The sequence below is a fragment of the Photinus pyralis genome, unplaced genomic scaffold (genome assembly GCF_008802855.1).
Source record: "Photinus pyralis isolate 1611_PpyrPB1 unplaced genomic scaffold, Ppyr1.3 Ppyr1.4_unclustered_Scaffold8043, whole genome shotgun sequence".
NCBI lineage: Eukaryota > Metazoa > Arthropoda > Insecta > Coleoptera > Lampyridae > Photinus > Photinus pyralis.
This window is the reverse complement of record NW_022172298.1, coordinates 1-51,465: the sequence shown is the minus strand read 5'-3', so window position 1 is coordinate 51,465 and position 51,465 is coordinate 1. Positions and strand designations below refer to the sequence as shown.

At 35.3% G+C, this 51,465-nt stretch overlaps 3 protein-coding genes across 4 annotated transcripts; 2 read left to right on the top strand and 1 right to left on the bottom strand.

Moving 5' to 3' along the window:
- The first annotated feature begins 10,053 nt into the window (after nucleotides 1–10,053).
- Nucleotides 10,054–40,603, top strand: LOC116182916. Its single transcript, XM_031503480.1, has 3 exons — nucleotides 10,054–10,114; nucleotides 38,112–38,199; nucleotides 40,191–40,603. The coding sequence occupies exons 1-3, from the start codon at nucleotides 10,054–10,056 to the stop codon at nucleotides 40,345–40,347; spliced, it is 306 nt and encodes a 101-aa protein (XP_031359340.1). The 3' UTR covers nucleotides 40,348–40,603.
- A 415-nt stretch (nucleotides 40,604–41,018) lies between these two features.
- On the top strand, nucleotides 41,019–42,030 carry LOC116182917. 2 transcript variants are annotated; one of them, XM_031503481.1, is made up of 4 exons: nucleotides 41,019–41,173; nucleotides 41,223–41,402; nucleotides 41,451–41,610; nucleotides 41,659–42,030. In XM_031503481.1, exons 1-4 carry the CDS (start codon nucleotides 41,123–41,125, stop codon nucleotides 41,826–41,828), a joined length of 561 nt encoding a protein of 186 aa, XP_031359341.1. In that variant the 5' UTR covers nucleotides 41,019–41,122; the 3' UTR covers nucleotides 41,829–42,030. The 2 variants fall into 2 exon arrangements, with proteins under 2 accessions (XP_031359341.1, XP_031359342.1); XM_031503482.1 differs by having other exon boundaries at nucleotides 41,043–41,167.
- A 4,165-nt stretch (nucleotides 42,031–46,195) lies between these two features.
- On the bottom strand, nucleotides 46,196–51,458 carry LOC116182918. The gene is made up of 3 exons (XM_031503483.1): nucleotides 50,343–51,458; nucleotides 50,073–50,189; nucleotides 46,196–46,712 (listed from the first exon to the last, which is right to left on the bottom strand). The coding sequence occupies exons 1-3, from the start codon at nucleotides 50,539–50,541 to the stop codon at nucleotides 46,537–46,539; spliced, it is 492 nt and encodes a 163-aa protein (XP_031359343.1). The 5' UTR covers nucleotides 50,542–51,458; the 3' UTR covers nucleotides 46,196–46,536.
- Between the last annotated feature and the right edge of the window lie 7 nt (nucleotides 51,459–51,465).

Here is a 51,465-nt window from a genome sequence, read left to right as displayed (position 1 = left end):
TAGACCGCGCGTAACGTAGATTTTACTATAAACGCCTGTTGTCAAGATAGGATAGGCAACCAACTGTTCATCGCGGGGCAGACGTGCGTTCTGTAGCTTGCTTTATCCATGTTTATCCTAAATTTTAGTAGCAAAAAAAGATAACATATAGCTGTTAACTGTTTTAATCGAATTTATTGGTATTTATTTGAACTAAATTGGTATATAACTGCCTTACTCTAGTCCTAATTTGATTTATATGTGTATTTTGGTGGTGAACACGTATGGGAAAACATACTCTTAAAACTAAAGATGTAAGTAGTAAGATATGATTATTTAGCGGATTTTGATTCAATATATGCCTATCCAAAAACCCAAATGGGCTGTAACTGTTATTTATTTTTCTTAGACTGCTGATAACCATTTTGTTCACAACGCGGTGTGGTGTGGATTGAATGAAAAACCTGAACACATTTTCAGCAATTTGGCAAATTTTTAATGCATCGCTTGATACGTGCAACAATCCTCCACGATTTATTCTAGTTAAAAGCTTTGAATGACTCTCTGAAGCGAATATCGCATCTGCACATATGGAACATTGAAGAGACTTAGCTATTTTTCTTGTAACAAAACCTGAAATATACTTAGTACCAGTAAGTACTTAGTCACGTCTATACCTAATAGGCAAATAGGTATTGCCGTTGTCTTGCTGGTATAGGATGTCGAATAATAGTTCTACGTTATTTTAAGTGAATGGGAAAGTCGAAAACGCTCGGTATTGCATTATTATCGACCTGATTGCTTTTCCGCATACGCCGCGGGCGTGCTCCGTAAAGTGTAGACACTTGTCTATCGTGATTCCGAGGATTTTAATGCTCTTTTCCGCAATCATCCTCTCGCCGAGCACTTCCAGCGTGAATTGGCCGATCCTCCTCTTCCCGGTCATCATGGCCACCTTGGTTTTCTCGGGCACCAGAGTCAAGCTTCTTTGCTCCATCCAGGCCGCGATGTTCTGGATTGTCCGCTGTATCCTTCGCCCGGTCTCGTCCACGTCACGTCCTCTTGCCACTACCGTCAAATCGTCTGCGAACCCGAACACTTCTACCCCCTCCTCGTGTTGGATTCGAAGCACGCCGTCGTACAATAAGACCCACAGCAGTGGCCCCAAGACGGACCCCTGCGGCACTCCCGCACTATCGACGAACTTCCAAACCTCGCCCGACGGTTTTTCCACTTCCACCTGTCTGTCCGTGAGATAGCTTCTTATCGCCCGCGTGAGTCCCGCGGAGACCCCCTGCTCCGTCATGGCCTCCAAGATTGATTCCCTCCTTGCCGAGTTAAAGGCGTTTTGGACGTCGAGGGATGCCACTATGCAGACCTGCCTCGTCCTCCACGTCCCTCTGTTTGCTGCCTGGACTTGCGCCACTATCTCGCGTACTGCGTCTATGGTGGATCGACCTTTCCTGAAACCATATTGTCTCTTTGATAGCCTGTCCTCTACCTCCGCGCTAATCCGGTTCTTTATCACCTTTTCCGCTAGCTTCCCGGAAAAGTCCAGTAGACTAATCGGCCTGTAGGAGCCTGCCGCCTTCGGGATCAACACCAACTTTGAGCGTTTCCACCCCTCCGGGTATACGCCGTCGCGTATGCAGTCGTCTATTATCTTCCTGTATATGCCGGGTTTTTCCATAGCTAAAGCTTTCACAATTGGTGCCGGCACATAGTCTGGTCCCGGAGCCTTTCTATTAGGCAACTGTCTCGCGGCCATCGCTATTTCCTCGGTCGTCACGTGATCGTGCGGGGGCGGTCTTTCTCCCTCCGGAAACGGTTCCAATCTTGGATGCTCAGGGAAGAGCCTTCTTACCTCCGCCTCGAGAGCTTCGTCGTTCCAGCCAACCTTTATGGTGCGCTTGGCGATCTTTTTAGTTACGATTTGGTAGCCTTTTCCCCATACGTCTCTGTCCACGTCTTGGCAAAGCTCCTTCCAACAGCTCTTTTTACTCTCGGCTATCATCCTTTTTAGTTCCTTTCTCTCCTCCCTCAGATTGGCTCTCTCGTTATCCGCACTATCGCCCCTTCTCCTCCTTCGCTGGTAGGCTCTTCTGCATCGCCCGCAAATCTCCCGCTGGTGAGCGATGTCGTCGTTCCACCAGAACTGCGACTTCCTGCCGGCTTTTTTGAGAGGCATGACTCTGCGGCAAATTTCGCGTAGTAACCCGCTCAGCTTGTCCACATCTGTAATTTTTTCCCCGTCTACTTCCTGCAAGCACCTCTCCAGTTTGTTTCGGTCAATTTTGTTGCTATTCCAGCCCCGAAAGCTTTTATAAGTATGCAAAGGCGCTCGGTTTCGCAGCAGCCTCGGCCTGACCTCCCATGCTACGTATTTGTGGTCGCTTAATGTCTCGTCTTCTAGCACTTCCCACTCTGCAAATTCGTTAAGTAACCTTTGTGAGCAAAGGGTAACGTCGACGATTGATTGGCGCGTCCCCTGTTCGAAGGTCGGCTTCGAGCCTGTATTTACCACTACCAGGTTCAATGTCTCTAGCCATTCCATAATAATTTCGCCCCTGTTGTTAGACGAACGGGCGCCCCATGCTGGAGAGGCCGCGTTTATGTCCCCCGCGATAATCACTTTGGTTGCACCAATGCGTTTAATAGAGTCCGCGATGTCATTTAGTTTACCTTCGAGCTCAAAATCGCTCTCGTTCGGTGGGAAATAGACACTGTACACATATACACCCTGGGTTTGTATCCACACAAATCCCCTGCCCTCGCCTACACGGTCCGCACCAATGCTCGCGTTTACACACATGATCGCGGCCTTGCCGCTCAGGTCCACAAACATCCCTCCGCTCGCGCGCGCACTACCGTACTCAGCGAGAACTAGAAGGTCCCTTCGTGTCTCCTGAGCTTTTTGCACGGCCAGGTCCAACGCTTCCCCCATGTTGTGCAAATTCACCTGAATCACTCTAAGCATGATCTACTTGCTCTTCTATGTCCCGGTCTTGATTCTCAACCTCTTGCCCGATAGCCACACCCTGTCGTGCCGAGGTATCGCCACCCTGTGATTCCGCTGGCCATCGTCTCCGCCATTTCCGATTTCCTTGATCTCTACATGCACTGCTTGTGTAGGCTAGTGCCGACCGGGCCCAGGCCTTCGCCAGTCGCCCGCGGGCATTTTTTGCGACGCTATGCTCCTCGCGTGACTGGAGCAGACTCCCGCGCCGATAAGCCGGCGTTAGCGCCACGCGAGATATATAGCAATTGCGCCCGCGGACGCCCAGTGCACGCGTCCGCGAGTGCCCAATCTCCAGCATCGTTGCACCGCACAGGTCCTGCTAATCCTCACCCTACATGAGGTTAGCCCACGAAGCAGGTACCCCGTGCTAGATTCTCGCCCGCTTCGCGGTTGGCGTGGACGTAACGCCACTTCTGCCCTCCTCAACCGTAATCTGCTCTAACCTGCATCTGCCCTGACACCGTTTGGATGATGGCCACCCATACCTCATTCTCCGTTGTGACGGCGTCGAGGTCCCTAACCACAAGCGTGCAGTTGTCCTCCAGCAGGGTTTCCTCCCGATCGCTAATTGCGGCCTTGATCTTAGAAAGAACCGGCTCGGCCTTCCCCGCTCCCTTCTCAACCCTGAGTAGAATGTCCCCATTCCTCGTCCGCGATAATAATGCAAATTTTCCTCTTCGAATGGCTCTGATCCATTGGCCCTTTAAACTTTTATCCGTTGAAAATCAGCATATTATTTAAAAATGTATCGACAGAGTACATGTTGATACGCACAAGTTAACCTAAGTTTATTGGTTTATTCTCAACAGAAATTTATCTGTTCACTAATTCGAGCTAATCACGAGAATGATTAATGAACGGAACATCTAAAATAACAGCTTATTTCATTATATTGCATAAATCATCTCAGCGATTTTTGCCCCGCGGTGCATTGTGTGTTGCATACTGTGTCGACAACACCTTAGATACGTTAAGCCTTTGAATATTATTCAAAGGTTAAGCGCAGTCTAGTTATAGCAAGTCTCTGTGAGTGAGTGTTCCAAAATTTGTTGTTCTAGCTTTTATTTGAATTCAGTAACTTTGCAAAAGAGTTAAGCGCATTTTATTTCTGTACGGCAAAGGTAGGTAGTTGTAGTGAAGATAAAAATTTACAATGCTAAATATTTCGCTTATTCATTTCCTTTGCTGGAGAAAAACGCATCGTTTTGCCAAAAAAATACTTATGTAGAAAAGTGCCAGGGAGAAGAAAAGTAAGACTATTATTAGTCAAGCCACCAAACGAAAAAGCTACCTGTTGGCGGTGATGGACCGTGAAAATTTTCTTTACGAGAGTGGTTAAAAATTAAAGAATTCTTCACTTAGCTTTTGAAATTTTTTATTTTTAAATAATATCACATCCGGTATAAAAAGTTTTAGTAGGAAAAAGGTAACAAAATTACCTTGAGATTGGCACACGGTAAGCTAAGGCAATGGAGGGGTGGGTCGGAGTGAATATCGGGGTTCTTGTACACTAACATAAATAAGCCAAAAGGGAAAAGTAGTATTATAGTAAATCGGATAGGGGCCACTTAGTCTTTAGTAAAAATTTCAAAAGAAAGGGGAGTATACTAACCAGTAGGGGGAAACAGGCGACTAATTCGTTGTTCTGATCTTGACAAGAAGAAATAATATACTTGATAGGGATAGAACATTAACAATAATTGAGGCCACAATCGACTGTAACATATAGGTCTGCAATGTCAATATTTAAAGTTAAATCAATTTTTATTAAAAAAAAAAGAGATCAACACATAGTCGTAGAAAGTATTAATATCAAAAAGAGGTTTCCGCAAAAACAACAGAGATATACTCGTTAAGTGAATATCAAGCAAATGTAATAATTACAATACAATTCGATCGTATCAAAAACCAGTATGTAATTTATTTATTTATTTATTTATTTATTTATTTATCAACCCTCTCTTGTTCTGGGCCTTCAACAGGCTTGCGCCCAATTACAGAATGACCCGCATTATGCTTTTTAGAGGTGCCCCTGCAGAAGGTCTTAAGTGGTTCTATACTACTCCGGTATTTACCTTACGAATTAGGAAAACTGCAGGAAAACCTAATTCGGGGTATTATAGGAGTCGTCGAAAATAAAAATTTACTTTTGAACTTCGGATCCCAAACTTGTGAGCTCAAAAGGGCGCGTTCAGCTTAATCTGTAAAAGACAATAAATAAAAGCGGTAATGAATAGCGCGGAACATAAAATAATGCGTAAGCAATTCTAACGTCTGACACTGGGACAATCGTATACTAAACGTGTAATTAATATTCAATAAGAATCAATAATTGGAATGACTTTACACTAGCGAAAGCAAAAATTAGATCGACCACGGATTATACTTACAACATCTGGTTAAAAACATAAACGTGACGTTCAATTCAAGAAAACTAAAAGTCACTAAAAGTAATAGCATGCGTACCAAGAGACAAATTTGCATGTAAGCATTTGCACGACCTCGGTCAGCGAAACAAAGAACTAATAGGTATAATAGGAAATCTATAACACTTAGAACAAATTTACTACAGGAACAACAGAACTTACATTTAAACTAGTTGATTACAAAGTAAATACCTACCTAGATACCATAAGAATACTGCATTTAAATATACACGAGAGCAAGAGGTCACTCAAATGGAATCGAAGGTTACCTAAATGGAAGGTGAATAAGGAATATCAATCGGTAAAAAAATAACGTTACAAAATAATTATTATAGAACTTATTCCAAGTGATTTCTGTTCCTAAGATCAACTTAGCTTAATGTCATATATTTCTCTCTCTACGTTTGGTATTTTTATAAACCAAATACCTATACCTACGAGGGTGTTTAATTTTCTGCATATTCTGGGATTATGGACTACTATAGGAGGGTTGACCAGGGTCCACGTGCACGTAGGGCTCCAATGTAGACCCTTTGTACCATCTCCTTGACTAGAGTCGTCCGGCCGCTCAAACCATCCCACAATTGAGATAAACCTAAGGATGCTGGAAAGGGAGTACGGTCTAATTGTAACCATGTGCTACAGGCCATCATATGCAGCAAATTTGAGGCCCTTGTGTATTTTTTTAGATATTTCAACAAAAAGAAACCGCATGGTGATGAATCGGTGGCTGTAGACTGGATGCGGTAAGTATGTGAAGCTGTACGGTTTGCGATTTGCAATTGTCCTGCAACAGCGCAATTTTTATTTGCCATGAGTTCAGTCGTTTTGCTTTACGTGCCTTCATCAAGCAGTCAATCGTGTTTCCACATAAACCTCATAATTTATCGTAGCCTTTTTTGCCACGCAGGTATTCGATATTCGATAAGCAAAACGACCTCGCACGGCCATGACGTCCAATACAGCATAAAGTCTTGCATGTTTCCAATTAAAATAACAAAAATAACTCGGAACAAGCAGTTATACCTATTAAAAATTAGTCTGTGAATATTTATGGTACCTAAATTACATAATAAAGTGTACCTATAGGTACCTATAATATCTACCTATATATTTACAATTCTCACACACTACCTATACCCACTTTAGGTATATGTTGGTTACCTATAATAAGCCATGGCCATCCTAAAGTTATTATGACAAATTTACTATAGATGTAGGAGGTACCTCTACAATTTTCGATATTTTCTACCCTGGAAACCTAAGTAATGGTATGGTAAGGTATGCAGTCAATAGATAGGTAAGCTTTTCTGGCTGTCACAGATGTCAATTGTCATGTCAATAAAAATATAATACCTAAGTAGGTACCTACCTATACCTACTATTTTCATGTGTCGTAATGAAGCTTTCCAGCAAACAACTAGTTTTAGTATATACCTACGGATATAAAGGATACCTACCTAATGTTATTTCTAAGCCTTTTTCTTCGTTGTTTAAATGATCAATTAAAGATAGGTATATGTATATCACATAGTTTTCCGTCGGATAAGGATGTGAAATGATTATATCTTCAAGTCTCTATAAACACTTACCTATGTATATAAAAACCCTTTAATGAGGCACCCACATTCAGTTTGCCGCGGAAATGAAGAAAATGCGACCTTTCTAATTTATATCTAAGTACATAAAAATCACCACAATCATTTAATTTGCTGTACTAAATCGGCAACAAATGTAAATTAATGGAAATTGCGCACATATCGAAGAATTAAGACGATGAAACTAGCTAAATGTTTTTGCCTTTTGGTGGAGTGTTATATAACATGTAAATGGTTAGTTCGGCTTGGAACGGAGGTAGGCAGTGCATAAAATCCAGAGCACGACCGAGCTGATTTGCATAGCTCAGCTGTGTAGGGAACAATCGATTTTCACGTTGCTTTGTCTCAAGTTTTTTGCCTAAATAGGTATACACTACGAAATTTTAAATTCTAGTTTTTTTTTCAAATCGAGTTACACCGAATAGGTAATTACAAGAGGTAATGGAAGAAAAAATTAAATGAACCGCATTTATGTTTTCCAATTGAAGGTAGGTACGTATACCTAAATATCTAGAAGATATAGGATATACCTATAGGTAATTAAAAACTACTTATCTACTTTACTATTAAATAGCAGGTAGGTATATAAACAAATCGAGTGTTTATATAGTGGGTAATAAATTTATAGGCAGTAAAAATCTTTACGTTTCAATTTTCGTAAAAATATATCACGGACCATTACTTTTCGGTCCTTCAACAACAAGAAGATCTCTTGCAGACATAAAATGCATATAAAAAGCTTGGCGGTGGAGAGATAGTTGATCCGCGACGAATGTCGAAGATGAAATACGCGGCGTCATGGTCGTCCCGGCGCTGCAAATGGACCGGAAGTGGCTACGACGCGTATTCAGCTTTAGATACATAAATTACAATATATTTTGATTTATTTTTTATTTCCGCTAATGTAAACCCATTTTATTACTAATATTTGTCATGATGGGGCTGATATAAAGAATTGCGATGAACTAATATGTTAAAATGGCCGTAGCGAATGTTGAACGGCATATTTCAATTTGGCATGCAAATGCAATGAATTGTAAAAATGTTTTCGGTAATCGTTTTAAAATATTATACTTTCGGCGCTGTGAAAGAATTAAAGCTACAAGAAAAGTTTCACCCATAAATTGAAATTTCGGGTATAAATCTTACAGGTTTTCATACTTTCGGAAGTTTTATTAAAAGTTTACACCTCTTTTATTTCCAAATTAAGCTAAAACACTCCTCAAAACAAAATCATTTAATATCACAATTTTTCGCCCCAACCCATGGGTGTAATCATTATGGGGAGCATCTGAGATACGTAAAATTCTCGGCGTGCTCGCTTCTTTACTGGCTAATAAAAACGGTAAAAATTACAGCTGTTTCTTCGGTAATAATTTTAATGTCTCTCTAATCAAGCATTCAGGAGGAAAGTGAAGTAGACGGCGCCATCTACTAACATGCCTAGGCACTTTCGGCAACCATTTTGTTTCGTGTGCCTGCCGAAAGTCGCTAGCTGCTGTAAAATCGGCGCATGTCTTGTAAGAAAAATAAATATCACGCCCACTTTTTTGTTTCTCCTACAAACCTCTCCTACTTTATGTCACCCCCCACTACGTATTGATAACCCCCCTTTTTTCGTAAGTTCTCCTCGTTTCCCTTACGTAGGGGTAAATAGTAGGGGGCAATAAACACATCGTTATGGTAAAGCTGTGTTGAGCTGTTTTATACGACATAAAATTGTTAACTGTACCTCAATATTGATTTATGATGTACGTAGTTATAATAATTCAACTTGCACTTATGGAATGCATATTGTGCATTTTTTACGATCACCCAGCATTCCATTACCTAATTATTCTTCGCTATTAACCAATGCAGTTTTAAAACTAAATTAGGCAGATTTTCTTCCACTTGATCTGGCAATTGTTATTGTAAAGGCGTTTGAAATGTATCTATAAACCTTTATCAATTACTAATTACGACTAAAGGTACCTAATGCACTTTGTTCATTCGACGGTATGATTACACTTTTTTACGTAGGTACCTACGTAGGTAGGTACCTTCGAAAAAAATGTATATGACGTACATAGGTACCATACCTTTAGATAGATATAGGTACACGGAACTCAAACACAGTATTACACCCGCAAAACGCTGATTAATTACCTACATTTAAATTAAATTCTGCATGAATTTTTTTAATTCTAATTCTGGGCATATTAATAAATAATAATTCGCCAAGCTTTTAACCTTTATAAAGCAACTCTTAATAAACGATGCGAGTGTGGTTTTTGAGGTAAGTAGGTAAACCTATCTATATGTGAGCACATTTTTAATTAATTAAATATTCTAATCCGTATAATTATTATTTTCTGCGTGAAATTACTAAACTGTAGGTATTAGCGTTTTACTTTTGTGTGGCAACAGTTATAGGTATACGTACATAACAAGTAGGTACTTACTATCAGTAGGTGTACCTACTTATACTTAGTACTTAGGTATGTCATAGGTATCTTACTCACAGAATATTTTGTAAAGTAGATATATGCTTATGAATGAGTGGAAATTTAAAAAACAATTATGTACGTATCTAGTATAAGTAGGTACTCCTTTTTCATATTTTTTTATTGATGGCATTAATTTACCTACATATAGAAAAGTTAGGTAATTTAATTGAGAATGATGATTACCTAGTGTTAAAGATTTTTATTCAGAATTTGGTTTCCTTTCCAAATATGCCGAGATATATCTACAGTTTATTCTATTCTTAAAAAAGTGTTGTTGAATAGGTACTTCTGTTAATAGGTACCTACCTTGGTTAATACCCAGTATCTACTGAATTAAATTTTCTACTTGTAGGTAACCAGTAAGAACAAATTCTGCATATCTGGTAACTTAGTGGACTTCGTAGCTCCAATGATACAAATAATATTATTACAGTGCCGGCTTAAGTTAAAACTTAAAATACACTGTATATGTTCTAAATTTCTCTCATAACACCCCAAAAATGAAGTGACTTAATTAATTTAAGTAGATACCTACCTATAAGATGCATTATGAAATATTTTATGATATGAAACTGGCTGATAACCAACATCAGGATCATCAAGGTAGGTACCTAGGTGCTATTTGAGAAACAGCACGTGATCTACGTAATCTAAAACCTGCTAAAAGCAATTGTTGGCTTGTATTTTTTATTTGCAGTATGAAAAAGAGTGTACTTATGTATATACGTATAATTGTGTATTTTTTTCAACTGAATCCAAATCTGTAATTAATTAAACAAAATAACATCGCACTTTTATTTAGATTTAGTTATACATAAAAAAAATCAGCTGTGGCATTGTGATACCTATTGCCGTCAAAGATATCCTGAACGCCAGCCATCCACTCAAAGATATTATTTGGTACCATGAAGGATGAAACTAGTTCCACCCCCCCTCCCCCTCTACCCCGTACTTTGATAAGAGGACAGAAAGAAGGACAGTAGTTGGTAGAAAACGGTTCCTTTCGTTGAGACCTTTAATTAGAAACAAAGAGATAAAATTAATTTTTAACTCCCCCCCCTCTCTCAGGCTCCGTCGCTCACTGATCTCGAAAAGGGGTCGCACGGGAAAGTTATAATTTGTACAAACCAATTTATTTCGATGAGATCTTTCATACCATGAAGGGTAGACCATGTGTTAACCCCCCCCCCCCATTTTCTAAAGTTTAACTTGGCACCACTAAAGGCATGCGTATCCAAAATCTGAGACCAATTGGTTGTCGTATGTAAAAGTTATGCACGTTTTACTTTTAAAAACAGCATCTCAGGAAATAATTCGAGGGGTTGGGGGGGGGGGTGAGCTTTTAGACAGCGAAATTTGATGGCCGTCTGGCACACCTTCAAGGTATAGGCTATCTACTGCAAACAATTCCAGGACTCTAGGACCATTCCCCTAGAAGTAGTTCGAAATGGCAGAAGTGGGTCCAGACGGACGGACTGACGGACAAAACGCAAACAATATCACATTTTTTTAATTCTTAAAAAATGCGCTAAAAATAGGTAGGTATTGGTAGTGCAGTGTTATATTTACGTAAGTGTGATTGCTTCAGTCGGGATTATTATGTGCGAGTGTACCTATATAAAATCTGGAACTATTACATACTTCTTTTAGTAAAAACCACGAACTGATGAAGAACTGTCATAACGGCAATTGTTAAATGGCTACTTAATTTTCTTAGATTTTTTATTTTAAAACTGTAAAAGCAATGATCTCAAAATATATATTTCAAAATACAGTATCAGACTTTTTTAGCGTATATAGGTAATTTGGTCTTTATTTTATCTAATTTCCAAATTCAGCGTAAAATAATAGGGTGTTCATTTAAAAAATTATTTATTACCTACGTCATATCTCTATAACGAAAGGCGATCCTTAAGTAACAATTACCTACAATATGTCTCATGTAAGTTAAAAATTTGCGTGTTCGAGGATTTTTTTCAAAAACGTTTACTAAAACATTTATTGTTATAGTTCCCGACTTTAAGTAGGTACACTCGCATTGTAATTTGTATATAATATATAGTTTTACTATAGCTTCCATACGTGGCTGTACTCCATTTTTGTTTTATTTTGAGCAAATTAATTTACATAGGTATAGAAAGTTTAATGCTTTATTAGAATAACAACCTAAAAACGAAGTGAAGTATTTTAATTAGGTATAGTATAGGTACCTATACAGTATGTTTCAAATTAAGTCGGCACTATTACTAACTTATTTAGTTTGTAGAGTTATAATGACGGTTAGATTACCAACACTCTGTATATTATTACATCATATATGGCACCTTATTAAATTCTCTACAAAAGTTCCAGCCACGATACTTCAAATAACCCAGCAGTGCAATTATTTTCATTTCGAACTAGTTATCTATGAAAATGGTATAAAATGAATTTGTTTGTTGTAAAGTATCTGACAGCTAACTTTGATTTTAAAGTTTATTACATAATGCTGTTAAAGTTTATTTCCTAGAACACCATCTTTAACGTATAGGTTGTTATCTATATTGTAACTTGTAAGTTGTTTTTATATGTACCTATTACTCATTTCACATGTTATTCTTCTTTTGTTAACAACCTACCATTAAGTTCTATTTTCACTTACTGTCTTAATATTATTAAGTACCTACTATTGTGTGTTTTTATCATGTTCGTGGATAACTAGATCGAAATCAAAATAATTGAAAAATCTTGGTTATTTGAAGAATTTTCGGTATGGGGCATTAGGAACTTTTATAGACAATTTACTAAGCTATCATATGGCATAATAATATATACAGGGTGTTCCATATATAATTGAAAGGACATAAATTTCGTTGGAGTCTCTTGACCCTCTTGACAATTTAATCCAATGCGAGAATGCAGGGAAACCTATCCGACAAATTTCCACGAAAATGAAAAAGTTCTCCGATAGGTATTCTCGCACGATTACCGCGTTGTGCGCGGGTGCACCATCCTGTTGAAACCAACATCAGTTTCCAACTTTGGTTTTTTATGTGCCGTACATCGTTGTATTCCAATTAAAAATACTACTCAGTACCTACGGTGCACTACTATTTACGGAACATATCGAAAACAAGTAGTCGAATACAATGGGCCAAAATCACAGAATAGGACAGTTTTACATGGAGTGTCACAAGGGAGTCACCTAGGGCCCACGTTATTTGTCAATCAATGATCGTTTTTTTAATCTGCATCACAGCTATACTTACTCTGTTGTATTTGGAGATGACACTACCATACCATGATTGCAACAGCGGCCCCTGCAAAAGCAAGCGATTACAATTAGTATACCTACTGCTAAAGAGGTTTAATGCAAGCAAATAATATATAATCGGACAATTAGGTATTACCATTGAATAAAAACACTATTTTTTACTCAATGGTATTACTACTTAGTTATCTAGATGTAGGTATAATAAAGCCATAAGAATTAAGATGTGATGTAGTTTCAGTTAAGAGATAATTAAATTTACAAGGCTAGTTAAGTTTTGGCGAAAATTTTAGATTTACATAGACTGATGATAGGATTCTCTAAAAACAAACGCAATAAACCTTTTGTTACCGTACAATGCCGTTCTTTGGTGTTTTATATAAGGGGAAGGGGAACGGTTCCTTGAAGTCTTTGGATTCATCTGGAACAATTCATTTTAGTTAGAGCATTGAAAAATGTGGTTTTTATATGCAATGGTTAGAGTTGGCATATATTAGTTTATTCGAACTCGTAATTCGGTTCAGTGCACTATAATTTGCCCAACACTTTTATAATGACATAGGTACCTTATACAGAGAGAATTCGGATCACGGTTTAGTTTTTCGTTGATAGGGCTTGGCCTGATGTGCAAGAAAAAATAACATAATTCAGTTTACCCCGAAATGTATATAGACACATTTTACCGAGATACCTATAGCAATGTTGTGCAGCGCAGCCCTTTTAAAATTTATAATTAAGCGATAGTGAGTTATGTATAATAGGTAATATAGCCTAAGTATTTGATGGTGTATTTTTTTAAACTTGGTTATTATAGGTATCTTTAGTTTGTTTTTAAATATTTTATTATAATGAAGTAGATATTCGTAAGATATATCATCAATAATGTAATGTAAACAACAGGAACTCTAAACACATTACCATAAAGTACCTACACATGTATTATTATGCAATTCAATTGACATTCCATGCTTTATTTTAAAATGTTTATTGTACAAGAAATCTGATAGGTATACCTACTTTTATAAACTTCCCATTGTAAGTATTCCATACACTTTTTACTTGACTAACATTATTTTCCGGCCTTCGCTGTTTGAAAAAAATCTAAGTATTGGGTGTGCCTAAAAACCAAAACCTTATGGATTTGTTTTTGAAGCAATATATTTGGCCTACAATTTTTGGTAATCAGATAATAAATATGGCATATTTTTAGAACCGGTCAAAAAAAGTTGAATACTTTATATCCATAAGTAGTCAAGTCATTATTTGCAACTTCTCTAAAATTTGTATAAATTCTGACAAAGAATTGTCGCCGAATGTCGGAGAATACATACCTACTGAGCTGTTGGGTTTGAATCAAAATTTTATTCTTGTATGGAAGTCAACTCGAGTAATAGATTCGTTATACTTTCAATCATTTGGTTTTTAAAATTAATTTTTAAGTTTTGAATCGCGATTTCTCGGTAATTAATCGATCGATTTTAAAAATATGCACATGGTTAAAGTTGCAAGAATTAATTAATTCTTAAGCTTAAATTTAAGAATACTAAACAAGGTTTCCAATTCTCTTTTTTCATCAATTTTTTGGTAACTTTTAGTTACTTTCTGTATCACCAACTTACCTGCTGTCAAATTATTATCATCAGGTTCTTATTCCGTAAAAATTATATTATTCAATGGCGCGGAAACTTTATACATTTAACATTAATAAGAAATTGAAATTAGACATAGAAGACGGCAGGTGTCTAAGCCAAGTATAAGGCCCGCAAGACGTAAGTTATACACAACAATATACAGGGTGAGGTTTTTTTCGCTTACATGCGCAAATAATTGCAGAATTTTATGTAGATTGAGTTTCCCTTTTAGAATTTCTGGTTACTGTACAAATAGTTATGATCAAAAAACCGAAAAGTGTTTATTTGCAAAGATATCAAAAAACTGTTTTATCAAACCCTTAGTAATTTTTTTCAGCTTTCTGATGGTGCTTAAAATAAATTTTTATCACTTGTGAGTTTCGAGTAAATCCAGGAGTAAATCACATCAATTTTCTTATTTCTTATGGACGCCATATTGGATTATTATAATTCGATAGAGAAAAAAGTTGCAAAATCCTCGATACTAAACACTTAGTCTCAAAGTTTACAATGGATTTCTTATGGCAGTAATTCCATGGCCGTATCGATAGTGAGACAATAAACGAATGAATTTGGTTTCAAGCACAATCATCCATGGAATTATTACCATAAGGAATACATTGTAAACTTAGAGGCAAAAATACAAGGTTGATTTCCAAATCCAGTACTAAGTGTTTAGTATATCGCTGATCTAATTTTTTTCTCTATCGATTGACATAAAAATCCAATAATTTTATGGCCGTATCCAGTTTTAGTACACAAAATGACATCAAATCAATAGCGATTAATGAAGAATGTGCTTTTTACACGATATTCTTCTCTTCATATACGGGGCGCCTATTTAAGCAGATTCTGGCAATGATAACTAGTTCTTTTGCCATATGAAATGGAATTATTTCCCAAAAAGTTCGAAAAAAATTCAATAATTCAAAAACCGGTTACGTTGCGCTAATAAGCCCCCCAGGTATGATCATGAAATTGATAGAAATGGATAGAGGACACCTTAATTACATGTTATCAGTTAAAAAATTTGCGGAAGAAGCCTTACATTTTCCACAATCTTCATTCAAAGTTCACTTCATTTCGTCGTAAGTGAGGTTACATTACTCCAAATTTCATGATTGTTTTTCAGTTGGTACTGGTGTTCTTAACATTCCTGAGTGCCAACTTTAGTTAGTTTCTTAAGAGGTTATGTTATTTTTCCACGATTTAATTAACTTTAAACAATGATATACAATGTTTTAAATTATACCATAATAGCAGTAAGTAGTTCTCTACATCCTACATTGCTAAGCAGCGATCCATGGAAAATGCGAGTGATGTTCCTTCCCCTCTCGACCGTATTAGGCGGTGGATGCTAAGCGGCGATCGATACGGAAAAGGCGTTCTAAGTTAAGCAGCGATCGCTAACGTAGCTGCGATCCATGGAAAATGCGAGAGATGTTCCTTCCCCTCTCGACCGTATTAGGCGGTGGAAGCTAAGCGTCGATTCATATAAAACATGCAGGAAGTGTCCGGGTTTCCCCTCTCGGTGATCGATACCAAGAAATTGTTGCCACATGCAACCTTCTCTACGACATCCTTCTTCCCTAATGCATTCAAGTTTAGACTGTATAAGCTTCAAAAAGTGGTGTTATTAAAATGTCAGTCACATGGAAGTGTCGCTTATTTGGTGTTTAAGTCGAACAAAACCTAAAATTGTATTGTATATTATACCTGTTGTACTACTTTTATTACATTTTCTTAATATACACGTTAAACCCAACATATTTCATTTTAGTAGGCGAAGGAGTTAACATAACCTCCTACAAAAATTTACTGTCACCTTTGTTTATTAGGGGAAAAAGAGCTGTCACATAAAATTTTTCAGTTTCACCAACTTAAGAATTACAAAATATACGTAAAATAACACCAGATTTCCAGAAAATGAGGTGCTTTTAATTAAGATTGTGGAAAATTTAGGCCCTCTTCCGCAATTTTTTTTAATCTAAACGTGTTATTAAGGTGTCCTCTATCCATTTCTATCAATTTCATGATCATACCTGGGGGGCTTATTAGCGTAACGTACCCCAAAAACCAATCGACCTAAGTTTATGGTCTGCCAATGCAAATTTTGCGTAGGTATATAGATTTTTAAAAAATCTGGAGCATTCAATTTGAAATTCCCAGATGTACACCCAGTATAAGGTGTACTTTTATTCTTTCTGGTTGCATAGATTTAATCTTTTTTGATTCGTAGGTAGCTACCCGTTCGAGCAATAAAGTCGTTCTTTCTAAGATTAACTATTTTATACTAATTTATTTTTCTTTGTACATTTCTTCCAGTTTCGCTGTACTAACACCCAGTTTTATCTTTTTTTAAGACAATGATTAAAACGGTGATTTATTTGTAATTCTATTTATTTATTTATTCATGTGCATGTTAGGGTGCAAAGCACTTAGGTACAATTGTCGAAAAAGGCAAAAAATTCATGTTGTATATTCATTCAACTTGTGGATTTTAGTAAGTTTCTTACATCAGTGTTATACCTATACAATTATTATTTGAATAGGTACAATTGAAAAATCAGGAAAATTAAAAAGCTCAGGAAAAAGTGAGAATTGCAGGTACAATAAAAAGAAATCAAGCAGTTTCAACAAAATTCGGAAAATTGAGGAACTGAGTAGCAATACCTATACCCAAAAACAAGCTGTTTTTCCCTTTGTGTAGAAAGCAAGAAGACTAATTTATATGTACAGAAATATTAAGGTACCTACAGCAGAATTCATAGAAGAATTTAGCAACAAACTAGGTATGATTATGTTGCCCTTAATTATATAAAGTGGTCTTTCGTAAGTAGGTAAGTAATATAATAGTCCCACTTCTTTTTTAATTGGCACAAGATACTTATGGAATTGTTATTGAAGCTATGATTGCCCTTCTTTATTAGCTGCCAAAGATCTTATTGTTGAATCAGTATAAAGATCGAGGTTCGAGAAATAAGAGCTTACCAGTCCCCAAGTTATAGCAAGTCTTAATTAATTTATTAAAGGTATGCAACTAAATCTCAATTTTTATTTATTGTCTATTGCCTACCTACTCGAATATGAATCTGAAAAATACGTGCGAGAATGAGGACCTATGTTTTAATTTGCGCAAACGATACCCATAATTTTCATTTTAACGGAGAGTAAAACAGTAGATATAATTGTTTATCGGTTTACAATTGTCCGTTATACAATTACACAACCTGCAAATAAATTCCATGACATACACGATGGCATCACGGATAATATGTAAATCTTCGATTTATAAATATTCATTTTCACAACAGATGCCGCATTCGTCGCTCAACCGGAATCGCAGTTCCGGTTCGACATGTCTTTTATTTTCCGCTACGCAACGCCATACGGCGGTTGTCAATTGAACGGGCGAATTAAATATGTATCCTTGTCCGAATCTCACAATAAATAAAACTTATCGTCTCATATCTATTCGAAGGTAATATCTAAGTGTATTTATTTATAATTAGAGGGTTTTTGTGAATGGAACTCGGCACTGTAATTTTCTAGTGTTCTTAATGACCACGGCGTGTATACAACATTTTCGTTCCCTTATAACCGCTTCCCTTTGAACTGACAAGTTCATATTATTTTATTACCGTTTGGCACACGAGCTTATTGTCCGACCGTCGGAGAATCTTTCGCCTCCTTAAACGGATGAAATACCATAATGTTCGTTTGTTGTTTATTTATGATAATGCAGATGAAACTTTCGAACAGCATAATTTTCCAGGAAGAAATGCTGGAAGCACAACGCTAAAAAAAGCGTGAATAAGATTGATGACGCTTCTTGTCATAAATTTGCCTAAAGAATTCGCTAGGGAGTTTTGTTTTGTTACATATTCTCCCTCTGTTCTATGTTTTTGGTTCATTGTTCGGACACATTGTTCATCTCGCCTTCAAGAAAGAAGAATGTGTTTTTAGATTATGCTAAACCGTCAAGGGTTGGATTTAGAAGCATATATTTTAGACATTAGAAACAAACTAAGAATTTCATAAATTCATTCGTCATGTATGAAAAATGACTGGACGGTAATCATAAATTCTGTACAAACTTAAAAGTTGTTCGTTCACATGTCAAAGACATACATCAACCACCGTTTGTATAATTTTATACGGAATTTCAAATGTCTGTATTATCATACGATAAAAGTTTCGATCTCGTACACCTTTAATTTATTGATCAGAAAATTGTGACAGAATTCCAATTTCAATTATTAAGAATGTTGACATTACGATTTGTGCTGCATATATTATGCCCACCATAACATCACAAACTATGAATCCAAAACGCTCATTGAACGAAAAGAACGTGGGCTCTTTGAAGGCGAGACAATCACATAATGCCCGACATCTCCAAAATAAAGTAGGTACAAAGTTGGTCAAAATGAACAGTTTCTTTCTTTATTTTCATTGGGGAAATGACGGTTCACAACTTCCCACGCGAAAAATAAATTTTATGCTTTTTGTGTTCTGGGTAACACTTTCTGCGACGTGTATTCAGGAATCAAATGTTGGAGGAAAAGCCTTTTCCTTCACTATACAATTTTCAAAGTTCAAATTTTAAGATACAAGCTTGTAGAGATCCGTAATTTCCTAAGGATTCCAGTTCCAGCTTCACTTTACTGTAATGTAAGATGTTGCAAGACACTTTGAAGAATTAGGTACTATAAGTTTCAGTGTCTAAGGTTCGTGATACGAGCTTCAAAATTGCAGGATTCATGGTTTAAAAGATTATGATACGTGTTTCAAGCATTAAGATTTGATCTTCAAGATTTAAGGTTCAATTTCCTAGTTTGAATGCAAGCATCAAAATATGTATAGGCTTCGACAGTATCCAAGCGTCAACTTTATAATTCAAGCTTGAGGTACCATACATATTGCTGGGTGCCCCACGTTGGGCGCCAATTAACGCTGTGTACAATGGCATGTGGTCACTACACCACCCACAAACACCTGTCCAGCATGACCATACAAATCAAAATTGAAACCTAACCTAGTAGACATCGCCGGCTCCTGTCATAATGAGAAATCCCAATGTTGGTTTTAAATTAATAAACTGGGAGACTCAGTAGCTTCGATCAACTTCCCAAAACTTCCAAGTATATAACATTAGCACCTGACATAATTCTTAGGCACGAAAAGAAACATCTGACATGAACACTCTACTCGGGTCGCATGATGTATTCGAATCAACACACAATTAATTGGTTGACAATAAAAAAATGTATTCCGAAAATCATGAAAGAAATAAAACAAAAACACCGAAAGAAACAAAAACGTTCATGGCTTGTAGGCGGCCAATAATTAAAATAAGAAATCTCTCTATGCCCGTCAACTGTTTGCTTTGTCAATCCAAAAAACTTTCCCCGAAATTGGACAACACACGTGAAACTGCTTACACCACTTTGGTTAACTTACTTTTGTAGTGAGTTATTATAAATCTCGTTGTCGCCAGTATTTAAGGAAGTACCACTTCCACCATAAAATAAACTTCTTTAAGAACATTCAAATAAATCGTCAATCAACGACGGAACGCACCAAACGTCCCTTTTCTAACAAGAAACGCATAACTCTTAGAAACACCTGCGTCTTCGTTATCAGCACCAAAACACGTGCGTTAATTAAATTTCGCCTGATAACCAAACTTCTTATCGCAAACAACCAGATGTACGTCGTATTTCTAACACCTTATCTAAATTGAATAAATCACTAAAGCGATGAAATTCAAACACGAATTACGGAATTACAACATTTCTAGAAGGAAAAACAATACTGAGATACAAGTTCAAATGAAAAGAACTAACTTTGTATTTATTTCGCAAATAATCCCCAGATTTGTTTAATAAATTGAAATATTCTCATATACAGGATGTTCCGTCCTTACTTTTGTAACCGAAATACCGTCTACATGACGTTGGATACACAAGAATATTTACAAATTCGTCTTTCAGGATTGAAGGTTTAACATTCAACCTTCTCATCAGTGCTACATTTGTATATTGAAATTGGATAAAACTGGAGACGTTGTTAGGGTTAAATTGAAGATAAATAGTCACCAGTAAATGTTTTAAATGTCTAATAAATCCAGAGCAGCAGCATCTTCCTTGATATTTTGACTTTTCATCAATTACGACTGTATCAAAATAACTAGAACCATTGAATAAGTAACTTATATAACATATAGATTAAAAATTTGTATGTGAGGGAGTCTGTAAAACATAAATATTAGGTGAGTGAGGAAATCAAAGAGAGGTTTTACTTACCAGAAATTGTTTTAATTTAAAAATTTGGACTATTGAAATTTGTAATATTTTATTGACTATTGTAATATAAAAACCAGTATAAAAACGTCCATATTTTCTTTTTCAGTTTATTCATTTTGGTAGATGTTGAAAGAGAAACAGATTAATAATTGGAGATGAACGTTAGACGTTAAATCTGTCAGAAACTTTAAAGTTTAAATGTTCTAAGAGTGTTGCCATAGAATGTTTATAAGTTATAATTTGTGCGGTATATAATGAGTTTAACAAGTATGTGTGACTGAAGAAGCAGGAAAACTATTTTTTTTTAACAGTGGTTTGTAAGGATGAATAAAATTTGGAACTGGAGAGTAAAATGGATCGGTCAACTAGACTGTTTATAATATGGTTTTGTATTTGTTAGGTAGTTGTTCGGGAGTTATAATGTAGATATCTTCCAGTTTTTATAGTTTTTCTAAACCAGTTTGTTGAAAATGTTGTTATTGATGTTTTTCATTATGGTTAGACCTTAAGAAATTTAGTAAATTGTTATTTTATTTTTCTAGGGTGAATTTTAGTTTAGGGTGGTAATTGTTAAAAATTTGATAGATTTCCGTTACTTTGGTACTGTCGACACAAATAATGATATCATCACCATATCTTATTACTTATAGATAAGCTAATGTAGGTACTTAATTTTTGTTTTTATGTAGTTCACTTTCCATACCATGAAGGACAAGTTCAGCAATGGATGAGGAAATTGGAGACCCCATAGGGACTCCAAAAAGTTGTAAAAATAGATATTGTCATTATCGGAGAAGTATGTGGAATCTAAAATGAATGTTAAGGTAGTGATGAAATTCATTTTTTAATAAGAAGTAAATTTTTTATTAATTGAAGTGATGGCGACTGTCGGTATGTTTCTATAAAGGGAGACTATATCAAGGGGAAAAAGGATTTGCACTTCATGATATGGTGCTGTGTCAATAAAATTTTTAAAATTCCATGAAACTCTAATACTATATTTATTTCTTTTTGTTATATTTGTAAGGATTTTCTAAAGACATTCAGAGAGGTTATATGGGGGCTTGTGTATGAAGCAACTATTGGTCTTAGTGGAAAATTTTGTTTGTGTAATTTTGGTAGTCCGCCCATTTTTGAGGTTGTTCATCTCTAACCATAATCCGTTTTTTTTTCAACATCAACCAAAATGAATGATCTGAAGAAGAAAATATGGACGTTTTATATTACACTAGTCAATAAAATATTACAAATTTCAATAGTTCAAATTTTTAAATTACTCACTACTGGTAAGTAAAGTCTTTGACTTTCTCATTCACCTAATTATTTTATGTTTTACATAATCCCTCACATACACATTTTTAATCTACAGGGTGTTTTTTTGGGAGCTTTAGTTAAAAGTTTCTGGGAAAGTAAAATAGATAGGTTTTTGAAAATTTGTACTTAGGAGTTACTCTGAAGGCCGAATCGATGTAAAATATTTTCAAAATGGCCGCACTTCCGGAAACACCGGAAGTAGATAGTAACTTCGTTATTTTAAATGGCAACCCCTATTTTTATTGCATTTTTGGATTCTACGTGAAATTTCACTTCTTTTGATACCCATATGTCGATATCTGCCATTTATGGTTTTTAAGTTATTTTGACTTTAAGAAAAAAAATGGCGGATGCAGATGGTACCTTGATATTTGATTACTTGAAAACGGTTGTAGTCATGGCAACCTATTTTTATCAGTGCATAGAGAATGAATAGGGCTTTCTTTTAGTGCACTTAGAAAAAAGTTAAGTTGCGTACGACCGCCCCTATGGATATCCAAATTTATGAAACTTCAAAGACTAAAAACTCAGTTTTTTTAAATCGAATGACCATGTTCTTACTATTCCATGAGATAGAGAATCGAAATGGGCATATTTTGACAATGCATGTTCCTATAGCCATCTTTAACAGTTTCTGACTTATTCCCATTTTATTGAATTGATACTATTTTTTTCGGATTTTCTTTTTAGTAGTCGGCCATGATTCTATAACAATTGAATTTTAAACAAATCTAGTGACACTAATCCACCACCCACTGTTATAGGTTAACATAAGTTTTTCAAAAATCGAGAAATGACTCGCAGTGGTTTCACCTATTTAAGAATTTAATTGTTATTTATGGTGAAATGGGCAGAATCTCGGCGCGTGCTTTCCGTACATTCATTCCAAAACTGGAACGAAATTGTATGCATTTTGGAAATTTTGTACCCCTAATGCACTACAAACCGTTGAAGCACAAGTGATACAAAGCTCTACGAGAGAATATTTAAGAAAATGAATTGAATTGCAAATGCAAGATTAACAAAATAAATTCAATGCAAAATATAAAAAACTTCGTTGAAACATTTTTGGTATGGAATTGTTGCTAGAACAGATATCGCATTACCTCTCTTAATTTCCAAACTTATACGTTGTTTAAGAAATTCAGTTGAACGACTCTGTTTAGATTTTTCAAAAATTTTCCGTCCTATATCCTTAATAAATGAGTTATTTATTAATGAATTATTTAAACTAGAACTAGAATCAATGGTATTAAAGAATCCATTCCTTGATTTGTTTAAAATTCGATTGTTATAAAATCCTGGTGGCCAACTACTAAAAAGAAACTGCGAAAAAAAATGGCATCAAATGGGAATAAGTCAGAAACTGTTAAAGATAGCTATAGGAACATGTATTGTCAAAATATGCCCATTTGGATTCTCTATCTCATGGAATAGTAAGAACATGATCATTCCATTTAAAAAAACTGAGTTTATAGACTTTGAAGTTTCTTAAATTTGGATCTCCATAGGTGCGGTTGTACGCAACTTAACTTTTTTTTAAGTACACTAAAAGAAAGCCCTATTCATTCTCTATGCACTGATAAAAATGGGTTGCCATGACTATAACATTTTTTCGACATTTTTCAAGTAATCAATTGTCAAGGTACCATCTTGCATCCGCCATTTTTTTTTCTTAATGTCAAAATAACTTAAAAACCATAAATGGCAGATATCGACATATGGGTATCAAAAGAACTGAAATTTCACGTAGAATCCAAAAATAGGGGTTGCCATTTAAAATAACGGAATTACTATCTACTTCCGGTGTTTCAGGAAGTGCGGATATTTTGAAAATATTTTACATAGATTCGGCCTTCAGAGTAACTCCTAAGTAGAAATTTTCAAAAACCTACCTATTTTACTTTCCCAGAAACTTTTAACTAAAGCTCCCAAAAAAACACCCTGTATATATGTCCTACTTACCCTCGTACTATACCTATTTTGTAAAAGTCGTAATTGACGAAACGTCAAAGTAACGAAAATGCTGCCGCTTTGAATTTATTAAAAAACTTTTACTAACTATTTATCTTCAATTTAACCTTAATCAGTGCTAAAGTTGTAAGTTTCAAGTTTAAAGAATTACCCATCAAGATTTAAGCAAGAGCAAGATTCAAGGTCCGCTGAAAGATCTGGAAAGAATGAAGTGTAGTACCTTACCCAAGATCAGTTGCATCTTCTGGTGACGATGGTTTGATGCGCATCACGAATAGCTTGAATATGCTTTTCTAACTTGTGAATAGCTTCAGCATCTATTTTGTGACCAAGAAACCCTAATGGATTAACTGCAAAAACGGATTTCCTTCACCTGGTTAAATCGAAAACGGTGAGATTTCATTTGTTCCAAGGTCAAATCAAAGAGCTCCAGAAAAATTTGCCGCCTCTCATCTGGTTAAAAAATGTGTTCGGGTTTGGGGATTGGATGGTCGTCGATAATCCGAGCGATAATCATGCCAATCAGGTAATAATCAGGCAATTGATTCTATGCCGTGTATAACTGAAAAACTGCCTACATGATTTCTCCAATACAAATCGAGGTTTGTTAGTGCGTAGGGTTTTTCTCACTGATTATGGCAGTACTGGAAATCTTGTTTTAAAGGAAGTCTCTATTTCAAGGGAAATTACGCTTAACGAAGAAGCAATGTCACTGTCTCCTGTCTGCGCAAATATGAGTTGCCTGCAAAGTCCTGTGGTTACCTTTCTGATCATTTGCATCAATTTCGCCAGTGGGTATTGGAGCAGCTTATAGTAAAACTCCCTTTAATTCGTACCTATTGGCTTTGATTAGATAAAACTCACAGAAGTTTTGTAAATATTTCGTTTGAGCTTTTTAACCTGCTGCCTGGCCAGACCAGGGATTTACCGTACAATATCCTGAAAACTAAATTAAAAAAATTCCTTACTGAAGGCGCATTTATACTATTAATGAATTTAAAGACTGTGATCTATGTGAAATTTAACATGAATGTATAAATGTTGTGTTGTTTCCTTTGACTTCTGTTGATGTTTTATTGGCATGTTAACAGTAATAAATATTATTATTATTATTATTTGGTATCTCCTTCAATCGATAGGCTAATTAGGGATGCGCAATGGAGACGGAAGTAGTATTTTTCTACCCTTTCGCTATTTTAAACCGGGCGTCAAAAATATGAGTTAATGAAAAAAGAATACACCAGGTCTTAAAAGTATTCAAATACTTTACTCAACCTTATTCTTCCATCAGTTGCATCTTTTGTAATATATATAGAAAAGTAATACCAATGTTTAAATATTCTTCTAGTAAACAATGACACAGCAATGGTGAAAACTCAATCGCTACATTTGTTAGTCAAATAAGAGCGCCACATATGATTTCTTTTGTTTTGCAAACTCGAGCAGGGAAGTTTCTGGATATAGGTATACTTACTGCACTTAGAGTGCATCCAAAAAGGGTTCTTTTCGACTGTTATACAATTCCCAAAAACATTTTGTAACAGCCATAGGGCGGTAGGCGTGAAAAAGTAGTGAACACCATAAATGTTTCTTTTCATTTCATACGCCATGTAATAACAAAATCCACCACCGTATATGCAAGTACTTATTTAGTAGAAAATGGAGCTAATTATCCAATAGCGTGCATTTAGTGTATTAAATTCACAACCTCGTTAAGCGAACGCCGAAAATACGTAGTTTTCCAGTTTCATCTAAACTAAAAGATTGCAATGCATAAAAGGGACACTTGTTTAAAAATTCCGCCTCCAAAGACAAATATTTGCAGAAAACTTATTGCTTAGAGTGCAGGTCGACTGGAGGCTGCGAGAATATATTGTTGAATTTGAAAGCAGGGGTTCGGCTAAGTAAGGGGTGTACGGACTTATTCTTTCGAATTTATTCAATCTCGGAATGTCGTTAGCTTTAATTCACTTGTTTACCTTTTATAAATTGATTACGTAATAAGCAATAGGTATACTAGTTACGCGGTTCGATATTATATAGCAATAAAGCTCTTGCATGCACGTATACATTTATTTAAATAAAGAACTGTATTTATGCGGTCGCTTAAATGAAATTATAAGTACGAAATTAATGGTCTCTGTAGCCGTTTAGCGTGTAGAAACGCCATTGTAATTATTAAACTCCATCACAGGCCCCTTACTTTTCACTAATTGCCGTGACAGAACAACCCAACTATACACGGGAGATCTTGCGATATGACGAACTCAAGTTTCACAGTTTTGACAGCTATTATATTTTATCACACTAGAATTAATTAAAACGTATACGTACTAAATATTTTTCAAAACTCAAAATGGCGCTCGCCCGAGATATCTTTTGTTAAAAATTCCGTCGATTAATTACCAAAGATACACCTTAATTAAGTCATTTTACTCCGATTGTCGTGACAGTATACTAGAAGTCAGTATTGGATTCACGTAAGCTTATCTTACATTGCTTAATTGACCAAAAATTATCTGAATAATAATTAAACTGAACACATCCCGCATTACAACGCCTTCTAATTAAGAAAACAATCAGGACCAATTGAATAAACACTAGAATATATACATAAATTAATGTAAATTACGGATAAAGCTCGAAAAGGTTTCTATCAAAATACAGTGTGGTAGATGCAACTGTTTTTAGTTTGAGCCCTCTACCTTAGTCATTGATTTTGATATTAATTTGTCTTGGAGAAGCTAACATCGATATCTACTAAAAAGTTAAAAGTAATCGTAAACGATTTACATAAAGCGCATTTCCACTTGCATTCATTTCCCATTTGTAAGATGCAACTTCTGTTAAAATCGTAAAAATCCGGCCACAAATATGAAAGATAGCGTTGCATAGGTGCAATCCATTTTTGACGTGCTACCTCAATTTCAGTTTATGAGAATTTCATTTCAATGCTTTTCTAAATAAGAAAGTTGGAACTGTGCATGCGCAAACTTAAATTTTAAAACTAATGTTAGATTTTTCTTTGTTCCAAGCGCCTAAGTATCAAATTTCACTTAAATGGTTCCATAGATAAAAAAGTTGGCACTGCGCATGCGCAAAGCCAAATTTTGAAACTGGCGTTTAATTTTCCTTTATCCCAAGTGCCTATGTATCAAATTTCGTTTAAATTCTTCCATAAATAAAAAAGTTGGCACTGCGCATGCGCAAAACCAAATTTTGAAATTGGCGTTTGATTTTCCTTTATTCCAAGTGCCTATGTATCAAATTTCGTTTAAATTCTTCCATAAATAAAAAAGTTGGCACTGCGCATGCGCAAAACCAAATTTTGAAATTGGCGTTTGATTTTCCTTTATTCCAAGTGCCTATGTATCAAATTTCGTTTAAATTCTTCCATAAATAAAAAAGTTGGCACTGCGCATGCGCAAAACCAAATTTTGAAATTGGCGTTTGATTTTCCTTTATTCCAAGTGCCTATGTATCAAATTTCGTTTAAATTCTTCCATAAATAAAAAAGTTGGCACTGCGCATGCGCAAAACCAAATTTTGAAATTGGCGTTTGATTTTCCTTTATCCAAGTGCCTATGTATCAAATTTCGTTTAAATTCTTCCATAAATAAAAAAGTTGGCACTGCGCATGCGCAAAACCAAATTTTGAAATTGGCGTTTGATTTTCCTTTATCCCAAGTGCCTATGTATCAAATTTCGTTTAAATTCTTCCATAAATAAAAAAGTTGGCACTGCGCATGCGCAAAACCAAATTTTGAAATTGGCGTTTGATTTTCCTTTATTCCAAGTGCCTATGTATCAAATTTCATTCAAATACTTTTATAAGTAAAAAAGTTTGCAATTCGGTTTATAAATGGTCGAGATGCGAAAAGGGCACTGTGAATTTTGAATCGATTCGATTCAACTTTTGGCATTGCGTATTATATGGCTAAAGCTATGCCCATATTGAATTTCATGCAATTCAGTTCATAACTAACGGAGATGTAAAAGCGATCGAACATTTCTAAACAAAGTTATCGTTCACACGGACAGATAGATGGACAGACAGACAAAGAACAGACGGACAGACCAACAGGCAGACGACAGATAGCAATGCAAAATTATAAACGATCTCTAGGATCGTTAATAAACGGCAAAAGTGTAAAATTATGGAACATGTAAAAAACGGTTTTTTGTTTTTTTTACAATAACTTTTTTTGTAAGCGGTACAGAAAAAATTCCTTCCTTGGTACAAGACTCGACACCATAACGAACCAAATAGCGAAAAAAGTAGAACAATAGCTCTTAAGATAAAGAACTAGTAGCGTCGCAAAACGAGCGGACGGACGGACGGACGGACAAAGTGGCCACAATAGCGCATTTTTTTTTATTTTTGTGGAAATGCGCTAAAAAATGTACAAATGTAGTTTGAGCTTCATATATTATTTACCTGGCACAATCATCCGAAAAATTATTGGTAAAGGCAAATTAATGTTTAACTTTTCGTTTACTTCCATATTTCCTAGGCTTGTATGTATGAAGATCCTAAAAATGTTTCTTTTTTTGAGATTGATTCCAACAACATTCTAAATTCAGGTAACGATTTCACTTTATCACAAAGAAACGTAAATTGGCCCGACATAAGGGAGTTTTGATGATGTAGGTAAAGCGTATTCGACGATCATCTAATTATACCGCTTTGAAGTATGTAGGTATATGTTAAAATAGAGGAAGTGTATAAGTGTTTGTTAAGTTAAATGACGTGCGAATTGCCCGTAGCGGATCGAATCTCACATTGAAGAGAAGGTTATGTAAAGAAATTTCATTTATGAGAGACGGGGAAGTAAAATATTCATGAAATTCTAACTTACGAAACGGCTGAGGGCTCTTCATAGAGGAATAATAGGCACTTGAAACCCCAAACAAAAATTCAAAATGATTAAAAATATGTAAATATTATAATTATAATAATTCAATTTACAAAGATTCCTTTTAGTAAAAAAAGCTTTCGGATAAAATGAAAAATGTTTCGACTAAATCAAAAAGGTCCTCGCTTCATGCTTTTAATATCCGTGAATTGTATATTGTATCCTAAAATGAGATACACAAATTGCATTACTTTCTTTGCATTACAACAGCAAAATGCATCGATGTACAGTTAAAAGTTTATTCAGAATCGCTTACAAAAGTCTGTAGGCACAATAAACACTTTTTTTTTATTTACTAACAACTCCAACTATCAAGACAAAAACCGTTAGTCGAGAAACATTAAAACTGCCAGATAGAACCACTATACTAAAAAAATCATTGTGGCGAAGCTGTGGTCATATCCTTTCGGGTCGGACAACACCCAGTTAGCCGACCCCGCAACCTCCCCAATCCACAAAATTCACCACATTGTTTGGCATATATCGCGGCCCAGCGCAATGGCAACAAAAGTGATGGAGATGCACCCCTGTTAGTTCTTACCAGGGTTAAATCCCCACGACAGTTGACTAAATTCTGGGAGAGACGGCTATACCAGGCATATGCCAAAGTGTCAAGTATCAAAACTGGCGAAATTTCCATGACAAATAACTCAGGCGATAGTAACTAAGTTCTCCTACTAAAACTATGCAAAAGACACATTTCCGTTACGATCGTTCACAACGAAGTTCCAACAAAAATAAATTCGTGCAAGGCCCATAACCTGATGAGATCTGTAGTTAAATAAATGAATTTTTGCACGAATTGAATGGTAAACATTCGTAATTAATGATAAACAGAAATGTAATTAAACATAGCATGACAGTTTTTTATTTGTTATTAATTTATTCACTCTCATAGCAACAAATTGACATTCCAAATAATTAAAGCCTGGTTATTTAATTATTCCATCAACACTTTTGGTACTACGATGGCCACAAATGAGAACTGGACTCGGAAATATGCTTTGGCCTCAGTGGCTGTTATATGTCTTATTAATTAATTTAAATATTGTGACTTTGACTTCCGTATTATTTTCGTTCGTGTGCTATGTATTCAACTAAAAAAAAAGGTGATATTGTCAATCGGTATAGTGCCGGTAACAGTTTAGGGCGCGTAAGAGATTTATTTTCTGTAAAGTCAACAATATTCAAATTAACTAATATGACAGCTAGATCTTTTTGTTTTAAGAATTTGGTTGCACAAAATTAGGCGCCCTTCAGAAGAGATTTTGTCATTTAAAAGTAGACATGGGATAAAATAATACATGTCTACTTCTTATATCACTAGCTATATAACAAGAAATAAATAGACATATAACATCTTATTGAACAAAGACTATGTAATAAAATGGAGGTTTCTGTCTTAAATAATCGAGTGAATATTTCGTTTGTTAAATTGACTTGGAGGAACTTATACATTTTTGTAATACAGTATGACAATGTTCTTTGAAAAAAATGAGCTTTTGTGTATAAGCGGCGTTATTACATTCTGATTTCTAATTTTTGTGTTATGAATGTCTGTTTTAAAGGAAATTTAGAAATATGGAAGCGATTTGGATGATAGCAATTTATGATAAAAAATACATTCTTTTTCTCGGACAGCATCGATAAGTTTAAGAGAAATTCTTTCAAACATTCCATAAAAAAAACCTTAAACGACTATTTTTGTAAAATTTGCAAGCGCGTTTAGTCACGCATGTTTATATATGGACCATATACGTGAACGTGGAAATGATAATGACATCATAATTTTAACCCTTTGCAGGTCTTGGAACTTACACCAAATTCAATTAGCTTATCGAATTATGTAACCGAAAACTGTAAACAGTTCTAACGTCTTCTAAATGAATTACTTTTAATGAAAGAGTAATCTTATTATTAGGACTGAAATGAAATTTGGGTCAGAACTTGACAATGTAAAATGAATAGTAAATGAGTTGATACTGAAACACACCTCAGCGTCTTTCAATTTCAAATGTCCCTGTGATCATGATTTCTTTCTTGATACCACAGTTTCCAGTTAAAATCTAATTATGCCTATACATTAAAAAATCCAATAAAGGAGAAATTCCCCTTTAGTTTGTGACCGCGACTTCGCTCACCGCAAAAATTAACTTAAGATTAAATGAAATATTCCATTTCACTTTCATTACCGTTCGGGGAAAGTTCTCAATTTCTCTGAGTGTGATTCCAAGCCGCTTTATACTCGTTTCGTTTTTCTCTTCAATTTACACGTGGGAAGAGTAAAATCGAAATTGTGATACACAAAGTGCTAAGGGAAACTATTCCAAATTAGTTATTCAATGAGCGCGTTTCCAAATATGAAAACGAAATAAATAAAATATTGAAGTTGAACAGCTTGTATAAAGCTTTTCCCACAGAGTAACTGCAGTGACAAAAATCTGATTTTGGACTGTCACTTTAGTCAATATTAAAGCTTATTAGAAATACTGGAACTTTTGCTGCCGTTAAGTAAAAGAATCCACTATAACGTTTTTAAATTAAAGCTTCAGTTTTTGAAGCGTATAATGACAATTTTAAATTTATCTGCATTTGCTGCTTGTAGAACTCCACAACAGATGACCTGTTTCCCATGAAATGTCCATTGCTGAATATGAAATTGGATAACTAAAACGAGCTTTAGAGAGCGTTGACGAAAGCTCAGTGCTTTTTTCTTTAATCGAATACGCCCGGAACAGATAAGGCAGGTTCTGTTTTTATTATAGTAAATAATGAGCTCCTTAAGCTAAAGTAATGGTAAATAAAAGTACCTGGTTAATTATTTACAAGATTGTGGGTTCAACTTGGCACAGATTTCTAACTAACAACCTCGGGAATAAACTCGACTTATTCAAAAGTTAGTTCCTAGTTGGATAATGGCCATTAGCTATTTCAGATTGTTGAATAATGAAGACCCAATTTCCTTTCGGGATTTATTATGAAAATCGTGAACAAGGAAAAATAACAGATCCTCTTTGCATCACCCATAAACAGTTACTCGTTTCGTAAGTTTAGTGAAATATTTTCATGCAAAGTCTAATAACTAAAAGGACATCTTGATGTTTAAACCTGTTGATTTAAGTTAGCAATGACGGTTATGTTAAGGGTTTATAAAGAGCGAAAAGAGGGTTTAGTAGAAAGGAAATTTATTTTAGGGATAGAAATAGAGGGCACAATTGATATAGTTTTGAAAGGTGCAATAGGTTTTTGCTAATAAAGGGGTTGATCGTTCCTTCTTTGAAATAATAATATCGAATTACTATCCACGGCTAGCTCTTTACTTAAAGTCTTTGTGATTATGGGTTGAATGAAAATTTCTTCTTTATTTTTTTCCTGGAAATGGATTTTAACTGCCAAGTGCAAAGTTACTATAAAGCTTTGAATAGTATATATTGACGAAAAAATCAATACCTAATGAAATAGATCCAATTTACTATTTTTTCTATTTACAGTTTTCGCTAGGAATTTTAACTTTAATAGTGCTGTGTGAAATGACGTGCAGTCAAATACACAACCCACAAAACACATGTCCAGCTAGCTGAAACAAATCAAAATTGAAAAATTCCAATATTCACGAAGTTAATTATTTGGGTCCTCGACCAACTGCCCAATATTCGAAAGGATCAACTAAACAAATTTTCATTAAACTCTTGGACACGAAAAGACAAATCTGACATGAAAAATATATCCGAGTCGCACAAAGGTTTCTAATAAACACACAATTAATTAACAATGACAAACAATTATTCCGAAACACAATAAATGAAAATAAAAGTAAAATTCCTAAAAACAAAAAAGGCATACAATAGACTAGTACTAGCTAATATTTCGAAACATCGAATATATTCGTACCCGAATTGGGTCACAAAGACGGCTGTCGATTTCAGATATCACTAATCGTTTGGCCGCTAGAGGGCGTTTCTCGAATTTAGTCGCTTTTTTTAATACCCAATACTTTTTAATTTTAAAGATAACGGATTTTGACATAATCCTTCTTAGAGGGCTTTTTTATGTAGAATCTATTGCGATACAGAGTTTTTGTACAAGATGTTTGGTTTATCTTATACGACCCTAAACTATATTTTTTCAAATGGACCACCCTATATATTTTGGAGTTTGTGAAAAGGGCGTAAAATTTCCTAAATTTTATTCACATGTGTTTTCATGTTCCTTGTTTTTTGTGTGTTATTTAAAATATTTGGAAACTAATAAACATTTCCAAATAACCAAGAAATTGTCTTTTTACACAATCCTGCCATCTTTTGTTCGCCATGGAAACCTAGATGAGTGCAATAAAAATAGTTTGATGTATAAAATGTAATATTGCAATTTGCAAATAATATGTAATATAAATATACAAAGTGATACATCAAAATTTAGGAAATTTTACGCTTTCTTAAAAAAACTCCAAAATATATAGGGTGATCCATATGAAAAATATAGTTTAGGGTCGTATGAGTAAAAACAAACCTCCATAAAAAAGAAAAAAGATAGATTTTGCCAAAATCAATTATCTTTAATAATAAGAAAGTTATGGGGAAATTGGGGAAATTAACTAAATTCGAGAAACGCTCCCTAGTGGTTAGTGATTAGAGATGACTGAATTCTGTTTGCGCCAGTGATTTTCTCTTTAAAATTGGGCTCTAGACGCCTAGGTCAATTTTTTTCTCTTAAAATAAAGGGCGTTTCCATAAGAAAGTGGCCAACTTAGACCACCCTGTACAAAGAGAAACAAAAAAAGTAAATTAGTAAAGAAAATTCAAAAAAACTTAGAATGCAAATGTACTTTCCAGTCCAAATCCTAACTCAGTTCTAATTATTATTGGAATGGCCTTTGGCTTGTCGATAGGCCGTCCAAAATTAGCTGGGCCTGCTTCATTAAGAGAATATTGATCTATAATTACTAGGAAGTTCATGTGTTTGATCGATACCAAGGCCTCTCCCTATAAAATCTGGGACTAGAAAGAAAAGAGCATGACGATGATGTGGACAACCTCCCTTCGACTCCGGAATTATGGCAGAGTATCTTCCAATACTAAGAACTGCAGCTGTAGGAGGGAATGTGTGCCATTCATACAGTTGTATAATCCATGTAATCCATCTGCTTGAACTGGGTGTGAAAGTTTCTATTATTTTCCAACCTAATTTGCAATAAAGTTTAGCCCAAAAGTAATTTTTGAACCTATTTACGGTTAACTCTCCGATAGCCCAAAGCCGAATCTCACCGGAATAATCCCTACTTAATTTCTAATCAACGTCTACAAAATAGCTTCTTATGAAAACGGTCATGTTTAATCATTGATTCGTTTGCTTACTCTACGGTTTGAGTCCTCCAAATTAATTAATGCATAAATTTCTTATGGGCAATATTCTGGACCCAGACTTCCTTAAGCTATTAAAAGTTCAATACAATGAAATTCAACGAGGCAGAAAAACGGTCGCTAAACTTTAATAGAAAATTTCGAACATTCCTACAAATCAAACCAAATTTTGAAATTACCAAGCCTGTACTTCGACTGCAGTTAAATCAGATGAATTCAGAAAGACAATGCTAAGAAATTTTAGAGTAGAATAGAAAGTAGATTGTCAAGATGAACGGAAAAGTGAGAGACCCCTCTCCTTTCTTACTAATTATTCCTCTAATTCTTTCGTGCAGTTTTTCTATTTCTTCTTCGTCCTGATCACTTGGCATGTGTACTTGGATTGCTAGTATTGTCCTTGTTATCGCATTTATTTTCATTGCCAGGATTTTATCACACTCGTTTATTACTTTGGTAACGCTAGACTGTACCTTCTTATTAACTATAAATCTTACTCCATTTCTTCCTTTTGTATCTCCACTATAATAGAAGGTGAAATGTTCTCCTTTTTCTACTCCACATCCACCCCATCGCGCTTCTCTGAAACCATCTTTGAACGCACATCCCTATGCATAGGTAATTGAAATTTTAAAAAAATTCTTAACAATAATCACCAATGAAACCAAACAAAGAAAATAAATAACATAAAATCTGAAGAATTACAAAAAAATGGACTAATACCTAAAAGAAACATCCAGACACCAGAATTGAAAGAATCAAACAACAAAGATCCGCAACATTTGCTTTCCAATAATAAAGTATAAAATATTAGCAATAGAGAAAGCTTGATATTTCTTGCATTAATCACCTGAAAAAATCGTTTTCATTTATAAATGTTATAGGATTTGCATATCTTGTTTAGAGCTCAATTTCATCTCCGTTAATTAGCAGGTGTAAGGGCGAGTAAAGGCACACCTTTGCCATACTAATGTTATCCTGAAAGCAACTACACTCATCACCTATTCATCGAAAGCAGAGATCAAAAGATGTCAATCCGGTTTATGCAGAAAATAGTTACCTACCTCTCAAAAGTGATCAACAAGGAAACAGCTTGACGATTTTATCATTCTAATCTCAAAATTTGCGATATGCGAATATGAAATTTACCTGCTGGTTACAAAATAAATATTTTTTTGCAATGAGTCCCGACTTAGGTCCATGTGTGGGTTCAGAAAAACTAATTAAATGGTAATCACGCATTGTACCAATAGATCGTCAGACAAAGGCAGGAGAATATTTTAATGCGTAATGCTAATGCATATGGATGGCGCGTTACACACATTTGCATTTTTTTACGTAATTAGATTTTAACCGCCCTAAAGTTGAAATATGATATGATGGATGTAATAAAAATTTAATCGCATTAATAGAGAAATGGTTATGCAATTTCATTATCATCCTTTTCTTCTATGATTCGTTTCAAGTATCCGTCGAGCTAAATTGAAAAAAAAAGGATGTGCCCCATTTACATATTTTCTAAACCTTTTAACGCAAATCGCCAAAGAATACGCTCCAGTCTGCTTTTTTCGATAAGCAATCGCAACGTAACTTCGCTATACAGTGCCCAGTGCCTATCAATTTTTATTGTTCGACTTTCTTAAACAAGATGAGTTTTTTTTCCGACGTTAAAACATGAGAATCTCGTAAGGTAGCGAAGATGTACGGTTTGCAACTTTTGCCAACTTCTGATAACATTTTATGGACACAATCATCTCCAGACAAATAAATTTAACAAGTCAAAGATTCCCTTAAGGCACACAATGCAACAACAACAAAAAACTCAAACATTTTGACAGTCATTACAACTCCCCATGACATTTCTTAGATATCTTTGGCGCAAACGGTGGGGATAATAAAAGTATGAGGCGGAATAATGCAATTATTACATACCAGAGTTACTATAGTATTTTCTCTAATGCTTTATCGGATTTTGGAGAAAGAGATATTGCATATTGTTGTGTAAACAACGTCATGTAGACGTTATTTTGATCTGATCACCAAAAATAACACCCTGTATATGAGAATATTTCAGTTTTTAAGTGTAAATCTGGGAGATTATTTACGAATAAGCACAAAGTTGGTTTATTGTACTTGAATTTATTATCTCAGTATCTATTTTTCCTTTTCGAAGTGTTTAAATTGGTTTTTTGGTCTAAATTTAATCGCTTTTGTGATTTATTCAATTTAACTAAGGCAGTAGAAGTAAAACATCAGGTTGTTTTACAGTAAGGAGTTTTATCAGACGAAATTTAATTAACGCACGTGTGTAGAAGTTAAGCAATCTTAGCATAAGATTTAAGTTATCGTCAAATGAAGTAGTAAAAGCTTGTGGCAAGTTTTTAAAATAGTTTGTTCGTTTTCAGAAAAAATTAGTGCATACATACATTCGCCTTCACACACTTATCCGTATTTAGCTTATGCATTCTTATTAATTAAAAAACTTATGTACATTCCTCCGTACACACGGAAGTCTGGTTACATACACTCGTTTTTCCCGAGTAATTGATAAAGTGTTAGGTGACAATTGACGGGGTAGCAAATAGCTGGTTCCTGCTGAAGGCAGTAGTTAGGATTCGTGGAAGGAATGAAGTTTACTTGAAGTAATTAGAAAAAAGGGGATTGTAAGTTCTTTTAGCAAGATCCACAAAAAAGAGGAGATTAAGATTAAAAATTCCGTTCAGCGAGAATTGATGACTTTCTTTTAATTGTTTGTGAATGGCTGTCATATACAAAAGGTGTAGTCTATCGAAAGAGAATGAGCGGAACTTAGGATGTGGTTGATTTTTGGCCAAGATTATTTAGGGATGATATATGTTCGTTTGCGTCCAGTTTGACTTACTAATAGCCCACATAACAGAACTATACAGGGTGTTATACATAGTATGTAAAAAAATTTGGGTGGTAGAGGAGAATAAAACAAGCACTTTTTCCAAATAAACGAGGGTCCAACGTGCTTCGTTTGGGAGCTAACCCTACAAAAAGGTGAAATTTGCATTTCGTAAGTTTTTTCCTAATTAACCATAAGAGTAGAAAGACGGGTGTGACGGCTTTGAGTAGGTTTTCGGGTTTTCGTGATTTTCATGTTCAAAAACCCCCAAATTTCATCGAAATCAGAATTTTTTCGGGTATATCTTCGAAATTAATCGAAATTTTCTGATTTTCCCATCTTCGTATCTTTGATGGTTTCCCAGATGCCCATGATCGACATCCTTATCTTGGATACAATGTATAATAATATATAAATAAATTTACAGAGGTGAATTAGGTTAAGAAATAAACAAAAATCCTTCCCTTTATTATATCGCACGTAATCGCAGGTCTATTGTTTAATATGATCGATAACTACGTATAGATAAATTCGTTAACAGTGGGTACAATCGTGGTTTGTTTAATAAGTATCTTGTATGCAAATGCTTGAATAGCGCTCATCAGGAAGATATATTATATTTATTACCATCTCTACTGGGGGTAATAATTCTCCCTTTTAAATTCTACACAGTATGGAACATATACCTACACTAAAAATTGTTAGGTAGGTACCTATATTCGGCAACCAAATAAAGATGAAAACGCTTTTACCGTTTCCAGTTTTATTCTCAATTTTTGAGTCTTAATAGTTTGGATTTTGCAAAAAAAAACAAAGATGTAAACACAATTAGTTAAACTTAATCTCTTCGAACTTGCAGAACTTCCCCTAAAAGTACTTATTCGTGAACAGAATATATAAACATATAAGTAATGCAAGTTTTGAACGTGATTATAAAACTTTTCCTAAAGTTTTAGGCTTATTTTGTATATTTTGTTACAGATGAGGCGTTAACCTGCAATGTTTGCGACAGGTCATTCGCCTGTCCCAAGCAGTTGTCTTCACATAAGCAAAAGAAAAGACACTTTGGGTGAGTATAATGAAATTCCATCGCATTAAAGAATTATACATATTTCGCGTTCCGGCGACGAGGGCCGTATTAAACATGCAGCAATTTCCACCGCACTATATTCCTTTCCTACTATTTTGCTTATAAATTACGAAATTTGGCATATTATTAAACACGGTAATGAACGTAATAAACTTATCAAAGTTAACAGAGTAGATTGCAACGTTGCAGCGTTAAATTTATAATGAATTTTCATTTAAAATAGATTACCTACACACTTTGCGCTTTTGCATTTTACATTATAGGTACCTCGAACTTACCATATTCAAGTGCTTCTAGATAATCCGCCTAAAATCCTGCACCGTTTATTTCAAAGAGAATTAAAGCTTCTCTGCACAACAACCTTCAAAAAAAAAGGTCAATGCAAAGGAAACAAAAGTTATCGCACAAAATATAATTAACTTTGTCCGTTATGAATTACGAAGTATAATAAAAGTCAACAAGATAAATATAAGGGAGAGATTGGAGAAACGAATTTCATTGTGTACACTCACAATCAGATTAATACAAAGGATACACGTAGGTATATATGAAGAATGCTCGATGGAAGCGAATTTCAAAGTTGGGAAAATTGGAGGGCGCATCTGTATTTATATGAGGATTATTCAAAGCAATATAAATGTTCACTGCTAAACCGAAAACCAGAACCTGAAAATTCCCAAGACTGCAAAAGCACAAAATTTAGTGCGGGTTCATCAACGGAAATTTCAATAAAATGTGTACATTTTCGATTCTTTCTCACTTTCCGGCGCCGATGTTTGCTTTCATACAAGAACGGTCGGTGAAACGAACGGACGGACCTCGGGACGGACAAACGCCTGATATTTTATTTTTTTAAGCTCTAAAACCAAGGGCTTCTTGACTATTTTCAGAGGACCAGAGTTGGAATCTTGCATTGTAAATTTCCACATTACGCGTCTGGCCGTACGCTGCTATCGTATGTTGATTTTCACAGGGAGCTCAATCAAGCAAATCGTAAATGAGCTCAGTATCGTTTAGAAAGGATTACGAATTGCGAATTGTAACCAAAAAAGCCGATACAAAAGTTGTTGTTAACCAAGATATAGCAAGAGATTATCAATTGCCATCCCTTAGGCAAGCCTTAGACCCACCAATTATTTAAGCAATTTTAAGGGCATTTAAGACAACTTTCACATAACATTATAGATATAATTTTTAAAGAAAACTTTACATGCGTCTGGTAATTTGCTCCAGAATTTTCACAATCCCTAAACAGTAAGGCTCTGAAAATACCATCTATTTCTTTACTGAAATATAATATTTGTAGTCTGTTAGGGGAGCCATTTTAGCTCAACACCCACAGAATTTTTGAGATACTTTTTTTGGGATTTAATCAATTATAAGACCATTACGGCACTATTCGCAAAACCTTATGGTTAGGTATAATTTTTTATGAAAACTCTGAATTCATTCCCTATTTCCTTCAGAATTTACGTGTAGGTAACCCTACTAAATCTTTAAAATATCATCTATTTCTTTTGTATAGAAGACAACAAAAGTAAAAGGAACTGTGTAATAATAACAATCCGGTTACGAATTTCAAAATTCTAGAAACGTCATATTTTTTCCAAAAACATCAACGTGCATCGTTCCAGCTGGATTTGGAACGTCACATGGGCGATCAACTTTAGCCTAACTTGTTTTGTTCACCGATCTTCCTACTTTCGTCCTGGTAAAAATCGAACCACAGCCTTTTTACCGAAGACGTGTTTCTTTCTCTCTCCATGACACCGAAGATGCCGTTCACCAGCCATTTTCTACACTTCAAATCTTTAAATTAATATCTGAAAAAACCGGAAAACATTAATCTGAATCATCAGTTACAAAAATATGATCTTCATCTGAATCATTTTCCAAATTAATTATTAGTGGGAAATTAACTTTAACGCTCTAAGTCTAGATATTTTTCTGACTGTTAACTATGTTTTCAGATGTTCGTCGTGCGATAGTCTGTTTCCATCACTAATGGCACTGGAGCATCACAAGGAAGAGTTTGAGCACTGGTCAGGAGACGAAGAAGAGGAATTGTATACAGATTCAGAAGAAGACGAGACTCTTGCCACAGAAGAACGTGAACGGCTACTATAAAGACTTGCAAATTGTAAAACCCACGTTTTCATAACGACTCTAGGGTAAAACATGGCGTAATTGTATAATTTATTTTAAATATAACATCTACCTAACTAGTTATAAAATTGTGTAGAATATTTTGTTTATCCAAAATTTAATAAAAGCTCCATATTTTTTATTAATATATTTACACTTGAACATATCGTAGAAATTTTCCAATTGTTGTGTTAGGCAAGCCTAATCGCACCAACTGTAAATATTTTGCAAATATAAATCAATAAATAAATTTGTAAAGATGAATTATTTTCAAGCCTTCTCTATTTCCACAGGCCTAAGTTTATAAAAGTTTTAGAAAGTTTTGGACTTGGACCTACCGAGTTTCTATTATGCCAAACGTGTTAATTCTCCAACAGTTTCTAACTTGTTATGTACGATTCCATTTGGAACACTATAACGTTTTGCCCATTTTTTCCACCGATATATTAGGACCACCATAAACGAAAGCTCAACACCATTCAGCATCCAATTTAAATAAAACATGAAGACCAGGCGCTTGCATCAAACTGTTTCAAATTGGTCAAGTGGTGAATGAGAGTTAGAACACGGTAGTCCCTTTGCCCATCATGTCCGTGCTCTGGATAAGGAGGATGGCAGATGCAATTATGCCGAAACTTGGCACCAATGTAAGTAATTGATAAAATTGTTTGACCTACAGATCCGGTCATAGTACGTATAAAGATAGCAGCAAACGGAGTAATAATAACAGTAGGAATAACTGTTTATAACGTGCAAAATGTGTATCCGTTGGATTGCCCTTATAGTTCTATTAGTAGCAAATGTACAGGTGAGTGAGTGAAGCTTTCAGATAGGTAAAATCCTGACCTTAAATTTAGATCATCTCACCATTGCCCTCATCGTCAGGAAGGGAAGTAGCAATTAGAAAGACTGCCACCTCCATTTGGGATATACTACAGCCGCATTTTGCAAACTTCATAAATACGGTGTTTGCAGACGAACACATTTTCAAAAACTTTGATCAGTATTTGAAAGGCGTGTTTGATATTCCCGAGACAGTAAGTCGCACGCCTACACAAATAGTAGAAAATAGAACATTGTTTTAGACAAGCAACCAAATTGAGTCAGCATCAAATGAAACGGTCGTTTTTGAAAAACGTCCAGGCTCAAGATGGGGTAGTCAATTAAATTTCGCTTCAAACGGTCTTACTGGTTTTCTTGAGGGGGCTTCGAAGCAATTGGTACAGGCGGTTATACAAAATAAAGGTGGGTAATAGGCACACACAAATTAATTTACTTTCTCATCACTTTCAGATACATCGATTATGATACCCTCAAGTCAAATTGGCCTAGCAAATATCATTACCAGCTTTAAGTCATTTATTGATTACGAGTCCACTGATCATGATGAGGAACCCAAAAAAAAGAAGAAAAAGAAGAAGAAGAAGAAGAACAAGACCCAAGAAGTCATCGCCCCGAATTAATGAAAATTGAGTTAACACGAGCTTGATTTATTGACTTCTAATTTTTGTCAAATATTTATAATTCGTCTTTAGGTATATCCAGGAATATACTTGCTTAATTTGTTATTGAAAAAATAAACGTTATTTTTTATGACGGCATAAGAAAAATTGTGGCAAGTTATGTTCGTGTACATAAAATAATACTACTGTAACGTAAATTTAACTACGTGCTTTATTTATATGAATTATAATAATATTACATTTATAACAGTCTTGAAACGAATCAATTTATAACAGTCAAAATATTATTTATCACTCACACATACACAATTTATAACAGCACGAACTATTTTTTACTTCGACGTTGTAATTGCAACTGCACTGAAATGCAATTCGATTTGCTTATATTGTAAAGTCGAGTGCTCTCGAGTGGTCCCAAATCTTCTCGAATGCTCTAAAACAAAACACGTCATATTTCCCGGAAGGCTTGCGTCACATATAAATAAATAGAATTTTCATACGCGCGATCCCCCGACTTCTAAAAACTGTGCCCATCAATTCGATGGCGGCCGTGGATTTCCGGGATATGACCGTTTCGCCCACTTTCGTAGGGGCTTAATCGGGACAAGAAACAAAAATAACAATTAAAAATAAAATATGTAAGAATTATTAATGAGGCAAACGAGAGCAACTTTATGCACTTTGAACTGATGAATACCCTTGCGAAAGTGATGGGCAAAATGATTACTTTTCGTTCAATATTGAAAGGGCCCTATCCCGGTAGTCGCTCGCATGTAAATAATCGGAAACACCTGTTTGTCTCTAATTTTGGTACATATACTAGACAATAGGTAAATGCATTTCACAAATTAAAACTTGGCGCAGTTACTTTTGTTTTGTCGACTGTGGCCCTCTGTCTCATAAATCCTTAACCAGCACTAGACGGTCTACTGTTGATTAGTCGCCTCTTACGACATGCAGTGTCTCTGCAGTAGGAGTATTCTTTCCCGCTCCTACACGGGTAGGATGAAAGTAACACACTTAGACACGGAGGTGCACCCCCCCCCCCCTAATCATCACCTTGAGAGGGCGCAGCCTCCATAAAATGGCTGTTTACCGGTTACGGCAGCATAGTGCGACCTATTATTTTTACTGGATACATAAAAAATGAATTTCAACTCATACATTTGAGAGTTGAGAGCATAATAGAGAAGATTAACCAGACAGAAATATAAATAACACCATATTATACACACAAAGTAGTACCTACTCAATTTTTGGACCACTTCTCCAGAGCTGGGTCGAGCGTTCTAAAAAACCGCTCGAGCGACGAGCGCTCTAATTTTCTCAAAAATGCTCGCGAATATCCAGTTGTTTTGCAAAGCGAAACCGCTTGCGAGTTCCGAGCACTCCTAAAAGTGCTCGAGCGGTTTATCGCGAGCGCTCCGGAAAAGTGCTCGTGAGCGGAAAAAGCGCTCGGGAGTGGAAAACACCGCTCAGGAGCGGAAAAAACGCTAGCGAACGGCGCTTAATTCTTCAAGGCTTGAGGGCAGTTAACATCGCTCACGAGCGAAAAAATCGTTCAGGAGCGGAAAAGGCGCACAGGAGCGGAAAAAACCCTCATGAGCGGAAAAACCGTTCGTGGACAGAAAAAAGCGCTCGAGCGCCGAGCACTTTTTAAGTAAACGCTCGAGTATCGAGCACCAAGCGGCCGCTCCGAGAAGTGCTCGCAAGCGATTTTTCCGCTTGGAGCGCTTTTTCTAGCGGAACGCTCGCGAGCAGTATCCAGCTCTGCACTTCTCATAAATGAATAAATAAAAGCAGAAGAACTAGTGCGGCATATTTTTTAAAACGACTTTTATTATTGTTGATATTTGGATATAAGATAGGTATGTATATACTTACCACGTGTCCTAGGTTGAACGCACCATATATGTAATAGTTATTTACATAAGTCAGGAAAATATGACATATTACTGGCGAGGAAATATTGAAGTGCGAGACCCCTTGGGGTCGAGTACTTTAATTTCTGAGTCAAGTAATGTCATTTCACTGACGAGTTTTGTATTAAATTTTACCCGAAATCGTATTGTAATGTAACATTTCAATTTGTAAATAAAACTCTTGATTAATGTCAATCTGTCAGTGATGCAGACAGGAGTCATTATAGACATTAGAAATGTCACAAATGCGGCCGGTAAAGTGACAGGTGCGGCTAGTAAAGTGACAAGGGGCAGGAAACGTAGTCTGCTCTGCCTTTGTCATGGAAACTCAAATTTCCTGACACGAAGTAGTCATGAAAATGAGGGTTTCAGGACAATTTTGGGTAAATTTAATGTATTTTTTCGCGAAGAATTGTTGTCTTTTGCGTTATTTATTATTGTTCTCTTTCGGTTAATCGTTGCTTATGGTTGGAAACTTTTTGCATTTTTTAGTGTTCATCTTTCAGTTAATTGTTGTTTATTGTATTTGCATTGTTTATTGTTCACGTTATTATCCATTTCATTTAAATTTATCTCAGCTGGAATTTCAATAACTTTTTTTTGTTAAAATAGTTAAATAACGCTACATCTTTCAATTGTTTTCTTATTTTATTAATGCTTAATTCTGATGTTAGCCCAAGATATTTAAAATGTTTACTAGTTGTTAAATATAAGCGATCGCAAGTCCTCAGTTTTACTAAGTATGGTAAATTAAAAATAGCTTAACAGGGCGAATCCTTTTTGGTCTTGTGTAGGTATACAATGGTTCTGATAAGAGTTTAGAAAGAGGCTAGAAATCCTCAAAAGTACCATAAAGCCTCTTCATTGTGTTCCAGAGCATTACATCTGCTTTACCCAGCGAGATCTCTCCCATATCATATGACCTTACTAGAGTGTCACTTCCTATTTATTTTACAAATGCCCATGGCACGCTCTGTAATAAAAATTTTTTATAACGCAAGATGGCGTCACAATGACGCTCTGATTTCATTGAACTTTCATAAATACGAATGTAAAATGGCTTGAGAAAAATAAATCCCATTTTTCTTTACAGGTTCCTTGTTTTAAAATATTAGTTTGGATCATAATAGAATACAAAAAATGATCTCGTTGATCACCTATCAATATAATGGTAGAGATTTGATCAAAGACCTTCATTTTCTATGCATAAGATAATAAATTCCTGATACATGCTCTATTTAAAATATTATTCACACCACACTCCCAAGTTTTTACACATATGATACCATTGAATAAGTAATTATAGGTTACTTATTCAATGCTTGTACTAACAATCTTTGTATAATTGTGAGATACAGATCGTTTTGTGTACAGGCAACGGAACTATGGAACAATTTTCCGAGTGTGCAGTTGAAAAATTGGACCAAGACTCTTAATTGGGTCTGCTGAAATGATCAAAAATGATGTTTGAAATTTTTGATAGATAAGTCTATTAATTCTTGTTTTTATGTCGCTCCATAATTGTAGTTCTTGATCTAGAATCTCATATAAGCTTATAGAGGGGGAATTGTCTTATAGGGTTTTCCTTAACATAGAAAAGGATTTTAAAGGACAAAGAAAATATATGAGAACGTTGGTGATATGTATGCACACTTCTTATTTTAAATGGAACGTTTGTTGCACAAAGTACAGAAAATAAGTTTGCTTTTGAATTTAATTTTCTTCCCATTCTTTACCAGTAAAAATGGAAAATCCATTTTTCAAACTGGAGGCTTCATTGGAATTGAATTCATGTTGAACGTTCAACATTGACACGTCCTGTGCCGGAAGTCGCTCGTGCATATATAAATTTATCACAATAATACTAAACAGAAGAATCAGAACAGTTTCCATAGTAGATACGAAACGCTCATTTGTCGCTATGAAAGAAAAGATATTACGGGTTATAATGTTACAAGACATATTGATGTAAAACATTTTCATAATGAAATAAGTTTACAGAGTAACAACACAATTATAAAAAAAATGATTTAGAAAATCAAATGCAGTTCTATTACTTTATTCAATGCAAAAATTTATTTACTAGAGTTAATACATGGCAAAAAGGTGTAACAAATCATAAATAAAGCATCTAAACCTAAAGAAACTGAATTTCAAAAATGTGCCTATTTACATCAGTTGGTTTTCATTTCTTCCTTTTCATTTATACACTTCCTTCTTAAATGATATACAACCGTTGAAGAATTCTCGAGGTAACAAATAGTAACTAATTCTTACAAAACAATAAAAAAAAATAAATAGTAAAGGAACATAAATTAACAAATTTCTTAAAACCAACTAGTATTTTTTTGTTTTTTTAATAATAAAGTGTAAGCAATTTAAAACTATAGAAAGTGTGCGCTATATAAATAACATTGAAATATTACAGTTTAGAAAAGTACTTACTAAACCACACATTATTTATGAAATAAAACAGTATCCGCTTCTGTTTGAATAATGAGAAGATGCGCAATTTAAGCCACACACATCAAAAACAGTCTAAACCAACATGGTGGACTCATGGTTCACAGAACCCAACAGTCACTTTGTTTCGGCCAGGAGCAGGGCAGCCGTCCGCCCTCTATTTATTATACTATGCTGAAGAAAGGATATGAAACACAACATCAACAAGATGAGGGGGGGGGGGGGGGAGAACTTATTTTATGAAGTTCCTGCTTACATTTGAAGCACACACTGGTAATTAGTAATACAACCTTCATAATACTTTGGCACAGTACGTAGCAACTTTAAGCAGTTGTACCATTTACGAGTGTTTCCTTAGGTTTAGGATCGTTACGACGAGACGCCGGCGGTGGTTTGTTCGGCCGTGTTTTAGGTTGCTGTTGTTTTGATTCTGTGCCCGGCATTGGAGGTATGTTTGTTTGCTGATCTCCTGAACCTCCCGCAGGATGACCATTGTTAACTGCAACACAAAATGCTTTAATTCGAGTACGTTTAGGTCATGTTACATAGACAATCCAGTCTGTTAATAGCCACATTAGTAGTCTTGCGGAGTATCAAAGCAAGTTACAAATGTGCAGGTGAAGTCTGTAGTATTAGAGACATGTTACAAATAAAGAAAGACGACTTTCCACAGAATTTATGCATATGTCAATTAAATGTACTTTTCAGTTTGAGACAATTATGAAGTACAATAGACCGCATATCCTTATATGGCAGATTGCCTGTAAGCAACTTGCGAGATTTATACATTAATAAGGATTTTGTGACAGGCCCTCTTTGATTTGGTGGTAGAAGGATGATATGTTCCTATTTGTCTTGATTTTTAAATTTTGTATGATCAAAAATGTACTAAAAGTACAATAAGTATTGGATTAGTCATCTCATGTCATCTGCAATGTACTTACCTTAACCTAACTTACATCGGCTAAGGGGTTACTCACTTACAAAACAATGCAGAAGAAAAAAACATTTGGTTCTACGTACAGTGACTTTATAGAGACAGTAGCGACAATAGTGTTTAATTTTTGATTGGTCGTTGAGATCGGCCGCCATTTTGCGTCAAATTTCACGTGTTTCCGGTAATAGATATGCTCACGCGCATTCCCGCGCTTCTATATACGTCACTGGTTGACAAATTTGAAGTACAGGTGCCATGATATTCCTGCAAGAAATAGTATCATGACAGGTGACAGCCTGACATTAGCGACTTCTGCAGTCAAATGCCAGAGGCAGACGATGAAAAATTTGTGTTTCGATGGCCGTGAATTCAGTACCTAATTGTATTTCCGCGTGCAATTAGCATTGGAGGACAAACGCATCGAAAAATAGCTGAAAACGAATGTGGCGGAACCTAATATGTGTGACAATGTGGCAGTAATTGAGGATATTGTTGTGAAACGCGATACCATATTCGAGTCGCAGTGAGAGATTATGTTGACGAGGCAGAGTAAGACGTTCAATTGAAAGGATGGTTTTCAGAAAGCAGTTGATGGAATCTGGACCATCCACTCAGGCGGAGCTGTGGAAGTTGAAAGATATGATGCTGAACCCACTAATGTGTGACCTGTGGGATGATCAAAAAGTGTTTTCAATTAGACTTACTCAATGGTAGCGAAAATCATAATTATACGTATTTTACTAGACCACGTGTATTGTGTGTTGCCAACTTTTTGACGCAAAATGGCGGCCGAACACCTATTGTCGCCACTGTCACTATAAAGTCACTGTAGTTCTACCCAACATGTAAGACCAAACTTTTTATGTACGAAAGCACAGATCTACACATACACAGATTGCTAACCTTATGCATTTTTTGGGAAACAAATTTAGGTATACTTAAAAGCGCCCTCTACTGCGGAGCAGTATAAACATGTATCGTTTAAAACTGTAATATGACGCTTATGGATTTATGCGTTAGATGTCGCTGAAACAACATTAAAGTTTGCACAATTCGAATTCCTTAATATTCGTATTATTACAGTGGTATGATATGATAGGAGGTACGTTGAGCCATAATGGTTTAATTTAACACTGGAGCTACTCATTCGTCGTAAGGGAGATATTAAAAGCGGGTCCCTGTGGTCACAGATACACACGAACATAGGGCAGGTTCTTAAAGAATCGTGAAGGTTTTTTGAAGTTGCCGGAAACTATTTGCGGCTTTAAAGGTCTTGACAGATTGCTAACCGCAAAGGCATACTTACAAACTATGTATATCTCTGCCATCATTAACGTTACACTCTTTACCACGTCGATAAGATATAAGATAGGGAGGTTATTTTCGAAAAGTTGATAGTTTTCCAGTTGTAAGCACAAAACTGCTAAAAAAATATCCTTTTCAACTTTTTTGTATTTTTTTCAATGTTGCGTCATGAAATTTTGTTAGCAAACCTCGGATTCGGATTCGGCACCCCAAAAAACATATAGAATAAAAGAAATCAAAACTACCCCACAACTTTCCTGGTAAAAATACAATTAAACTGGATTATATGCACATTTTACCGCTTTAAATTTTTTGCAGCGACATCTAATGCATAAATCCATAAGCGTCATATTACAGTTTTAAACGGTACATGTTTCTACTGCTCCGCAATAGAGGGCGCTTTTAAGTATACCTAAATTTGTTTCCCAAAAAATGCATAAGGTTAGCAATCTGTGTATGTGTAGATCTGTGACGAAAGGGTTTTTAATTGTGCTAAGTCATTGAACTGGGAACACTTTTTAACTGACTTTACTACATATTGTTTTTGTGATAGGTTGAAAAATGGAAGTGATAGACGTCTAGCAATGTTCTCTTAAAATACCATACCGTCTTAATTAGTTTTTCAACCCACGCATACAGTGCATGTGAGAAAGATGCATTTTTCACTTCAGTAGCAAAAGAATAATTTATGGAAAATAAGACCAACCACAAGATCAATTGACATTGTGCAACAAAATAGAGACGTCCATCTTCAAACAAAAGACATGACATAATCCAAGTGTGTCAAAAATTTCATGTAGACCATGGATATTGGTAAGGGCAAAATCATTCTTCTCAGAAGTCACAGCAAGAATACGGAAAATAACAAGTGGATTCAAATTTGTAGTAGTCAATCTTCTGTTTACCGAGTGAAATACATTTTTTAACAATTTTAATATGTAAAAAAAACACTACCCTTTATTAAAATTATTAATTAACATTTCTCTCAGTTTCTATCACATGGAGAGAGCGCATGCGCACTCTCTTACATTCAACGCCTACACCACAAGCAGTTGTTACGTTGCGTCCTTCTCTTTCACACAGAACAATACACGTTTCTCTCTCGCGCGCAGCTCGTAGTATACGCATCGAAAGGAGTGAGTGCGCCTGCGCTCTCTCCATATGATAAAAGCAGACAGAAATAATAATTACATTAATTTTAATTAAAGGTAGTCTTGACTTAATTTTTTTAGGCAACCATTTACATAATCAAGATTGCTAAAAAGGTATTTCACTCGGTAAACAGATGGGTGAAGGTTGACCTATGTTCTTTGTCCAAAATTTAACAAATAACAATCCATTTCTGGTCCATTTGTTCCAATTAACCTTATGTGAAGTGTGAGTATGAAGATGTGTTTCACTTCTATAGTGAACAGGTTTGAATTATTTGTGGCTTGTTACGAGTTGTTATTCAAAGCAGAGATTTTTTGTGATAGTGAAACAATTACACAAAGATACATTATTTCAATTGATGATGTGTGCCTATCCATCATTAAGAAACCAAGCATTTAGAGCCTCTCATTCGCTAACAAGCACGTCTCACGAATCGTTAGCAGAAACAGCAGCCTAGCGACTTACCAGGGTTGTCATTAGCAAATACCGAAGGAGTACGACTACGCTGCCTTGTTTGACGTCTACGTCTACGATTGCTCCGGCTACCTGTCGAAGACATAGCTTCTGCACTGGACACGGAGTCTAAGACAAGCATCAGACATTCTTACATGCTTTTACAACAGTCAGACGCATACATCTAATTTTCCTTAAATATATATGTATACACACCTTTTATTAGAAAAAACATTGTTACAAGTAGGGAAACTTACATAACTACGAACATTGTTCACTTACCGCGATCTACACTAGAAACTTCTTGACTATCCAACACTGTATCTTCTTCATCGGTAGTTCTACGCCTATCGTCCTTACGATTATCACGTCTAAGTCCCGGTCTTTGATGACCTCTTGGAGGACCAAACTGTCGGGGAGGCAAATCTCTTATGCGTTCATCGCTAGTGTCAGGTGTTTGATGACGTGAACCTAAATACATTAAACGTTATACTTGACCGTCAAGTAAGTCTTTAATGCAGCAAAGGCTCAGTAGTGTGTATAAAAGAAAGAAGTAGGTAACTCGACTTTGTACGTAAAATTAAGGTAGGAGAGTAGAGCAAAATGAAAGCACAGACTCCAAAACCTCAAAGCAAACATGCAACATGCAAAAACAGTTCAAAAAACACTTATGGTAATAACAGAGCCATTTTGCTGAAAGGATACGAGTCTGTGCTCCATGTCAAATGAAACACATTTTTTTATAATAATTATATTTCTAAAAAAGTCTTTCACAATAAGATTTGACATGAGTATGAGCCAGTCTTGAGTTCTATGGCAGTTATAGGTGCTTCTAGAGCACGTTAGCAAACTCACAATAAGCTCCTTCTTTGACCATCCCAATGTGATGGTCAAAAGAATTTACATATGAGATGCATACTCACAACATGGCTTCGCTAATGAAAAAGAGCTTGACCTGAGTACCCTTTCAGCAAAGGTATTTTCTTTTATTACTTCAAGATCAGTATTGAGCCTCATGGGGTTTACTAACTTCAATTCCCATTGACAAATAATTTATAAAAAGCTAGTTTGTGAATTTTCTTATATACAAGCTTTAGCGGAAGATATAAATATTTGTCAATTGGGTTATCTATTTTAAAGACAAATAAATATGTCCATAGTTCCTATTTGGAGGGTGCAGCTGTCGAGTAATATAGTAAAAAAAATCCTTGTCCGCGAATTACTGTTTCAATTGGTAATGTAGACAAATAGATTGATTTTTGCTTTTAAAATAAACTTGTCATCATTCCAAAAATTGTTTACATAAAATACATTCAAACTGCACCTACCGTTACAGTAAACATCGTCGTGAGTATATATATAATGTCCACATCGTAGAGACAAGGGCTCTTATATACGTATATAT

Excerpts from the sequence above, each read along its gene's own strand:
- LOC116182916 (XM_031503480.1), top strand. The coding sequence starts at position 10,054 with ATGCATTATGAAATATTTTATGATATGAAACTGGCTGATAACCAACAT. Across the intron at positions 10,115-38,111 it reads CCAACATCAGGATCATCAAG|ATGAGGCGTTAACCTGCAAT; the intron begins GTAGGTACCTAG and ends ATTTTGTTACAG. Across the intron at positions 38,200-40,190 it reads CAAAAGAAAAGACACTTTGG|ATGTTCGTCGTGCGATAGTC; the intron begins GTGAGTATAATG and ends CTATGTTTTCAG.
- LOC116182917 (XM_031503481.1), top strand. The coding sequence starts at position 41,123 with ATGTGTATCCGTTGGATTGCCCTTATAGTTCTATTAGTAGCAAATGTA. Across the intron at positions 41,403-41,450 it reads TGTTTGATATTCCCGAGACA|ACAAGCAACCAAATTGAGTC; the intron begins GTAAGTCGCACG and ends ACATTGTTTTAG. Across the intron at positions 41,611-41,658 it reads GGCGGTTATACAAAATAAAG|ATACATCGATTATGATACCC; the intron begins GTGGGTAATAGG and ends CATCACTTTCAG.
- LOC116182918 (XM_031503483.1), bottom strand. The coding sequence starts at position 50,541 with ATGTATTTAGGTTCACGTCATCAAACACCTGACACTAGCGATGAACGC. Across the intron at positions 50,190-50,342 it reads AGTTTCTAGTGTAGATCGCG|ACTCCGTGTCCAGTGCAGAA; the intron begins GTAAGTGAACAA and ends TGCTTGTCTTAG. Across the intron at positions 46,713-50,072 it reads ATTTGCTAATGACAACCCTG|TTAACAATGGTCATCCTGCG; the intron begins GTAAGTCGCTAG and ends TTTGTGTTGCAG.